Source organism: Hippopotamus amphibius, chromosome 2 (assembly GCF_030028045.1).
Source record: "Hippopotamus amphibius kiboko isolate mHipAmp2 chromosome 2, mHipAmp2.hap2, whole genome shotgun sequence".
Lineage (NCBI taxonomy): Eukaryota > Metazoa > Chordata > Mammalia > Artiodactyla > Hippopotamidae > Hippopotamus > Hippopotamus amphibius.
Genome location: NC_080187.1, coordinates 92,982,000 through 93,054,088, shown reverse-complemented (window position 1 = coordinate 93,054,088; position 72,089 = coordinate 92,982,000).

Genomic DNA, 72,089 nt, shown 5'->3' with positions numbered 1-72,089 from the left:
TTTGCAGTTTTTTTCCTGTAATTGATATCTAGTCTCATGGCGTTGTGGTCTAAGAAGATGCTTGATATGATTTCAACTTTCTTGAATTTGCCGAGGTTTGATTTGTGACCCAAGATGTGATCTATCCTGGAAAATGTTCCGTGTGCACTTGAGAAGAAAGTGTAGTCTGCATTTTTTGGATGCAATGTCCTATAAATATCAATTAAGTCGAGATGGTCTAGTGTGTCATTTAAAGCTTGTGTGTCTTTGTTTATTTTCTGTTTGGATGATCTGTCCATTGATGTAAGTGGGGTGTTCAAGTCTCCCACTATTATTGTGTTACTGTCGATGTCCCCTTTTATAGCTGTTAGTATTTGCCTTATGTATTGAGGTGCTCCTATGTTGGGGGCATAGATATTTACCATTGTGATATGTTCTTCTTGAATGGATCCCTTGATCATTATGTAGGGTCCTTCCTTGTCTCTTGTAATAGTCTTTACTTTCAAGTCTAATTTGTCTGATATGAGTATTGCTACTCCAGCTTTCTTTTGACTTCCATTTGCATGGAATATCTTTTTCCATCCCTTTCCTTTCAGTCTATATTTATCCCTTGGTCTGAAGTGGGTTTCTTGTAGGCAGCATATAGAAGGGTCTTGTTTTTGTATCCATTCAGCCAGTCTGGGTCTTTTGGTTGGAGCATTTAATCCATTTACATTTAAGGTGATTATTGACATGTGTGTTCCAATTACCATTTTCTTAATTGTTTTGGGTTTGTATTTGTAGGTGTTTTCCTTTGCTTGTGTTTCCTACTTAGAGAAGTTCCTTTAGCACTTGTTGTAAGGCTGGTTTGGTGGTGCTGAATTCTCTTAACTTTTGCTTGTTTGGAAAGCTTTTGATTTCTCCCTCAAATCTGAATGAGCTTCTTGCTGGGTAGAGTATTCTTGGCTGTAGGTTTCTCTCTTTCAGGACTTTCAGTATATCCTGCCATTCCCTTCTGGCCTGCAGAGTTTCTGTAGAAAGGTCAGCTGTTATCCTGATGGGTTTTCCCTTATATGTTGTTTGTTGCTTTTCTCTTGCTGCTTTTAATATTTTTTCTTTGTGTTTAATTGTCGTTAGTTTGATTAATATGTGTCTTGGTGTATTTCTCCTTGGGTTTATTCTGTATGGGACTCTCTGTGCTTCTTGGACTTGGTGAATTATTTCCTTTCCCATGTTGGGGAAGTTTTCCACTATAACCTCTTCAAATATTTTCTCAGACCCTTTCTTGTTTTCTTCTTCTTCTGGGATGCCTATAATTCGAATGTTGGTACACTTAATGTTATCACTGAGGTCTCTGAGACTGTCTTCTAATCTTTTTATTATTTTTTCTTTTTCCTGCTCTGTGGCAGTTATTTCCCCCATTCTATCTTCCAACTCACTTATTCGTTCTTCTGCGTCAGTCATTCTGCTGGTTATAGCATCTAGAGTATTTTTAATTTCAGTTATTTTGTTATCCATTGCTGTTTGTTTTTCTGAGTTCTTAGGAACTGTTTCTTGTACTTTCTCTATTTTGTTATTGAGATTTTGTATCATTTTTACTATCATTACTCTAAATTCTTTTTCAGGCATTTTTCCTTTTTCCTCCTCATTTATTTGGTCTTGTGGGGTTTTTTTCCTGCTCCTTTGCCTGCATGGGGTTTCTTTGTTTCCTCATGGTTGTCCAAGCTTTTGGGGTTGCTTGTCCTGGTGATAGAGGTGTTTATAGAAGACTGTCCAAGCCTCAGACTAATGTCCAAGTATTGGATTAAACGAATATTAAGTCTAGGAAACACATACATGTATAAGACACACAATTACTGAATCCGTTAGGACATAAGGCTCTAGAAAGACCTGACAGAACCCCAGTGTGCTATCAGATATTCAAAGAGAAACCCAACAGAAATTGACAACTGTAACAGAACAAATCAGAGACAAAAGCAAAAGCAAACAAACAAACAAATAACACCTTACACATACAAACATTAATCCAGGGAGATTTTTTAAGCTAGGATCAAATATAGAAAAGAGCCAGAGTACCACCAGAGAGAATGGGGATTCTCAGAATGTAATTAGACAACTGTACTAAGAACTAAGATAAAGACAAAAGCCTAATATTAAATACCAAGGCAGTGCATCATCTGGAGAATAGAGCAAGGAGTCTGAGCAGACCGATAGTGTTGCTTGTAAGTATGTTAAGATAAAATATACTTAAAATGGCTGGAAGAAAGGGGAACAGAAGAGCGTAATGTGGTTGGAAATATGCAAATAAAAAGAAAGGAATAGAAATGTATAAAAGATAGGGATGAAAGGAAAGTATGAGAGATATATTGTCCATACTACCAAAAACTTAGCTAGATATAGAAGTATATAAAAAGGCAAAAAAAAAAAAGAATAAAAAATATCATTAAAAAATGTTATAAAACTTGTGGATCCCTTAGGGCTGAGATCGTATTTAATAAAGAAAAAAAAAAAAAGAGAGAGAGAGAATAAGAAAAAAAAAAAAATCCAGAACTGATCCCAGAATGGAGCAATTCAATAGGTATTGATACTACTATTTCTGTTTCCTTAGCGTCTCAGTTGTAAGTGTCTTTCTCCTTGCCTTGGGTTTTTTTGCATTATTCTGTGACCAGCAGAGGTTCCTTTATTGTTCGTCTGTAAGCGTCGGTGTGTGGGGAGGGAGAGGGTGCAATAGTAGCTCCTTCTCCTGGGAGTGAGTGAGCAGTGGCGCACTGTTGTTTCAGTCGGGCTTGGAGGTGCCTGTTGCAGAGGGACGCTGGTGGCTCAGTCGTAAACAGAAAGTCTTAGAGTTGGGCCTCTCTCGGGTTTTTTTTTTTTTGTTGCTGTTGTTGTTGTTTTTTTTTTTTTCCTCTCGGCAGCCTCCCTGCTGCTGGCGTTGCAAGGGGTTTTAATCTAGCCCTGCCTGAGCGCCTGAGGGTGCTTGTTATCCCTGATCGCCTTAGGTGGCCCATGGGCGTCTCTCCACTGCCTGTTGCAGAGGCGCCGAAAGAGAGGGAGATGCTATGCGCGCAGCTCCTCCCCCCCGCCCGTGAGCCTGCAGCCTCCAGCCGCCATCATGGCCGGGCAGCTCTCAGGGACGGGCACTCCTCTCCGCGGACCTCCTCCCTCCTGTGCTCTCGGTCGGTCACCCTACCGGCAACAATGTTTCTCACCCTGAACCAGCTCTCCCGTCCCCACGCTCCCGCTCCTGGACTCTCCGTTCAGCCACAGATCCATGTCTCGGTCCGGGAACGCTGAGCTGCGCTGCAGACCCTCCGTATGTTTCTCACTCCCTCCCATCTGCCACAGCTCCGCCGCTTCACCCTCTTTGAGCCATCGTAGATGCCTCCCTACCGGCAATGTCGGGCTCCCCACAGTCCTTTCTGGTGTCCGAGGCTGTCTGCTGGTGTTCAGCTGGTTCTCTGTGGGAATGACTGCATCCTTCCGTGCATTCCCAATGCATCTGTGGAGAGGGATGCACTCCACGTCTCTCTACTTCGCTGCCATCTTTTCTCCCCTACTCTAGTATCATCTTTTAAAAAATATTTTATATGTTAGGATACATTAAGAAATATACACAAATTTATAATTTTTATACCCTTGTGTTCAATAGAAACTGTTCTTGTGTAGCAGTTCCATTTTAACTCTAATACTACATGTGTTTCTAAGTTCCATTTGAAATCAATAGAAATGTGCCAGCATTTATATTAACTTCTCAAAAGAACAACAAATTATTTTAGTAGAAAGAAATGCACGTTAAAGTAAATATATAGGCTGTCAAATCACTAGTCAGAATTGCCTGCACTTCCAGGGAGAGTCAAAGGAGGATTTAACTGGGGTGAACACATATTCCAATCAGGAAGAGTGGCTTATGTAACACGGACAGCGATGCATTCTATGTGGCTAGGGTCTGAGCGTGTGATGGAAAGAGATATGACCAATATTTGAAGACATGGTTTAAAACCAGATTTGAAGGTCTTGATAACAGCAAGACTTTTATAGATAGTTAGCAATTTAAAGATAAGGCAGAGAAGATTTTGGAGTAGGGTTCTGATGACCTTAACTAACATGGAGCAATCTGAGTAGGTAGTAGAGAAATATGAAAAGTAAAATTACAAATGAGTTTAAGAAGCCTGTAGCATCTCTTTGCGAGTAGCTCTAATAATCTACTGGACATGTAGATCTGGAGTTCAGGAGAAAGTTATAAACTGGAGAAATAGATTTGGGATTTATCAGTGTTTTAGTGATAAATATCTCTCCAAGCATGGGAGAAAAGGAGGACACAAAAGGGATGATCAATAATGGATACTTAGGGGAATATCAACATTACTGGAACAGGCAGCAAAAATGTAATAAGCAAAATTGGTTGAGAAACTTAATAGACGTAGAAGGAGCAAGGAGCCAAGAACAAGTGGTGTCAGCAATGCAAAATGTTCTTCAGAGTGTTCCAAGATGATGACAACAAAATTCTGGCCTTCACTGTTGCCTTTAGTAAGAGACATTGAAGCAGAATGTGGAGATTAAGGTTTAACAGTTTGAGTGAAAAATGGTAACTTAAAGAAATATAGTTCATCAAATTATGATTTTTTTTGAATTTGTATGAGAAAGGAAGGAAAAGGGCAGAATCGAAGTTGGAGTGTGGTGGTGGACTCAAGGAAAAGGAGCTCTCATTTATGCACAAGTTACGTTCAAAATTTTAGGTCATCAGAGAGCCTCACCTATGTTCTTCGTCCACTTAAATATTTGGCAGACGTCTAAGGACACCTTACTTGTTTCTCCTTTTCTTGTCAGGTAAACTTGTGACACAGCGCTTTCATATTTAGATCATTTGGATGTGTCCCTTGAAAGCATCAACTATTTTCATTCCTTTTATTAACTTCTTTTGATCAAGGTATATGTGGCAAGTAATTTTCACTGGTACTTGTGGGATTATATTCAACTACATTTGCTGAAATTTCAAGTATCCTTTTTATGTTGTACATACTCATTATACAGCTACACAGAGACACAAAATCAATTCAATTGTTACTTTCTTTAGTTTCTTTCTGATAATTACTGAGCATAATTGCCTATGTCATTCCAGTTATTCCAAATGGTGACCATTTCGTATACTCTTACTGTAAAAATTTATCTTTTTCTTTCAGTTAAGTCCTTTAGAATACTCTGTTCCCATGTTTGTTTAACTTTCTATCCTCTCTACACAGTCTCGGAATCATAGATCCTCAGAGGGTGTTTGTTAAGTGAGTAAGTAAGTATAAATGGAAAAAAAGTAAAGTCACAAATGAATAAAATAGTTTTATGTAAATGGAAAGTCATCTGTCAAATGCATACTTCAGCTCCTTCAGAGGGAAGAAGCCATGTTATAAGGCGAGGGGCACTGACACCAGAGTTTGTGTTTTGACTCAACTGTTTTTGAGTTTTATTAATTTAGATCATTTATCTAACCTTCCACTTACTTACCTATAAACAGAGATCTTCATGTGCAATTGTTACAGGATTGTTACAATAGTTATTTCTATGAAGATGCCTAAGATAGTTCCTGTGCCTGAGTAAGAGTTCATAAGTGTTGATAAACCTGGATCTGAGATGCAATCTGACCTTATTAAGAGCCCATTTTTTAGGTACCATAAACAATGATCTATTCTTCAATACCATCTGTGTAGTCAGCTGCTCACAGTCCATATCACCTTCCCTAACCAAAGTCATGACCTTTAACTGGAAGAAGTGATTAAAACAACACATATGTGATCTCAAACCTCAACTCTTAGTGCTTTTTACTCAAAACTTCATTTATATAAAATAAATGTATATTTTAGAATTCTTCTGACTAAATTGCCCTGGCAACAATTAAGAGTGGGTTTGATGAGTTCTCTTTAGGTCTCAGTTTCGTCTTGAATTTTTATCCAAGAAGAAAAAGAAACAGGCTAATACGTGAATAATCAGATTAATAATCAATGTCCTACTATTTTTAATGTTTATATGTCCTGCATAACTTATCTGATTGGGAAGTAACTTGATGAGGTCATACTAGTTAAACTTCCATATACATTTCTTTGACTAAATAGATAGAAAAAAATCAAAGCTTTATGAATTCTCCTGCACATGTAGTACTGATTTCTACCATTCTCAAATTGAATTTTCACTCAGTTGGGTAACTTAATTCAACCTTCCAAGTTATTGCACTCCTCAAATAAGTATGATGAATTATAAAGGAGGTTCATGCAATTATCTACATCACCTGATGGAAGAAAGCTTTTTTTATTTTACCTTTTTTTTTTTTTAAAGGGAATCTATAGTTGTTTTTAGAAGTGGAAAGCAGAACAGATAGATTGGAGGCAGAAGATGCTACTAAGCACAAGTATGTTCTATAGATCTTGAATGTAGATATTAAAGGCTAGATACTCTATTTTTAACAACTTTATTAATTATTTAGAACTCTACAAGACTGAGTTCAAAGAATTAATGATGAGTTGACATATTTGCCATAGCATAGCATTATCTTGGTTTAGTTCAAATGGCTCTAATTGATTAAATATAGGTTATCTATTTCAATACACAAAACATTTTCTGTTATAGCAATGGTTTCACTAGTTATATAAATTGATACTTTCTTCATTTTGCTTTGAAGAAAGGTGTTTCTTTCAATATTACTTTATGAAAAAATATATTTATTACTGTATCAGTCCTCTTCCTATCTACAATGCACATTAGCAAATGAAGAACTACAGATGGCCCTTAAGAGGGAGAGATTTAATTTGGCTTAAGTTGCCTTAAACCAAATTTCATTAAACTCATTTAAACCATGGAAAGTTTTTTTTCCATATAAATCAGTTGTTTACACTGAATGTGAATATTAAATTAGTTGTAATATTAAAGGTAGTTTGATGTGGGAATAATTGATTCCACTATATTTCAAAAACTCTACATTTTTTCCTTTTATCGTATGTTAACAATAATACCTATATGTTAATTCATCCATTCAGGAAAAAAAGTTATGAATCAGAAATAATTATGACTAAGATACAATTTCTGCTTTTAAAAGGTTTATGCTAGTTAGTGAAAATTGTAGTAAACAAATAATTGCCAGGAATGGTAAATGTTTTAAGTGTTTGTACATAGAACCACAAACTAATTACACAAAACTGCTTTGAGATTCTAGTGCTATAGATAGCAATTCTCCAAATTGTCCAAATCAATACCTTTTTCAGGGATCACATGGCTCCTGTTTGCCGACTTCTTTTACTCAGAGGGATCAATGATAGCAATACCTTAATTTCTCCCCCGACCTTGACAATCCTAAAGACTCAGCAACTGAGAGGAAGATGTAGAGGAGTTTTATGATGGGTGGATTTCACTTGCATCCTGTGTACTTTTTGTAAAAATCAGTTTCCGTTTCTCACTAGACGGCCAATTGCACTCATTTTGTCTGTTCTATTCACTACTATATACCAGTTCCTAGATTCTAGAATTTAAAACTTGGGAAGTACTACATAAATATTTGTTGAATCAACCGCTCTCTTCATGCTGAGTTTTTGGTACTGACGGTACCAGTGATGTCTACTCATGAACCTGTCATCTTTATACTTCAGGCACTTCAATTCTCAAAATTCCAATTTTAACCACAGCTCCGTGGAAGAGAAGTAACCTCTCCAAACAAGTCCCTTTACAGCAACAACTATGGAAACTTCATCATACTTTCTAACCTAGAAGGAGGAGTAGAATCAGTTAGAAATGTCTCATAACAAGATCCTTCCTCCCCATCATACTCAGAAAAGTTCCTAAGTTTAATAATTTTGCAAATAAACTGATTATTTGGTTATTTAAGCTTTGCTGAAGCACTAAGCCAGAAATACCATTTTCTAGGACCTAAATCTCTGATTTTGACACCTTTAGTATCCCGTTGTTCTCAGTCTGTTTCTTCATTATCAAATACTCTAGTGATCTACTCTACTTGCCAGCCCCTACCCTGTGTTTAGTTCCAATTGGTGAGGATGCCATAATAAATCCCTTAAACTTTCATTTATATGGCAAGTTTCACTAGGAGACTCCATCTTCCGCTAATTTCTCATCTTTCTGCCAGTTAGTTGATCTGTTCCTGCATGTCACTATAACACCTAGAGACCTGTTAAAGCCTCATATTTGGATATTCAGAGTGGATTCCACCTGCTTGAAATAAATGCTTTATAAAAGAATAATATGGAAAACCCTATTTGTCTGTTTATTTGTTTTACATGTTTAATTGAGAATGCATTTTGAAGACAAATATCCCTTTTCTACCCCTCTGTGGAGTAGTTCCTTGAAAATGGAATGCTTTTTATTTCTATAGAATAAAGTATAAAGGCAGGTGTTTGGGGAAACTAGATACAAGGAGAAAAATCACTGAAGTTCTTGGTGTTCACAGCTAGTCCTGTAGACAGTGTTATACAAAGTGATTCATAAATACCTAAATGAGCTACAAACAATTTCCAGTTAGTTGGTGTTCATGGTGACTCAGATAGCAGGTGATGAAGCATGGAGATTGTTTCAAAGAATACATTTCCAACATTAACCTACTGTTTTCTTGAGTGATTCCCAAGGAGATAATTTTTTAGTTCCTGTTTTCAACAAGGGGATAGGATGGTAAACAGAACCAGTTCTATTTGCTGTGATTTTTTTCTGGTTTGTGGTAGATAAAAAAATAATGTAGAAAGATATCAGACCAATCATTTTATTATTATATATGTTTAAGGTGCACAGCATTATAGTTCAAGCTCTGTATACACTACGGAGTGCTCACCCCTACAAATCTAGTTACCATCCATCACCACACAGTTCATGCCCTTCACCATTTCACCCCTCACCCCCAAATCCCTTCCCCTCTGGTAAACATCAGTCTGTTCTCTGTATCTATGCATTTGCTTTTGTTTTGTTTGTTTGTTTTTTATAGATTCCACGTGTGAGTGGCATCATCACACCAGTCTTGAGACAGGAAAAAAACAACAACAACATTTTGCCTTCTTAATGTTCCTTTATTTTGCCATGCCTAAGTCTGGGAATTAGGTTGTTTCGGATTGTAAGAAGCGTTTTGAAAAAAGGAAATATGATCCTGTTTCACAGGTTTCAAATTGCTATCAGTATTTTGAAGAGTGACTTCAGGAACTAGATTTTATGATAATTGCATCCAAACAATGGAACTTTCATCAAAGAATGGGATACATTTTTATTTGTCATTTGACACATATGTAGGACTCACTACAGACCAGGCCCTGCTCTATTATACATATTAATTCACTTAGTATTTAAAACACCCTTAGCAGGTACATATTACCATCGCCATCTCCATTTCATAGAAAGGACACAAAAGCGCAGAGATGAACAACCTACTCCTGGTCACACAGCTAGTAAGTAACAAAGCCTGGATTGGAACCCCAGCAGTTTAGCTCCATAGTCTGTGCCCTTAACCATTTTATTATGCTGTTCCTCAAGTGGCCTAACAAGAAGTAACAAATGAAATACTGTACCATACACCAAATATGGGAATACGTCACAAAGAACACATGCTTCAGAAACATCACCACAATGAAGCCTGCACAGGCATCTCCTCGTGAGATGACCAGTGCCCCTCCCTCTTACCAAAGATTAATATGTTGAATAGCATTATTGGCCACTTGGCAAAAATCACACAGTGATTAAAACTTGCATTCTGATGTCAGTCAGACTGGGTTTGGATCTTAATTCTTAATCTTACTATCACTGAGCAAGTTATTTATTCCTTTAAACATTTAATGCTCACTACTACCTAATTAAGAAGCTACTATCCTTATATCCATTTATACATGACAAAACTGAGTCACAGAAAGTTTTAGTAATTTGCTCAAGGTCACACAGCAATGGTGGCAGAGTCACGTTTCCGATCCAGGCAGTCTGGTGCCAGAGTGCAAGCTCATTGAATCACGTTGAGAATTAAATGAGAGACACCTTCTCTGACATGCGTCAGTCAATTCTTTATCTTGTTTTTGAAGCATCTGTGCCTGTTCTTCTGAGCACTTGCAATACTTATGTAATGCTTTATTTTGTTGCAAAGAGATTTTATAAAAATCTGTCCTTCCATTGTGATCTAACATGTTGAAAACAGAGACATTGTTGATTTGACTCACTGAGTAACTAAGGATAATGTCTGACACACAGTAGGTCATTCAGCACGTTGAATGAAAGGATTAAAGGGTAAATTAATCAATAAATGATAGCCTGAAATGCTTGGCAATTAGTAAGTGCTCAATAAATTGCTATTATTAAGATTATAAACTGGAACATAATCTAATTCATCATATAGCTTTTATGTGAGATATCCAGCAACTTTAATGATAAAAAATTTGGAAATTATAAATATATGCTTGAAAATATCATTTGCGTGCAGTTCCAATGCAGCACTTGAACACTATCAATATATCAGAAATTTATTTAAAAAAACATTCCTTTGAAGCTGATTCCCATGATAACCAGCTAACTGAAAGCTATGTAAAGGAAAGAAATGATTTTGATTAAAACATTTTTTAATGTCCAAAGACAAATGGATTGGTAAAACATGGTTAATATGAAAAATACTTAATTCTTATAAATTAAAATATGGGAATAGTTAACTAAAATAAAGTACAGTTCATTCTGGAACAGCATGGGTTTTAACTGTAGGAGTCTACTTATATGCATCTTTTTCACTAACTACTTACTACATGATTCCATGTGGTTGACTGAATCCAGGGATGCAGAACCATGTATAGGAAGGACCCACTGCAAAGTTATAGGAAGCTTTTGGACTGGGGTTTGGTGTCCCTAAGCCCCACATTGTTCAAGGGCCAACTGCAGACTCAGACTAAAATTCAGACACTGGGAAGAAACCAAAGTTCATCATGTCTGTACTTTTCCTTGAATAATTATTTTAACTAGATATAGATTGAGTGGCTATGTCTTACATGCAACATGGGAATAAAATGGCTTTATGTCTTGTGCTATGCGAAATACAAACTTTTTTTGAGGTTGAATTCAGTAACTCTATTACTTTTGTTGATAATCTGTTTCCTGGAACTAAAATCAATCCCACCTGGAGAGATAAGTAGAGAAAAAAAATTTCCTTTCTCTTTCTTCCACGAAATGACTCACAAAATGAGATCAGAATTTGGAAAACATCACTCCATTCCATTTCCCCTTCTTCAATCACCATCACTACCCAAATAATTTTGGCTGAATCTAGCTTCCTGGACAATCTCTGGATAAAAAGCTACATGGTCATGGATTTGCACACAGACAGCAAGATGATGTAACTCATTCCAGTGAAAATGGATATCCTTTAGCTAGAGGTCATTCTTTTAATTTCCCCAACACACCAGGACAAATTACTATTTCCTTCAGCAGTACTACCATGATGTTTACTCATTTACATATCACAACACTTCTCAGAAGATTTTAGCTGTTTTATTCTCCTGCACAAACTTTCTGATGATTCTAAACTCAAGAGCAGAGTATCCCTTATTGTTCATAATCCTTACCACAGTCTATATGACCTTGCGTGGTCTGGCCCTTTGCCTACCTTTATAACCTCAGTTTCTTTTCCATCTTTGTACTCTAGCCATATGGGCTTTTTTTTTCCATTTCTAAAATTCACTGTGTTTCATCACCTCCATAATGTCTTTGCATATGGTGTCGTGAGGTAGCAGTAACATAATGACTCAGGTCTGAGTTACATACTTTGCAGGAGTTTATATCCTGGGCAAGACAATTCCATGTTAGGAGGTGAAGTTATACAAGATGTGTTTGAAAAGTACTTCCTTTTGACAGACGCAGTACTCATTTTTTTTTAACTGTCATAAGACACAGTCTAGAGAAGTATATTGCCAAAACAAATGCCTGGACCACAAAGCAAAATGGAAGAAAAAAGACACAGAATATTCTGAATCTGCAAACAGTACCAGTTCCAAATAAGTTAGAAAGTGTTTAACAAGTTGAACAGTTAAAAACTCAGCTGAGCCTCCTAGAAACCTGTAAAAGAACAGCAGCAGGAAATTGAACATTAGCGACATCTCTATTGTTACAGAGAAAAGTATTACAGAAATAAAGAAGTTTCTGACATCTAAAGGTGTAGATTTTTTTTGGGGAGGGACCATTCTGGGGAGCAGTTCCTGGCAGAGGTATTGGGCTTCACTTGACCAACCTGGGAACACATGCTTCAGGACTAACAATAGTTCAGATCAAGCCGATTTTCCAGATGAAACACATGCGAGGTTAAACAATGAACCCTCTCAAGAAAGCATGTTTCACAGGTGTAAGTATTTCCATAAATAGAGTTAGTGGCAGCAGTTGGCACAGCACAAAATAGTATTACTGCTCACAAGAAAGTGTGTCAGCTACGTCTTAAGACAGAAATCAAACTTATCACAGCATTGGGGCTCCACAGAGCCAGGGCTCAAATAAGAAATGGAAATTAAAAGGTTTTGAATATATCATCTGGGAAAGAAAGTCACCTCAGTTTATACCTAATGGCTGAATCTGCCAACTTTACAAGATTCTAAACTTAGGAAGATGGCCAGAAAGTTTCAAATCACACTCTCTGGGAAAGGACTGCATGTGCAGGTAGATTTCCTCCATGGTCAATGTAGTGCCATGACTAAGTTAATGACAGAAGAGATCTTGTAGGAGTCCACAGTTGGAAACCACAGAGCTGACTGGCATCTTAGCAAGGCTGATCGAAGTAAGATTTTCATGTAATACCTTCATTCCACCAGGCACCACTAAATATCTGATTCACTGCTGTAAGATATGGGTTTTATGTTTTCTAAATGTGGTAAATATAAAGCTTGTGCTGTAATAACCTATTCGCTCACTGTAGTTTTTAAAAACGGAGACCCCGCACTAAAGGAATCCTTGAATATCTCCATGGATGTTCATACCAGCACTGCTCCTAATATCAGGAACAAGAAAAACAGACAATGATCCATTGGAAGTAATAAACTGTGGCATGGGCGATCAATGAACTCTGGCTACATGCACTAATATAGATGATTCAGAACCAATGGTACCAAAAGAAAAAAGACAGAATATTACGTCCAGCATCATTTGATGTATTTAAAGTTCAAAAACATGTAAAACTAACTGTGAGGGATATGTACATAATAAAAACCACAGAGAAATTCAGGATGGGGGTTACCTGAGTGTGGAGGAGTATTTATGAAGTGCTGAAGGAACTAGGAGCAATTTTATTGAATGACAGCTGCTGAGGTCACACGCACTACGCAGGAATCAGAGCAGTTACCACTGACTAGCTGGCTGAGCAAAACATTTCATTGTGGTGTTTAGATTAGCAATTTTAGCTTTTGATTTGCTTGGAGGTGTACATTGCAAGATGATGCAATTAGGGAACTTTAGTCAATCTCTGGGAATTTGATAATGGACAAACTATATTGTCTAATACACTTGAGGCTTTCTATATCAGAGACATTATATGACTGCACACTGATGTATATTTATCATGTAATATTTTAATGTTTAATTTAAAACATTGCTGGCAATAATTTGAGATGGGGGAAATTAGTAGTGTGAGAAAGCCCAAGTTGAGAGAACCCTAGATGGAGGATGTTGGGTAAAAATCTTCCTTCTTCCCCTCACTTCTTGTTTTTGTGAGGGTATCCATTAGAGGAACCCACCTGGCCTTCTCCCAACTCCTCTGATCCTAAAGGTTGTCAGAAAGTACGAAGCACATCTTGCTCAGCCCCCTGTGGGCTATAGCTTCTCTCAATGCCTGTTGGTCCTCTCATCTCAGTCAATTTATTTGATTTCATATGATAAGCTTAGAGGGGAAAACTGTGTCCTACCAGGAAGGCCTCACTTCAGCTGCACCAATGCCTAAGTTGGAAAGTCTGCTTAAATCAGTGATGGGGTATAAAGTTACTTGCCTAAACTTTTAAAAATATATTTTCCCATCATCTTTATAATAAAATTGTCTATTTTACCTCTATTTCTCTGTCTCCTGGGTCTTAATTCTGAATTGATTCTAAGCTCAGGAGGGGAAGAACAGGGTATTATTTATTGATCGCCTAAACCCTAACAGCAGTGAATATAATAAAAAACTGGATGGTATCATCAGCTATTTATTATTATCAGATCAATCATTGTTTAACAGTCTTAATTCAAAACTCCATAACAAGACAATATTCTATGTAGACTCCACAGAGTGTACAAACCCCAGGGTCAGTGGAGGAAGTATGCCTTTTTAATAATAAATCATTTTTGTGTGTTCTAATTTTTTTTTTTTTTTTTGAGGAAGGAAGGCCTCAGGAAGGGATTTATATTAAAAGTCTGGCAGATCATTTGGAAACCTCATACACAGAAGGGAGAAGTATACTTATTAGGACAGCTCTCACTCAGGAATACTTCCTGCCTCTATTCCCCTTCATCCATTAAAAAAGAAGGAAAAAAAAAAAAAAAAAAGAAGAAAGAAAAACAAAGGGGAAAAAAAGAAAAGAAAAAGAAGTTGGATTCAGTTAAAGTTGGATTCAGCCAAACTGACTTCAAATAACTAGCAATCTTTTCTTAGTACCTAAATAAAATAAAGGATGCTTGCATGTTGATTGATGTTTGTGAAACTACTTATACAGCACTTCCTAAGAAATAGCTATGTGATTTTGGAAATGAGTATTTCAACTGATAACAACTGAAAACGTTAACTTTTGTGTGATTAATGTAAATCTGCTTCACTTAACATTACCCCCAGTTTACCAGCCATTACTAACACAAATTGCAAAGGTTTTGCCATTATAGCAACTCCTTTATTCAGGTCCCCAATGTGTATCCTAAGTGTGATCAAAGGTGATAATTATTTACAAGTGGAAATTTATCCTAATAATTGTATATCCCAAGTATCTATTATTGAAATACTCATGAACAAAATAATGTTAATGGCACTCATAAAAAAAAACTTTTTGCTTTTCTTCAATTTTAAAGCAAACCAAAATATGGCTGAAAATGAAAAGATCAAATTTCTAGTCTAGAGTACCAATCAATACAAAGGAAAATAGACTTGCTAGCTAACATATCCACAAACCAAGATGCCTCTGCTGCAAATTTTCTTTGCTGAGAGCTACTTATTCCTCTTCTTGACCCAGAACTACATCAAGATTTTCACTTGTTTCACTGTAACCAACTGGAGTGTTCTTTAAAGCAGCGTGAACATTGTAGATTCCATTAAATTGTAAATGGCTAACGTCCCTTAACTTCCCACAGAGATTTGTATTTTTTAAAAATCTATGTTTATTAACGTAAGTAATTCCCCATTTACCATAATATCAGGCATCTTGAAAAAGTGACATCTCCAACCACTGTCAGGATATCTTGTGAGGAAGTATCATTTTATGAAACTATTAGGATAATAAAGGTTATTCATTGGAGGAACCCATGTATTCCAGGGACTCAAGGGCCTAATGGAAACTTTCCTATTTACCCCAATTTCTAAATTTAGGTCTTCCCTCTCATCCTGAAGCCCATCTGCTTCCTCCAAAGGCCCAAGGTTCCACCTTATTCATTTCTATATGGGATACTAAATAGAGGTGCTCAGGGCAGAGCCGGATTAATGGGCAGCCAGTCAGTTTCACAAACACCAATTGTTTAATAACATTAAAAGAGAACTGGGGGAAAGAACTGGAAATACGATGCTGGTTAATTTTGATCTTCTAATGCAACACTCCTCATATAACTGTGGAATGTTCATTGTCACTCTCCTGCAGCCATACTGGAATATAAAACTTCTCAGGGTTATGATGTATATAGAGCTCCTTCAGGACGACTTGCGGTTCAGGCTTTTTTTAAAAATATTTTTTATTGGGATATAGTTGTTTTACAGTGTTGTGTTAGTTCCTACTGTACTGTGGAGTTCCCTGTGCTATACAGCAGGTTCTTAATAGTTATCTATTTTATACATATTACTGTATATATGTCAATCCCAATCTCCCAGTTCATCCTACCCCTCTTTCTGCTTTCCTTAGGATTTTTTTTTAATCCCTGCCCAAGCTTGGAGAACTGAAGGATCAGTTTTGACAAATGCAGATTTAGCCCTGGTGCCATTAATGAAACCTCGATGTTGGTCAGTGTTGCTGAATCCTCTACATCACTAAAGTTATCAGAAAGTTTATGTTCAGTGTTCTTAGTCCTGGGACACTGATATAGCCTGTTTTCTTTTTGAGTATCAAGATTATTAGCTAAATAATGAATGAAGCCATGAAATGTGGATGTGAATCCCAGGTCTGCCACTGACTGGCTTTATGACCTTAGGAAAATTAATCCGACCTTGTAACCTTAGTTAACCCATCTATAAAATGGGAATACCACCTACCTCTAATGAATTGAATTAAATTGAAGTATTAACCCCCAGTTCCTTAGAATGTAACTATATTTAGAAATAGGGTCTTTTATAGAAATAAGCCAAAATTAAATCATATTGAATTAGGATGGGCCCCTAATCCAACATGACTCATGTCCTTATGAAAAGAACACCATGTAAAAAGACAGACACCCACAAAGAACACCACATGAGGATGAAGGCAGAGATTGAAATAACACATCTACAAGTCAAGGAGTGCCAAAATTGCCAAGACAAACAAACCAGCAAAACACACACACCCTCCCAAAAAACCAAAGCTAAGAAAAAGGCATGAAATTCTCCACCATAGCACTCAGAAGGAACCAGCCCTGCTGACACCTTGATTTCAGACTTCTAGCCTCCAGAACTGTGAGACAATAAATTTCTGTTATTTAAGCCACTCAGTTTATAGTACTTGGTTATGGCAGGCCTAGAAAACCAATACACTACCTAACAAAGTGATTATGAGACTTAAATGACTTGTAAAGCACCTGACATAAGATAAGCCCTTAATAAATTATTATGAATAATAACACTGTTGAATATTTTTGCAACATAACCATTGCAAGACTATGCAACAGCTATTCTTGATTTACTCTTCATTTCTATTTTTAGAAATTTAGATATTAAAATATTCTGGTAGGAAGGCAGTAAGAAAGGCAGGAATTACAAAGGAGATAAATCTCATGCCAGTGTGTGCTAATTGTCTGAATCCCCTGTAAATGGTTTGGCAGGAGAGGAGGTTGGAACACTTAGCTAAATTGAAGTTTGGGGATTATCTGTGAATTTAAAGTATCCATGCCATTTTGGCCCCTATTAGCACAAGTAATTGAGAGGAAAATCTTGCCAGTTATGCTTTTCCATAAGGCTTAATGTGGACTTCAATATTTAAGTAATTCATTAGCGGGCTTAAATGGTGCCATGGAACAACATTAAAGGACATAAGAGGCAGTCTGTGACCTTCATTTTACAGACGAGCAAATCAGGCCTCATAGAGGTTATAATGAACTCAAGGTTACATAGTTTACATTGGAAGAGCTGACACGACAATCTTTGTTTCTTAATTTTCTCTTGAAAATTATGCCTTTCAGGATTCTCTGAGTATTATTTTCCAAATTCTACCAAGCTTTTCTAATTCTCAGAACCCCAGCACTGCACATGGAATCTTAAGACCATGATTGAGAGCATTCAGATCCAGAAAGAAGAAAGTGACATTGTAATGTTTTCAGTAAAGAAGCCTCAAAAATTGCATTAGGTGAAGGGAGCAGTAGTGGGGACAGAGGACAATGATTTTTTATGCTAAAATTATAAGCTGTATAACATATTTAGAGAAAAAAATTTTACGTTGTTTAGAAGACCCATTAAAAATGGCTTGACAGGACCTTTCTAGGACAAGTCATTAAAGCTCTAAATGGTTTTTGGAAACGTGGATACCTAAAATTGAAGTCATTTGCATTAGATTAGAAAACACATAGGACACTTTGGTCATCAAGATCACTGGGATGGCTGAACTTTGCCCTGCCACATGATTTTGCAAATACAGAGTGTATTTATAACCTGCTTAACAGCTAACCCCACTTAAATTATAGCAAGCTGCCCTCTTTCACCTCCCGTGTACTCAGCTTTTAAGCGGACCTTGTCTGAAGAAATATCAGACTTTTAATGATAAACTTTGTTTCATTGTTTGCTTTTTTCTCTTTGGTTTATTATTTTATATTTCCAGTCTTTATAGGACATTTCCATTTTGCCTGCCCCAAGGATATCAGTACTGTAATTGAGGGGCTCAGTTCAGAATCTATTCCAGAGAGAATCATCCAGTTTTATTTTGTAGCTTGATAGCCCAGAACCAGAACTTTTCAAAAGACACTCAATAACACCAATGCAGGGACCCCTCTGGACAACATATCAATTTGTATTATGAAGTGAATTATGGCTGTACCCCCCAGAGCTGGTATAGTTAAGTATCTGTCAGTGTTTCCATTATGTTTCGTGGGCTTCTTACTTGGCTGCAAAAATGACCTTCAGGCTGAAGCATACAAAGCTAGCCTTGGACGTGAGCCCTCCCTTTGTTTAGCTTTACCATTTAAAAACACTAGCTCTCTTTTGTGTTTGCTTGCGTACATCTTATAATGAGGAGAGGTTTGATTTTCTAAATCAACACGGCTGCCAGAACGATGATGGTTTTAATGTGGTGAGCTCACTGAAGTTCTCATTTCTGGGTATGATCCACATTGTTCTCTGTGGAGGATGCCAAGGCTCCAAAACTGAGGATTCCAATGTGGTGAAAATGTCCTCCACAAATGACAAGTGTATTCACTAGGCCTCTAAATTTTAAATCCGGGCATCTCTGTTTATATCTTGGATGGGATAGGACTACATTATGTTTAGATTTTTCCTCTATCCTCCCCTTTCCATGCTCCTATCCTTACCTTGAATCCTTGTAAATTCTTACCCTTCCTTCAAAACTCAGCTCAAGTTTTCTAATTTCTGAGAAGACTTTCCCAACTCCCTCAAACAGACTCAGGGATTCTTCCTATAACCCACTTTGCACATAACATCTAGCTCTAATATAGCTATTATCACATGATACCATTTCTGCATATCTGTTTCCTTATCAACTGCACAAACTGATATGGATTATGTCCTATTTATTTGCAGAGCACTAGACATATTAAATATGCTGAGTAAATATTGGTTACATTACTGAATGAATGGAGTAAGTTTTCTATGAAATAGGAATAATGAAAAGAAAAATCGAAGGATAAAGTCATTTTTGAAAAGTAAGAACAGTCTTTAATATGATTTCCCACTTCCAGTTTTTGATTTTCCAAAGGGTAGAAATCCTCACACTCCCCATAGTAAAGAATCTTCCATAAAACTGAATTATTTATAAATTTGTATATGAAGAAATATATGCAATAGGATTTGTTCAGAAAATTACTGAACAAGGAGCTAGGAGATGAAGTGTTTGTTCTGACTTAGTCACTGACTCTGTGACCCTCTTCAAGCTACTTAATAGCTCAGTGATTCAATCTATCTGCAAATGGTGATAAATAGCAGTTCTTGTCTCCTTCTCTGGGATGTTTGGGGGAAACTATGTTAGTACATCTGAGATAGTTTAAAGAAAAAGTCTCAACTATATATATTATATAAATTAAATATTGTTACATTGCTATTGCATGCTATGTACTAAATACCAATTTATTGCAAATAAGACTATCTGGTGAAATCACATTAGCCTAATCACAAAACATAACTAGACATTTTTATTCTTCCACAGGTCATGAGCAGTTGGACTGCATCCATTTTATAAAGAAGTGGAATGTCAAGTAGATTGTTCAATTGTTTCTGCATGTAGGGATGGTCTGTGTGATGATGATGATACATGAAATTGTCATGTTCTACCGGAAGCACCAAACGCATTTTCAAGGAGAGGGGCTACATAGAATGACAGATACTTTCGTGAGTAAAATGATTCTATGAAATTTTTGTCTTGTTTTTTAAATCACAGATTTGCAAACAGATTAAACATTGAGGGTGATAAACTTTCCAGTGTTTCTCAAAGTGTAATCCATGAATCATATGCCTTAGGATAGTCTGGAAATGCCAAAGCTCATTCTATATGTAAAGAATAACAAAGTTTGGGGTGGAATCAAAGAATCTGGATGTTAAACAAAGTCCCCAGATGACTTCCATGATGATACACAGGTTTGAGAACCACTACAAGAGCTTATACTCTGGTCCAGGAGGCAAATGAAGAAAGTACAGATTGCAGAAGGTCAGGAGCAGGAAGGCTAAACTTTCCTGTGTAGCAAAAAGTGATAAACGCTTTCCCCTTTAAAAATCACCAAGTATGTTATCTTTTGTAGAATTCGCAAACAAATTAGAAATTAATGGTAAAATCCTGTTTTGGGGGAAATCTTGGGGAGACTGACCAGAAAAGGGGAAGAAATAATGGACAGCTTCAGTTTGCTGTATGTTGTCAGGGTCGACAGGTAACTTGTACCCATGGGGAAAAAGGAAGATTCCACAAGTTCTTTCATTCTTTCTTCTGTAGGGTCCTGAAGGCAAGCCAACCTGCTTCAGGTTCTTAAATATTTTGGTAACTTTTTTTTTAAGGGTTTGTTCTCCCAGCAACTATCAAGACAAATTGGGTAAAAATATCAAAACAAAATAAGGTTGTAATGTGACTGTTATTAAGTGGATACAGCTTTATTATTTTGTTTCTGTTTGTAAGATAGCACATAGTCATGTAGAATATTTCAACAATTACAGAAAAGAATACAGAAGCAAATGAAAAACACCTGAAGTTCTGATACAGTGTGCAGCAATTACTGCTCTCATTCTGGTGAAAATTCTTCTAGAGCTATTCTCTGACTGTAAGATATGATTCCATTATACACAATTATAACTATAATTAAATTTACATATATTTACATATATAAATATAAATATGTGCTTATATGTAATCTTATATTTTTACATGTTGCTTTTCCATGCCATTGACACTGTAAAAAAATCCTCATCATCATGAATACTTATGGTATTAACTGGAAAATAATTAGACCTAGGTTAGAGCTGCTGTTAGCTGTTTCATCTCCATTTATTTCTTGAAGAAAAGGATTCCCTCTCAAAAATACCTCTATATTCCTCTTCTTTTCAGACCAGTGATCCCTGGTAAATTTCCTCTTTCCCTCAACAGGTCTCTGCCCTAACTTCTACCTCCAAACCGTTATATGTAAAGAGAGATAACATGGGTACTAATTGTCAGTTTTCTGGAGCACCAGGTTATCAGTGAGATTCGTCAGCATCTAAGTAATCCAAGGTCTACAGCTTCTCTGAGTCGTTTCCTGTTCTGCTGACTTGTATCAGCATTTTTTTTGAGATTGCTTTTCTATACTTGTTCCCTTGGATGCTGAATAGAATCAAGTAAGTTTAACATGTATTTAATACATACAATGTTCTGTAAGTGCACTGTAAGGATTATTTTACTGACTTCTTAGAACCACCGTATAAGGTGAAAGTTATTTCTGCGTTTATAGGAATAAGGAGGAAAACTGGTTCTCAAGAAGGGTAAGTAGAATGTCTATACGATTTGCCATCATGGAGCAGGTGGGAGAAGGAGGGATGGGGAGCAACTACTCAAAGGATACTGAGTTCCTTTTGGGGTGACACAAATGTTTTAGAACTAGATAGATGTTGTGAATAGACTGATAATGCACTAGATGCCACTGAATTGTTCATGTTAAATGGTTAATTTTACATTATGTGAATTTTACCTCAATTAAAAAAAAAAAACAGTAGAGCAAGGAATCAAACCCAGTCTGACTCCAGAGACCACACTCTGAAGCATTACAAAATACTGTCTCCTATTTTGGCTATATTGGCCTCAAGTTTTTCTAGCACAAAATTATTAACTTTTTATTGCAGAAATTTTCAATGTCGTCATCATGCTGATAAACATGCTAAACCTCCCATAAGTGATGTGATATGTAAGAGTGTGGTAAACCGTGTTTCTCAAATTACTTTTTCCATGGAACCCGTTTTCTCTGAGGCATTTCTATAAAGATGTGTTTCATAAAACACCATTATGGAATCACTGTTTTCTTCAAGGCTCCAGAAGAAATGTTTATTACAGAATTATTTTCACTTGGATAGGCTAGTTAGTGTATCAGCAAACTTCATAGAAATTCAGGCAATATAATGAAGACAGAGCAGTCTACTGAAATTCCTTTTATGATCATTTCCTTCGCACTTATAATAGAAAGAGTAAAAGAGCAAAGAAAACTAAGCAATTACATCTTTTATATTCTATTTGAAAACATTTAATATTTGAAAACATTTAATATTTACTTTTTAGTTAAGTTTCAGGCAAATGGTAGCTCTGCTGTGTGCACATAAAACTACTTAAATTTTATGATAAAACAAAATACGTAGGAAAGTATAGATTTGGTATCCTTTGATTTTTAGCACAGCAGCTTCTAGGCTAAAATAAGTCTGTCATAAGCAACTGAAAACACGACCTTTATGCACTTGAAAAAAAAGACGTTTTTGTATAAATTTTATGGGATTTTGTTGGTTCAGTTATTTTTCTCATTAAGGAAGACAATTTCAGCAAAAGTTAAAGGAGTTGGAAATTAAGAGCAATGATGTATTATAAAATAATGATTTACTCTTTAATCATAACCCACTTACCTCCCAATCCTATTCCCCTTTTCGACATTAACCATTATCATTTCATAGAAAGAATATGGGATTTAGAATCAGCCACAACTGAGTTTGCCTGTCAAACTTTATAATTCAATTTCCCCACCTAAACATGGATATTCCTACCTTGCAGAATTTTTATAAAAACTACATAGGATATAGATGGTAATCTATCTTTCCAGAAATATGTATACACACTTGACCATCCCACTCATCATAATCAAGAATCCTGACTTCTCCATTTTCCACAAGACCATCATCATTACTTTGGCTTCATTTCCCTCCTAACACAGTCTGTAGTCCATGTGACGCCACTTCCTAGATGCTTTTAATAGCACTCTTCCTCTGGTGAACATCTAGCATTGCTGGGGAAAAGTCACCAAATAATCCTGATTGGGTGCATTACAAATACAGCCTAATATTGAACTACTTAGCTATCATATCTCATGAGTAAAAACAGTATATATCTATATTTATCTACCTGTCTAATTATCTCTCTCTGTATGTCTCAATATATCACACTCTCCCACAACAGACTTAATTTTTCCAATTGAAAGAAGACAATTTATTTTATTATAAGAAAACAGACATTATTCACTATAGGCTCTTTTACTCCCACAGAATTAACCTCTGTGTATTTTTATTAATGTTTACTTTTAGTTTAAGGCAAGTCTCATCTTACTGAGAGCAACAGGGAACCATGTATGTCCTCATAGGTAAAGTCTGTAATGACCATCTAGGTATGATGGAGGATGATGAAGGGTGAGGATAGGTAGAAAGAGACCAGATCTTAGCTAGGCCTGACACACTAGGCAACTATATCAGAGTTGCTCTTAAGAGGTGTCCTGGAGAACCACCAAAAGCATTATTTGGGAACATGTGAGCTCCAGGTTTGTAGAATGCACTGAATGCCAGAAATATAGCAGCAGTAACAAGCAAAAGACAGTGGATAGCCACTTGCCAAGGATAGTCACATGTGGAAAATATTTGATTCTTCCTCCCTCCTCTGCCCCAATCCGAACACATAACAACAGGGAAGGAGGAAGGGATGTGAGAAAGCAGGGTGCTCTGGAACCCTTTCACTATTCCTTCATTGCCGCTCACCCCCAGCACCACCCACAACCCCCAAAACATACAGAACTAACAGGACATCAAAGTCTAACCTGTGCCCAGGCAAGGGGAAGATCTCTGAATCAAATATTAGGTTGAAACTTTAAGATAACCAAAACAATTTCTTAACAATAAAAATAAGACATTTTAACAACAAAAAGGGACTGAAAAGCTGTGAGGTCTCCAACTGTGGTTAAGGTAGCAAACACACTATCCAGTAGGAAAGTGATATTGCCAGAGGACAGCACGTAGTATTTAACAAAAAATATAGATAGAGAGAGAGAGATTTATGTCTTCAGTATTTCAGACTCTTCTACCAAAACAATTTTGTTAATCCCAACAGTAACATACTTGACAAAAATGATCCTTCTCCCAATTTTTTTTTAAATGCAAGTATAGTTAATTTACAATGTTCTGTTAGTTTCAAGTGTACAGTAAAGGGATTCAGTTATACATACATTGTGTGTGTGTGTGTATACTTTTTCAGATTCCTTTTCATTATAGTTTATTAGAAGATATTGAGTATACTTCCTTTGCTATACAGTAAGTCCTTATTGTTCTTCTCCCAATTTTTATCTGTGACAAAGCAGGCCTGTTGATTCTGGTGAGTCATTCTATTCCTAGCCCGTTCCACTGAGACCCACTAGTAACAGACATACAGTCCCTGCTGGTATTTGGCCAATTGGGTATTGGTATTGGCTACACTGGTTATTAAAATATCAAAGTATTTACAAAGAGTTGGTACACAGGCCCTGATTCAAACCCCTTTTCTCCCACTGTCGTTGCAGACTTGGACTCCCCTCCAGGAGTCCCCACAACCCAGCAGCTACAGGGTAGTGTTGTGCAGCAGGGGAGCCTCTTGGTCCCTGTTCCCTTGAGTGGACTTCTGTTTGGTTTGCACCAGTACCATATTTTAAATTTTGCACAAAGATCAGAAAATGAGGTAGATATCTTTGAACTATCAATTTCTCTCTCAAATGAATTGTTACCTTGCCATTGGATACCTCTATAGACAAACATGCTCTAGTCTTTCTAGACTTGTAGAGAGTGCTTTCTTCTCCTCCCACCTGATGCTGTACATTTGCTTATGTGAAAGTCCCTACATTCACTGCTTTAATGAACTTCCATGGTTGTATCACCCGCCTTCCCAGATAATGGGTTTTCCCTCTGAATCAAACTTGCTTACAGTGTCTTGAGATATATCTCCTTACAAAATATCTGCCCTACTTCTAAGGGTAACGTGAGTTCCAGACTGTAGCCCTACCAAGCCTTTCCTGTCTCCCCGTCTCTGCCACACACCAAAAATAAATTTAATTTTTCCACTGAAGAAAATTCATAGATCTTATTGAAATCACTCAAATACTAGTAGTATTGAAGGTCTATGAGAAAACAGTGTTTTATGTAAAATTTCAAGTCCAGGGAATGGAAGTGCCTTTCTTTATTAACATTCAGTGAAATTTTTGAGGGTAAGGGACCAATCTGTATTTCAGGGAAATACAAGAGCTTGAAGTTGTTGTCCTCCAAGATCTGCGCCAATATCTTTGACTATCACATCCTTATAATCTATTTCTATTCTTGATAATCCGCCAGGACTTCCAAATTACACGTAAAGCTACTTTCTGATGATTTCCCTGTCTGGACTTCTAAATAATACCTCTTCATCTTCTCTACCATCTCCACTCAGTCATCATATATATATTACTCGACACACTAACCATAAGAACTCTTAAACCTTAACAATTTAAAAGCAGCACTCCATTTATGAGCCAGGAAATCTACATGAACAGGTATTTCATTGAAAGGATATATAGATATCATATAAGCACATGAAAAGATGTTCACTCATTAGCAGTTAGAGAAATGAAAATTAATACTACAATGAGATATCACTGCACACCTATGGCTAAAATAAAAACAGTGACAACAGCAAATGTTGGCAGGGTTGCAGAGAGGAAAGGTAGGTGTCACTCTGAGTCCTCTTCTCTTGGCTTGTAGGCAGCCACCATCTTACTTTGTGCTCACATGACTTCTTTGTGTGCAAAGGGTGGGGGAGGGGTGGGATCTCTTCTTCTAAGACCACCAATCCATCAGGTCAAGAACCCACACTTAGGTCATGTAACCTTAATTACCTCCTAAAAGCACCATCTCTAAATATGGTCACATTGGGGTGACATCTTCAATGTAGGGATTTGGGGAGGACACAATTCAGTCTGCAGCAATTAGTTTCCTCTGCTGTGTAACAAATTACCACAAATTCAGCAGCTCAAACACACACATTTATTATCTCACAGTTTCTATTTATTATCTCACAGAGTTAGCTTAGCGAAGATCCTATAGGTTAAAGGCTCAGTCTCCTAAGACTGCGTCCCCACCCATACACTTGAGATGCCAATCTCAAGTCCAAGTTGTTACCTGTATTTGCAACCAACTGGCTATTAATTAGAGGTTCCCATGACCCTCATCCTCAGGTTTGATTAATTTGCTAGCAAGTGGCTCACAGAACTCAGGAAAGCAGTTTACTTACTAGGCTACTGGTTTATTACAGGTATATTAAAAGGTGTGAACGAACAGCAAGATGAAGAGACATTTTGAACAAGGTCTGAAAGAGTCCTGAGGGCAGGAGCCTCTGTTCCCACGGAGTTGGGCCGTGTCACCATCCCAGCACGTGGATGTAATCTCCAGCCCATTAGCTCTTCAAACACTTGATTTAGGGGATTTTTTGGAGTCTTTATCATGTAGGTATGATCAGTCATAACTCAATCTCTAGTCTCTCTCCCCCTTCTTGAAAAATGGGAAGAGAGACTGAAAGTTCTAATCTTCTAATCAAGGCTTGGTCTTTTTGGTGACCAGCCTCCATAATGAAGCTATCTAGGAGCTCACCAATAGTCACTTCGCCAGAACAAAAAACACTCCTGTCTACCAGGAAATTCCAAAGGATTTTAGGAGCTCTGCAACAGGAACTGGGGTCAAAGACCAAATATTAGAACAAAATACACTCTTAGTACTCTTAGGAAATTACAGTGTTTTTAGGAGTCCTGTGCCAGGAACTGGGGGCAGATATATACTTTATTTCACACAAGTATACTCAGGTTGTTGGCAGGATTTATCTGCTTATGACTGTAGGAACTGCATCACTGACTTCTTGCCACCTGCCAGTCAGAGGCCAATGTCAGCTCTAGAAGCTTTCGTTTTCTTGCCATGTTTTCCTCTCATGGACCCTCTCCCACCATAGCAGCTTACTTCAAGGCCAGTAGGAGAGCAAGAGCCAGTCTCCTAACAAAATGTAGTCTTACACAATGCAATGTACACATGGGACTGTCAGTTTATCACCATTGTCACAGAGGAGTGGTATCCTGTCCCCTTCTCCATACTCCATTGGTTAGAAGTCAGAGGTTCTGCCCACACTCACTGGGAGGGGATTATGCAAAGGTACGGACATCAGGAGGCAGGACCCATGGGAGTCACACAGAATGTGTTCAACAGGTTTATCATATAAAATGTAAAACATAAAGTTTCAAGAAAAATAAAAGTCACACACACACCTACCACATAGAAATCATCACCATTAATCACGCAGGATGTGTTTCTTTCCAGTCTTTTTCTGTGTGCTTTCCTTGAACCCTATCCCCTAACAAAAGCACATCATACTTATAATTGTTTGAGTATCTTTGTGTTTCTGTGTTTTATATAAAAATGTGTATAAAAGCACATGTATAAAAGAGGCATGGTATTATAAGACTGTTTCAGAGTTTGGTCTGATTTTTAAGAACACAGCATCCTTAATCTTCAAAGTAATGAATTTTAGAAAGCTGTAATAAATATTATAACTTGACTGTTTCCCTATGATTTAACAGTTAATTTTGTTCCTATTATCTTGTAATAAATAACACTATGATAAACATCTTACTCCTATAAAAATAACCTCCATATATATCTTAAATCTATATTTTTAAGAACAAAGTGGGAGGATTTCACTTCCCTATTCCAAGTCTATACCTTTATTACCATCTCTCTTTTAGTTCAGACAACAGATTCCCAACTGATTTTCCTGCCTTTCTTCTTGATATCTTCCCATTCCTCATGCCTCTACATTTGACTGATAACCAACCAGTTCATCATCACCTTTCAAGATACCTGACTGTCAAATCGTCCAAGGAGCCAGACTGATTAGAATGACTTTTCCATAGGGCACCTCATAGGCACCTCACCCCTCACCCCACATCATTTCCAAATGACATGTTTCCAAGTCTCCTTCCTTCTAAGATTATAATTCCCTTGAAGGCAGGGGAATTCTCTTTCTTCTTTGCACCCTTAGCACCTAATGCAGTATATGACGCATAGTCATTTCTCAATAAGGGAGTTAAAGTGAACTATTAAACTAAGATAGTTTCGGTGTGCTATGGAAATGTAATTTTTCTAAGCCATCTACATTTTACAATGTGGTTTTTCATCCCTGAACACACTAACAAGGCCTAAAATTAAATCAAAGACATGCAACCCACTCTTGTACAACATAAAGGCCCTTTGTATCAAATGCAATTTTTTTTTTTTTTTTGGCCATGCCACAAGGCTTGTGGGATCCTGGTTTCCTGACGAGGGACTGAACCCAGGTCCAGGCAGAGAAAGCACCGAGTCCCAGTGACTGCACTGCCAGGGAACTCCCTCAAATGCAATCTTACACACACAAAAAAGATATAAAAAATGATCAACAAGTTCACAATACTTCCTTCACCAAAAAGAATGCACAAAGATAAAGATAAATATTATACTGTACATGCTTCTATAACCTCAAACTTACAAATGTAGAATCATTTCTCTTCTGTTCACAGAATGATTGACATGGTTATTCACAAATTTAATGCAAAACTGAACTCATTACAGAAATGGGAAGGAGTAAAGGACATTTATTAAATGTTTATTACATAGCACGTGTAAGAGATGCTTTAGGACAAGTTACGCCATTTCAATAGGCACACAACCCCTGTGGTAACTATTACTAAATTTATTTTATATGTGAGGTAACCTGCCCAGGAGTCCACAGCTAGTAAATGACAGGGTGACACTTCAAACTCAGGAAGGTCGAGTTTCAAAGCCACACTCCTCCTACTTCCTCACACTGTGAGAACACCCAGGAAATGCCCTAGTTTTCAGTGCGTTACCAGAAATGCTGCTCCCTGGAACATCAGGGGAAAGGGTAGTAATGGCAAACAGCAGGCTCGAGGTTGAGGCTGTACATCTATGGGAAACCGAGCTTATCTGCATTGTGCTATGTTTGATTTAGTTCCCTGCCAAATGTCATGCCAAAGCCTTGACACAACAGAGATTTGTGCCTGGAGCCATTCATTCCCGGCCTGGCAGAGCACATCGGCTGGCATATTTTCCTTGGATATTCTAAAGTCACACCAGTCTCTGAATAGGGACTGAAAATGACTAAGAGGAAAAACATAGGAAAAGGAGTCAAGAAAAAAACAAGTGTTTCAAGTTTCAAATCTCAGAAAATTATCCATATACACAGATGAATAGTTTATTCTTTCATATAAGGGTAATATGTAGAACATATACCATATATTTAGAGCCAAATTTAAAATATAGATGTGTATATAAATGTATTTCCCCAAAATCTATGCATAAAATAGAATAGACGTCAATTATTATTCATGATGCCATGTATAGCCACATTTTCCTTATAACCATGGACTTCCAACTTTTATTTCAATATAAAGTTACTTTATCATGCAGAAAAATAAAAAGAACTGCCTCGCCAATTTCTGTGTGGGGTTGGAAGAACCCCGAGTAAATGATCTAGAGAAGCTTTAGAGAAATTATAATCAGACATGTCTGAATCCATTTGATATTTAAATACCTCTAAATACACAACATCAAACCTTCTATCAATGCTTTATCACTTAAATTCCTCATGTGTAGTTCAAGCAAATCTTCTCATGCTTTCTCCATAGTGAAGGAGTGGTTCTAATAGTTCCTATTTGTGAGTTTCATTTTCACTTTCATCAGTCTTCACCTTTGTCCACTACAGTCCCTGAGAATCTCAGCTCCTTTTGTCTTAACTAAAAGTTCCCACCAAATACTTTTTATTCACTGTATATGTTTTCTTTTCAGCTCTCTCTTAGGATTCAAGGCTATTACAATTCTTGATCTATATAATGTTCTTTGTGCCATTTTTTTATTTCATTGGAGTATAGTTGCTTTACAATGTTGTGTTAGTTTCTACTGTACAATGAAGTGAATCATCTATATGTATACATATACCCCCTACCCATCTAGGACATCACAGAGCTAAGCTCCCTGTGGTATACAGCAAGTTCCCATTAGCTATCAATTTTATACATGGTAGAAAATCATAGGCATCCTGTATCAGCCTTGTACTTGCCCCCTTATCTTTCATGGAGCACATTTATATACTTCTTATTTAGCTATGTGTGTGTTTATTTTCCTGTTTGCTTCCTGTTTTCACATTAATTTGTAGTTTTAAACTAATTACACCATTTGATTGGCCAAAACCTAGACACTCTTAGGTAGTTCTTGACTGGTAATTTAACTGACCTGTATCCTATTTGAATAATTTACTCATCAGCATCCTTAAAGGCTATATTAAATACCTTTCATCAGCCTTAGAATAGTTCCATTGTTTTCCTTGAAAGAGCACTGGCGACAATGATCCTTTGAATATAGGTTGTGTGGATTAAGGCATTCTGTGGCCAGGCAATGCGATGTATTTAATAATCAGAATTTTTATTCTGATACTTCATCACTACAATCATATTTTTCCAGATGAAAGAGTATATATCATATGCACAAAAATGTATTATAATTCCATATATCTAAGCCTGAGAAAATATTGTAATAATTATCATAACATGTTTATACTTTCCTCATGAAGAAAATTTGAAATATATTTTAAATGTGCATACCTTTGTCCAAGGCGCATCCTGCTGTGGTCTCAGGACAGGAACCTATTGTAAAAAATATATATACTCTTATTAATATACATAGTATTATAAACAGATTGAGAAATACCAATACATAAAATAAGAACATGGCTTAAACCTCAACCATTGCTCAAAATGGGTATTTGTCCATGAACTTCAAAAAGATGGTCTATCTTTTGTCTTTTTTAGATGAAATTCATTAAGAAAAACAAATGACTAGAGATAAATACTCTGATATATCTCTCAATCTGAATCTCCAAAGGAGCTCTGTTTCTTAATGTCTTAGAATAAGCTTTTTTGCCCAGGAAGAAATATGGAAGCAAATTTAGCTCCTGATACATAAAAGTCAATTTTAGGCAAAAATTCAGACATCACTTTTCAAAAATCCTAAATGAATTATTATGTCCAAAACAGGAAGATGAAGAGGCTGGTTAAACAGGTTTTATAATAAAAACCTTAGAATATTTGTTGATCAAAAAGTTGTATCAGAGCACCAATTAAAGTTAACAGAGAATCATTTTCAAAGCAATGTTTCAAACTTTCCAGCAGTGAGACTAAAATCTGTGCAGATAATAGATGTAAATATGTTCAAATGAACTTGAGTACTTTACAAATCAAAAGAGGAAACAGAATCACATGTTGCTGCACTAAAGCCCAATATTTCCATCATTTCTATTGTATTATTCTATTAGATTCAGTGACACATTCCCAAATATGTTCAAGATCCACCTACATAAAAGTACAGACCTAAATCTAAGAACCCTCATTGCAAATGTGATAATACTAATTACAAGGACTTCAATTAAATGCAGTATGAAAAGAACCACTCACTTCATTCATGGTTTTTGACATTCTATCTGCCTGAAATTTCCAGATGTGGGGGAAAAAAAAATCAGAGAAACAAACTTCTTTTGTGATCTCTACCAGTATGTTGGAATAAAAATTTAACCATGAATAATAAATAGCATCTATAAAATAGAGTAAATATAATGTTTTCTACCATGTTTGAAGATCACTAACCTAAATGATTTTAGTTTAGAAGGCACTTGAGTGGTAATCCAGTAAACTGGATTCAAACTCTGAATTAAAGCGTTCTCATTTTTGTATGGAAATGCCTCAGGAACTTCTGGCGATGGGAAGAAACCAGGACTTCGTGTTGCCTGTAACATTCCCTAAACCATTATTCAAGCCGAGTAGGCGTGTACAAGTGCATACACAAACACATACACATTCATACACACTTTTCCTCTCTCATTTGAAGGGTCTACATAAGGTAATGTTTAGTGACAGGATTCTGTTGCTTAAAACACACACACACACAAACACACACACATACACACACACACACAAACACGGCATCTTCTAAATTTTATGGCCCAAAGTAGAATTTCACACTTTCTGGAGCTGAACCTTGGTCCTTGGATTACTAACCAGGTTGGATTTAGACAATGCACATAATCCTCTCTTAGTCTCAGTTTATCTGTTACATTGAAATTGTAAAGATTAAATGAGTTAATACAAGTAAGTTGCTTAGGGCACTTCCTAGGGCATAGGACGTAGTAAATAAATATTAGCTTTTAAAAACTATAAAATGTTTTAAAAGTAAAAATAGCTCAAAAATATTAAATTTTTTAAATATCTAAAAATATTTTAACTCAGCTTTCTAGTCTATTCATCTCTCAGTATGAAAAAAGTTTGTATTGGATTGGCCAAAAAGTTCATTTGAGTTTTTCGTGTTATAGGAAAACCTGAATGAACTTTTTGGCCAAACCAATACTTCTTCTATTTTGATACAATTATATTTATAGTCACACAATTATAATTATGTGCAAATAATTGAGAAACATAAAAAAAAACATGAAATTTTACTCATGAAAGAAATTCAGAGAAATCAAAGTAAAAGTGGCAGGAGTTTTTTTTTTTTTTTTGGTTTCTTTTTCTTTTTTGTGGGGAATGAGGTATTTTAAGTGGTATTTAATAGCTATAATTCTATGTTCTGTGTTTTATTTATGGTCTGGCATGACTAGAGGAACAGAAAAATCTCGGTAAATGACAGGGAGGCACTTAAAGTTCTCCACCAGCCAAGCAAGAGTCCAACTGTCTAACATCCATGGGAGAGGAAGCTAGGGTGAAGAGAAAGTACAAACCTCTGGATAGTCAGCATTATAGCCAGACTATAACGAATTGATCACAGAAAAACATGGTATCAACAAAGCCAGGGCTGGATTCACAGAGAAAATAATCCCCAAATTCTAAAGTCTCCATTTCTCTGGCCAGTAGGAATAATTGGAGTTTTAAAGATAGGATTAAGGGTGCTTGGTCTGATTTTTCTAACAGGAATGTGTACAACTATAAATGGAAAGGAGGAGACATATTTTAAAATAGTGGTTTAATTGAACTTAGCATAGCCTAGAATTAAGAGGGGAAAAAAAGACTTGAGATGAGAAAATTAAAAAGAAAAAAAAAAGGAAGAATAAGAAACACAAGAATAAAACACCTATAGACTCAATAAGGAAAATTCTAAATATCAAACCTAACAGACAATATAGTTGGAAAACTATGTTTTGACCAGCAGCTATGTTTCAGATCTGGTGATGGTAGTGAAGGGGAGGTGGTGACCTATTATCATTTCACTAACATCATTTAATTATTTTAACTCAGGCATCTTCTACCAAGGCTAATTTCCACCCCCATGGCCAGCAACATTTGGCAATCCCTGGAGACATTTTTGGTTGTCACAACAGGGGGTGGAGTGCTATGGACATATAGTGGGTAGAGGCCAGGGACACTGTTAAACATTCTACAATTCACAGGACAGGCCTCCACATGAAAAAAAAATTTTCAGTTTAAAATATCTATCATGTGCTTAAGTTGAGAAACCCTGTCTGAATTAGCAGGGGATGTGGGAGCCTCCTGCTACCTCAGCTCTTCACAAACCCTCCCAAATTATGAGAACACATCATTTATGTAGAGTGAATCTTCAGGAAAAAGAGCACTAACCCTGGGTGGCAAGAGTCCCACTGAAACGCTGCCTACCTAGTACTTAATGAAGCCATGCATTAAATACAGGTTGATCAGCTATTAGTCACAAAGTTTTTTATACTGTGTCAATCTGAACCCTATAGGTAACTGTATTCTCACTCCTTTTCTCAAATGTTTTCAAAGGTCAGAAAATATTTTAGTGGGTTATCATTTTTTAGTTTTATTCTCTTAAAGAACACAATTCAAGGTCATATATTATGCTGCTTGAAATAATTCAGTTTGAGAAGTGATGTGCCTTATTATTAGAAATTTGATAGTACATCATACTTCAATAGCTAACAACCAATATTTACATAAAGAAACAATATATGCAGTGACTTAGACTAAAACTACACATAACAATTTGTTACTATTTAAGATGAACTAAGGTGTAATTATGCACTGTTCTCATTTTGCTCATTTGAGAGTATCTTATTACTATGATGTTGCTAAGAGTATTTCACCTGTAAACTATAATGTTTCCTTGATATTGATGTAGTGGTATTTACAAACTAAAAAACATAGCATGTTTTAATTTGGAGACTGTCTTCAAGGATCTTCTCTGCAAAAGCCAAAAATCTCAGGAGGAAATTCCCTAAAACCATTCATTAATTACAGATGAATTTCTACAGTTAAAAGCGATGCATTGGGGAAAGGAGGAGGAAAAGAATAGGCGACTTTATGTTTTTATTTTTGTGAATCAAAAGAGAAGCCTATATTTAGAGCAAACTTAGAAATGGTCAAATATGCATAGCAACGAAATGCCACAGGACCCACATGTCCTTCCTATGCTTTAAGCACAAAAGGGGTTCTTACCAAAGTATATCCAAGCCAACCAGAGCGGAAACACTATTTGACTCCAAAATAAACGAGTAACACAGGGATTTATGGCCCTTTTACCCAATATGAATACTTTAGAGATTTTTGCTATTGCTCCCACCTTTTTTAACTATTAGTATCCAATAAATTAGTCTATACAATGTATCTAGCTAATTTTCGGATACAAAGTCAGTGTTTATACTTTCTCATCCCTGCCTATTTCTTTAGCAGTACCAAGTAAAAACTTGTTAATGTATGTATGAGTCAGTGCATGTGTTTAAGAGCTACATTTAATTTTTTCCATAGCTTATTCATATTGTGAAGTACAGAATAACTTTATGTCATTTATGGTCACAATTGGATGTATCCATTTACATGTTACATATGATAAGTTTGTAAGCATAAGCAACAGAGCTTATCATGGAAGACTTTCTCCAGGATATATCATTTTTCCCTGTCAAAACTGTCAGAAGATCATAAGGATAGGACCAGAGCTACTCCACATTACCTTATATAAATGTTAGGTCCTCATAATGATTTAATTTTTCAAACTATTTTGAAGAAAATTTTCACTTCATTTTCATTTTCCTACTGATGTATGACCCAATTTCAGGAGCAAGTTCAGTAGATATGCTCTTTATGTCAGCCATAGAAAACTAATGCAATTGGTGATTTCCAAAGTTAGATTGCAGCTATACACAAACATGTAACAGAGGTAAATTTTATCTTCAATGTTCTCCCATTTTCCATTGAATACTTATCTTTCTATTTTATGGGCTTATTGCATAACCAATGCTCTCCTGATGTTCCCAGTTTTCAAGGGCTTGTCTGTAGTGGACACAGCTTCGCTTTCCTGCCTCCCCAAATGTACTCTCAAAGTGATTCTCTCCTGACCTAAAGAAATAGTCTAACACAAAGATTTTAATTACTGAGAACAGCTTGGCCTATATCTATATTCGAGGGTATTTGTTTGCCAAAAGCAAATAATATCATTTTTATAAAGCAAGCCTTTTGTGGTATTTTGTTTTGCTTTGAGAGTGATGAACAGGTGTGATAAAATTGCTACCTGCACTCATTGCTGATGGTAGTATAAATTGGAAAGCCATTTTCCAGCATGTAGCAAAGACTACAAAATATTTGTTTCCTTTCACTCAGTTATTTCACTTCTGGGAATCTCTCAAAAGGACATATCAACATATGCTGACAAACATTTATGTATTCTGATAACCCATTTCACTACTCTTCACACCAGCCCCTCTTCCCGCAAAATGGAAACATACTAAATATCTTATAATAGATTAGAGAAACTGAATTGCTCCCACAGATAAGGAAATTCTGTGCTTTAATTTGTAACCATATTTTCAGAAACAATTTAATGGCAGGGGAACATAAAGTGAATTTTACAATTCTAGGTGAACACATCAGGATACAATAGGAGTCCATTGTGTAAAACTCAGTCCCCAAACTCAGGAATTCCCTTTCGTCTTGCTCCCTCTAAACTGAAGAGTCTTCTTTTATAAATTAGTGAAACACTCAATTCCAAGAAATAGACATAAGTTATTCAGCAGAGTCCTCCATTACCTCAGAAGGAGCAGGGAGAAAGAGATTTTCTCAACAGTTACAGTCTATGACTACACACTGGCAACTGCTTCACTCTTAAAATGAACTGCCTCTCTCTCTTTTACAGCCAAAACAATTGGTAAAGATGACTTCCGATTACAACTTTCCTTTCTCATTTGGAGGATCAAGAGGTAGTCTTCCTTTATTTCCTCACAGAGGTATCACAAAGTATCTCATGACATAAGCCATAAACTAAAGAACATTCCATACTTTAATCTAACCCCTTTCTTATGAGGTACAAACACTGTTTCAATGGACTAGAACAGTCTAAACCTTGCTGTACCATGATTGCCAAGCGAGAGTTTAGCAAATCCATATTTTCAGAAATAAAACATTGTTTTACTACTTAGTAACCTATGTTCTTGAGCAAATCATTTATCCTCACTGGGCATGATGACTATCTGAATAATCTCACAGTGAATATTACCAAGTTTAACAGCCCACTAAAGTCATCCATCTGAATAAATACATGTACCTGTAAAGTGGCCGCTCTCTATATGAACAAGTGATTCTATTTATCAGACACTGAAATTTTTAATTTGAAGGAGCCAGTAGCAACGTGGTTGCCAAATTTTACTTTTAAATGTGATTCAGGTACCAACAGAAGCCTCGAGGTGGTTATTTAAAAAAAAAAGATTCTATGTAAATGCTAAGTACTATAGTGGGTTAAACTCAACATATTTCTTTTGTTTGAGTTTTGTGAACATACTGTACATCTGGCAGTTCTTAAGAAGGGTTGATTATAATATTCTTTCCCCATCGTATTCATGATAGCACTTTATAAATCCCCAATTTTCAAAACAAAACAAAACAAAACAAAAATCAGAACCTAAAACAACAGAAAACAAAACAGTGGACTTAATGTGGAGCAACAGCAGCACTTCCCTGTGTGCCAGGTTTGCACATCATTAATCAGAATGCAGCATTAATGCCTTGCAAGGAGGCAGGATGGAGGGAGCAGGTCCCTCATTATTTCTGAGAGCAGGACTTGAGCACCAGTTTGGAGATTTGAATGCTCCATTATCATCAGTCAATAACTGGCATTTATGGATCTGACACCCCACTGGATCATCAACTAATTACATTAATAATCAGATCTGATTTCCCTTTGTCTTTTTAATTTTAACCACAGAGAGTTTTGTTCATGAAGGTCACTTGTTTTATGGTACAGCTAACACAGACCCATCATCATTAATACTTTACTTAAAATATTTCTATGAAGCTGAAGGGCTGGTTCCTTGTGCAGTTTAATATGTGTTTTCTGGGAAAGAGGAGATCAGGGTTCTAAATTCTAACTTTGTTGGAAACCCTCTGACTTTGGGCAAGTCATTTAAAGTGTTTGACCTCATTTTCTGTATTGAAGAATGAAATAATTAGAATTTCAATCTAAGGATTCACTGATTTTTGAGTATTTATAGTTCTACGCTGAAACTTTCTTTGGGGAAGAAGAGTGGTAGATGGCAGTTTCATACAGCATCCAGAAGCCAGAATCTTCTAATCAGTCTCACCTCTTTAATTCTTTCCTCATCAATCCATCTTCTATTTTATAATAGGCATATTATCTCAAGAGTAAATTCTGCTTATGTCCTTCTCCCGCTATTGTCCTAAAAGAGCTTTTCATCACCTAAGACAATATGTAAACTTCTTGGTTTTAGCATTTCATGAAGTAAATAGTTCTTACTTTGCTCATTTCCCACCATTCACTCATATCACCCTTTTTTCTCCAGAAAAAAACAAACCACTTGCTATTCCCTGAATATGCTATGTTCTTTCATGTCTGTGTTTTTCATATTCTGTTCCTTTTTCTCTGAATACTCTTTTCCTGTTCCTCTTCTGGCTAAGTTCCAACTCAGGCTGAATCCTTCATAGCTCAGCTCATACCATCCCCCTTTCCACTCTTTTCTTGAGCTTATTTATATGAACCTAAAGTATGTATCTCTCATACGCCTCACATTCCTGTACCTTAAGCCTGTACTCCAATTATTGCTTTAAAGGTGAGTCTCTTTCAAAACACTTAGCAGTTCCTAAACAGAAGGGACTTTGCTTTTTGAGTTCTCTTCTTTAGCACATAACATAATGCCTGGCACATAATAGGCACTAAGATAATATTTGTTGAATGAATGGATAAAAATAAACCATGTTTCATAGAATAATTTATTATTAGTTGCTCTTTTTCTTTGTGCAAAAAAATCATATCCAAAACAGTCTAATCCTTTTACTTTACAAGAGAATCCTGAACATGCTAGTTTAATAACCTAATCAGCCGTTACATGTTAGAAGAGAGGTGGTGACTTTCACTAAACTTTTCTTTCTCTTTAAAATTACTTTTTTCAAAATCTTAAATTGAAAACAAAAAGAAAGATCAATATAACCTCGTAAAGCACCATTTATATCCTCTTTCCAACAGCCGTTCACTTCCACTTCACAGCACACCAGACAGCAGACCTTACTAGTTAACTAGATAATAGCCAGCTAATTTTGTGCACACGTTTTCCAAATAGGGCATACTTTCTCAAATCCACTGGGTTGAAAGGCATAAATTCAGAGAATCAATTTTCTAGCTATCCTCTAAAAATACTTTTTAAGTTGAGCATCCTTTGGGTGCCACTGAATAGTACTTTTATAAATGTGTACCTTGTCATATACAAGTTCACATTTTGAAACAGATATGCTATCATGGCTAACCTGTATTATACTAAGAGCACTAGAAGTTTAGTAAGAAAACTAGATACACTCTTATTTCTGGGTTTCAGATATTATATTATAAAATGAGATGATCAAAATAATTTTTTAAAATGTTTAGAATTCTTATTTGAGAGAGAAAAAAATACCACTGGTACCACTTTCCCCTACATATCCCCAACACACATATAAGTACATGTTTGTGTGTACAAACACACAGCTAAAGGAATAGCTGTCAAAGAATGAATATACCTCCTGAATATAAATATATAATTTTAGAAACATCAATATTTTACATTAATTTAAAAGAAAGATCTTACTGTTCTTTGTAAAATGTATTGTAATAAGTGAAAAGCATAAATTGCAGGTGTCTACAGAGAGAATTAGGAGATCTTTGGGGAAAAAAAACTATAGTCTTCAACAGAATCAGCTCAAAGGGGTCTGTACATGAGCCACTGTCTAAAATACTATCTGAATATCAGAAGGGAGATGGTAGAACAGCCTGGACAAAGACGACACTCCAAGGGCAGGAATAAGAGCTAGCTGTGATTCACTAGTAAATGGCAATGGTGAGACTGGAAGAAGAAAATTAAATTGGATCATTTTGACCAATAATAAATAGTTGCCTAATTAAAATGCTACATGTGAGTCTGCACGAAGAGCTACATGGAGATACATAATATATCAAGTAACAGAACAAGTATAACTCACCAAATACTGCCTAAAACTGAGTAGGCCTTCAACAAATATTAGTTTCCTTTCCCTAAACTAGGTTAAGACTTTTGAAGTTGAAGTTTATCCTTAATGAACTTTCAGAATGTCTCAAAAGGACTATTCTCTCTGTTCAGTAGGTTTTTACACCCTCCTTTTTCCTAAAAATACTACTTCTCCCTATTATCTATTAGCTAACTTTTATTATTTGTCATATCTCAATTTAGATAATCTTTCTCCAGAAATATAGCCTGGGGTGTGTGTGTGTTGTGTGTGTGTGTGTGTGTGTGTATACGAGTGTGCACAAATGAACATGGCAGTCTCTCAGTTAACACGTGCTAGATGTCATAAAATAAATTGTCTATTGTCATATGTACAGATATACATAGGCCATTACAACATATTTTGACACCATCATTAAAATTATAATTGAAAAAGCAGATAAAATTAAGATTTTTTAAAAATGCTTAACTCTTTCAGACCCATTGAGTGAAGGAACACATTTGCCTACTTAAAAAATGATTGAAAAACAAAGACCTTTCAAAATTGAGGTAAGTTACAAATTTATTAATGAGGGAAACTGAAGGAATCTTTTCGAAAACTCTAGGCTGAGAGAAGGTAAGGAACGAGTCTTAAGCAGCTGGTTAGTGGCAGACCTAAAACTGGACTCATAAGCATCGACCTTTCTGTCCAATATGTGCTGTCTTTGGGGAAGAACTCCTACAATGAGCATAAATAGCTGTGAGTTATTCACTTAAAAAATAAAGTAAGGACACAAAAGATTGACTCAGGAGTTTTACCTCCTTAATTGTGCTATACTCTCAAGTCCTCAAGAGTGTTATAAAACTCCATTGTTTAACAGGTAATTCTCAATTTGAAGTCAAAATGCTATGCTGATACTCAGAAAATTTTCAAAATGAAAAGAAATTTCATTATTTTGTGGTTGGTATACCTATTTCCATAAAACTTGCCTAGTATATTATTCTTCAGGTAATTATAAGTACCAGTTAACTGATTTACATTCTTTGAAGTATGAGTAGAGAAGCCCAAAATATAAACTAATGTAATTTAAATACATGAAGGTAAATAGCCAAATTACCATGGAATTTGTTATTCCCCCTTTATATTTAATCATTTTGTTTAAATTCTTCCCAGGTTACCAGAGATGATTTCTATTCTTTTAAAATTAAATTAAAAAAATAGAGAGCAATATTAAAAACTTTCTCCCATGCAATATTAGTTCTTAGTTATTTCTAAAAGTACAGTTGCTTTCGATTCTGTATGTGTATTTTACACTTAAATGATATTTTCTTGCTCATTATAGGAGTAATGCATTTTATATATCTTTAGTTTTTTAAGTACATTTTACAGTGCAATGAGAAAAATTAATTTTCAATTTCTCTCTTGCATGAAATATCTGAGCTAATAATTTGACATAGAAGGACCAGAATCTTTTTTCTTTTCATTAGACTTCCCCTTCCAACAAAAGCTTTGTTAGCCTACTGAGTCATGACAAGTAATCCGTTACATGCTAGGGTACACTGTTCTTCCTGACGAACTAACAAATTAAAACGTAATGTGAAATGATGACACTGGGAATATTGAGGAATAGCCACTGATGTGGGAAGGGTCCATGATTAAACCAAGATATACATTTTAATTACAATTTTATCAAACTGATAATACAGAGCGAAACGTAGTTTGAAAGAATCCAAGGACACCATAATAAGGAGCATAAGAAAGCTACTTCATAGCCCTTGCTGTCTCCCCTCCCTCCGGCTGTGGGGCCCTCCTCTCACCCTCCGCCCCTCCACAGCCTTATTTCATTATATCTCACCAAGGATTAGGAAGCAGTCAAATGATTTTTCACTACCTTCCTCTCAAGCTAAGGTAATTATTGGCCTACAGTTTTGATTTTTTTTTTTTTCTGTTTTCTTTTTCCCTTAAACTTGGTTTGCTCAAGAGTAAAATGAACCACAGTACTTATCAGCTCAACGCATACACAAGTGATACTGAAGGCAACTGACCGAGACTGAAGCCAGAGGTTAGCTGCAAATCCATTAGTGATTTTAAATGAGGGCGGCGGGATGGGGGGGAGTTTCTTGGTGAGTCTATGATAAAGCTGACTAATTGTAGAAGTCACAAAATAAGACAATGTAATTTGCATTAATATGTCATCAGACTGATTCACAGAAAACTTAGAAAAGTGCAAAATGTTTCCTGTAAGATGACCAAAGCCATATTTGCTGTTCATGCATCTAAAAGTAAAATTTCTTATTTTTTGACACATAGTACATTTAGTAGCTGTACAGAGCCAGGAGCTAACATATCTAGAAAATTTTCTTCCCGTCTCTGAAACACTCACATATCACAGAAATATCTAGAGTTTATAGAATATACTGTGGAAAATTCTGAAGTATATACAGGGGGAAAATTTAGTGACATAATTATCAATTAAGCTTGCATGTTTTTTATGATTTATTTGATGTTAATAAACTTCCAACCGTGGTATCCACAATTTATATTTAAGGAAAAATGAATCTTTACAATCTAATCTCACCTTCTAGAATTACAAAGCACTGTACTGTTTGCTTTGTTCCTTTTATACATTTTTATTTTCCCCAAAGCTATGGTAAACTTTAATAAGCGAGCTCTCAAGTCAGATACTTTATCATCATTAAATAATCATAGCACTTATTTTAAGAATTTTTAATTACCAGATCAATGACATAATAGAGATCCTACTGATTCATTCAAAGCAATTACAAAGCATTGGTTCTTTAATGGAGCTGTGGTGGCTTAAAATTTGAAGAAAATTGCAATGTCAATATATATTTGCCCATGTATATTACTAGCATATATATAACTATATAACTAACTATATAACTATAACTATATATATATATGATGTTATGAACAGGGTTTGGCTTGGGGAGGGTTTGAATGACTGTAACTCACTACACCAGTAAAATTTACCTAAAAACATGTTTTGAAAAAGAACTCTATCTTAGCTAAAGCCTTTGGAAGGAATGCTAGTCCTAATAAATAGGAACCAAAATAAGAAACAACATATTTTTGTTTTTTCTGCTTAATAGTAATAGCAAGTAATAAGTGACATAAAACCTATTATATAATAATAAATAGAGAAATGATGAGGGAAATACAAAGTCACCATCAGGTAAACATCACAGTAATAACTGCTGCAGGCAAAATTCAACAATGGATGCTAAAATAATTGGATGAAGCAGGATATTCACATAGCCTTAAAGTACCTCTCCCAATATTTTTTTTAGTTTAAAGGGAAAAATAGTAAATTTAAAGTAGAAAGGCCCAGCACTTGCTACCTTAATTGAGTACATTCAGAGAGACAAAATAACCATACACATCCTGATATGATGCACTAAGAAGGATACAACACTATTTTTGTGGCATTGCTAAAAATATTACACCTTGATGTAATCATGAAAAGCATCACACAAACCCAGAGCAAAAGTGATTCTACAAAGAAACTGACCAGTACTCAAGTGCACAAGGTCATGAGAGACAAGGAAAAATTTAGCAACTCTCATAGAGTAGCAGAAACTAAGAAAAGAGCAACTAAATATAATCTGGGATCCTACTTTGGATTCTGACACAGAACAAAAGATATTTGTGGAAAAAAACTGGTGAAATTCCGATAAGGACTGTGGATTAATTAATACTATTGTTCCAATGTTAACTGTGTAACTGTACAAAGATATTGTTATGACTATGTCAAGTGTTAACAAAAGGGGAAGCTGGATGATGGATATATACATATATATATACACACACACACATACATACACATACACACTATACCATTTTTTGCAATGTTTTTGTTGATCTAAAATGTTTTCAAAAATTTTATAGCTATTATAACAGAGATTCAGGCAGATAATTAGATAAATCAAGTAAACAATTTTTAAAACTTTCTTTGCAGCTACCAGGTTATTCCAGTGTCACCACTTCACTGAATTTTATAATTAATCGCTGTCCTAGTTCTTTTTTCTCCAAATAAATTGGTGAGAATATATTACTTCTCTGTATTTCATAATCAATAACATGAACCAAACCAACTGCTTAAGCCTGTGTTTTCTGTTTTCATAACTACCTTTACCTATCCCCAAACATTATCTTGTTTATATTATTTCTTCAAATTCAAGTATTTATTAATTGCCACAACATGCCTTGTACTGAAGATGTAAAATGATTACAATGTATCTACCTGCATAGATTAACAAGATCTAGAAAAATAGTTCATGTAATTTGCATTTTATATGCCTACTCTAAACCATTATTATATATGAAAATTATTTTGAAGGTTATTGATATATTTGCATTCATTTAATGGTTATACTCTTGGTTGAAAAACAAAACAATTAGCAATACTGAGCAAAGATCAAGAACCTGAAGAGTTTTGTTATCATTAGATTTGCATATAATGGTATAAAATCATACATGCAGAAAGGAGATAAATTACCATGTAAAGAAAATTTTGTAACATGAACTTTACATCTCTGTAAGAGAATGTGAAAAGCATCATAGAATGTTAGAAGCACAGAAACACAGTGGAAAATGCCTGGCTGAGATTAGCAATAAGAGGTGTATTTAAAATCACTTGCAGGTTTGCAGTTCTAGACTCTCACTTTAATACTAATTTCTTTATCTTTGTGTTTTTAATCACATTTTATATTTTTCCCATAGTTTATTGAAATAATTTATGGAATATTTTATTTCAAAAAAGAACAAATACTACAGTATAGTAAATGAGTAGGTGGTAGAGAGTACAACTTCACCGAACATAAAATGTTTATTAGCTGCCAGGTGAAAGTCTAAATTTGCTTATAAGATTTGGAATTGGGACATTGATATAAAATAACACTTATGCTGCACACTAATTGAAATTAATATGTTGTGACTTCCCTGTATTATGGGTAAGTTAACTAAAGATGATGACAAATAAGCATTTACAAATAAATATAAATATACAGGAATTATTTCAATAAAAAGGTAAAATCTCTCATTGTCCAAAATTAATTTGATATATTTAGTTTTTTCTGTTAATTTGTTTTGTTGCAGTTTTCCTTACAGTCTCTGTCCTAAATACATACATTTTGTGAAAAAGAGAATTAAATTAGATTCCAGGAAAAAAAAAGAGAGAGAGAAAGGAGACTGAAAAATAACAGGTATAAGGGATCTGGGACACCTAATATAATGGATAAGGAAAAAGATGATAGAAGAATTGCATCACAAAAGGTCAAAGATCTGGGAAATATCAAAGTTCCAAAGAAGATGAAAAAAGTAGGAAAAAAATCTGTACAACATATGTAACTTGTATCTTATAATTAGCAGAAATTCTTACCATCAAGTACAAATAAACCATGAGATTATATTTTTTCTAAAGCTGTTTCCATTTTTCTTATGCATATCTTAATACATGGAAGAAGAGTACCTGGCAATATTTTCTATTATAAAAAGTCATGTCATAAAAAAAAAAAATAAGACCCCCAAAATAGCTCTTTCATTAAAGGGCAGTAACATTTTGTTCTAAATCCATAGATCAAAATAAAATATTAGTCTGATACAATAGAAAAAACATTTAGTTAAAGGAAGAAATAATAAGCAATGACCAACAGCCACCGGGTAGGCTCTATGCTTATCACGTTTTAAAATTTTGGCAAATTTGGTCAAATTTTAAAGAAGTATTATTTTGTCCACCTGGGGTTGATGTACAATGAGGAGTAAGCTGTTTAAAATAACATTTAACTCTTTCATATTCTTCATCTGGCGTGAAAATTATATCTAAAGTGGAAACAACTAGAAGAAAACAATGCTTTAGTCATGGATTTACTCAAAAGTCTTCAATGTCTCTCCAATGCTTTCAGAAATTGATTCAAATTCCTTTGCTGAGTATATTGCTATACTCCATTACCTAAGACAACACTATCATATAATAGATGTTTAATAATTTTTTTTTTTTAGCTAGCTGGCTGTTTCCTATAACATTTTTTGCCTTTACATGCATTTAGCATTGAATGTAGGCTACTTTGTATTGTCGATTATTATTATGACTCTGTATAGTGCTTTGTAAAAAGGAATTGCTTATTAGAACATTTCAGGAACCAGGTCTCTATCCCTGGTGGAGAAAGCTCTGCCAAAAAAACCAAGGGAAGACTCATAAAGTAGAATGACGAAGCCTGTATTCAAGTTTCCATTTTTTACAGCCACTCAATGAGGTTCTCAGCACGTAACTATCTAAGCATGGAGACTGCACTGGATATCACAGAACGTGAGGTGCATAGGGTGTAAAAAGACCCAGATAATAAATCATTTGCTCCAAAATATTTCATCCTGAACTGTTATCTCTGTTCACAAGGCCAAGATCCTCTACTGAGGGGGGAATAATCAACATCTTACCTCGGAATTTGCCAAGAGAAGTGGCAATCAAAGTTAAGGTGAACTAATCGTCATGACTACTGAAATCTCTATTTTAGTATAACTAGCCTGGATAAGTTTCAATTCTGTCTTTGACTCCAAACATGGAATTTAAGCACTTTAGATATTTTATTTATATTCGTAGAATAATTAAAGAATACAGATAATTTCTCAGCTCCAAAGGATCAAAGATTGTCTTTTCAGTGCTGACCTTCTTTCTGATCTGTTCCCAATTTTCTTCTAATTCTAATGCCGAGGCAGGAATATCTGGCTCAGCACCCTGACTCTGCTTTTCATTAGCTCTCCACCCTGAAGTTTACCTTAACTGGATCTCAAGTCACTCAACTGTAAAAAGTGACAATTTTTACAGCCTCCGGATTTTTTTTTAATGAGAGAAAGAAAGGTAAAATATTTTATAAAATAGTTTTCAATATAATCATAATTATTATTGCCATCATCATTTAATTTGGTTTCCTGCCCCCAAGCCCTATGAGCCCTGAGAACAACACCTGTCTACTGTTTGAGCAGTTGTTTTGCTCTGTGGTTCATATTTTCCTGTTCTCTCAGAAATCTTAAAACCTAACTGAGACTCTGCTGCCCACTGCAGGAGGAAATGAGAAGAAATCATCTTCCTTCTGCCCGGATTCTCAGGTGGCTTTATTGCTCAGTGTTTTATTATTCTGTGATTCATTATTTGAAGAATATAGTTTATTAGATATCTTCATATGATGAACTCAATGCTAGTTTAATATGTACAAAGATAAGTTTATTATACCAATTATACAAGACTAAGAAAAATGATAGAAATTCAAATAGCACATAGCAACAATTTTTTTTGTTGTTGCTTATGACAACTATATAGACAATTCCATAAAATGTTTGGCATTCCTATTCAGTTCCTATATTTTCTGTTTTCCTGATATAATTATTTAATGAATCTATTCAAAACTTGTAATGCTTTTCAGTCACTGCCTAGAATGGAGCCAACAATTATAGTAGACAATAAATCAACTTTGAATACATAAATGGATATATAGAAATATATCAATACATGTGAAAAATCCAAACTAGTCTTATAACACGCACGGTAACCAGTTCAGTTTGAACAGGCTCTAGCGTAGTTAGAAGAGTGAGGATTCAGTATACATCATAAATTTATAAAATGAACAAGACAATGTAATAGGTAATGTGCTGAGTTTTATTTTTAACAGTTCATAATGGAATATATTGAGGAGTTTCCTCAAAACTTCTAGTATAGTAAAGTCTAATTACAGATTTTTTTAGGAACTACAGAAAAATTTTTCTTGAACTGTCATTTTATTATGTTCCATATTACTATAAATATGTGGATTCTTACCTGAGGTTTAAAAGACGTTTTTTCATAGCTAAACAAAAGTCTTCAGTTAATTTTGTTAGTTATAATGAGATTATACCTTTAAAAATAAAAAGAGTGGACTGGAGTTATTTGTAAACTGTTCACATATTTGGGCCATAAAAGATTTGTAAGATCATAAAATCAGAGGTGCATTTTTTAAAAGTTGAAATGGACTTTAAAGATGATAAATTTAAGGAGTTTGTTTTGAACCTGTTCAATTAAGATAATGACCTTTAATTCTTTCCTAATGGCCTTGATGGAATTAATTGGTTATTTCAATATCAGGGCTCATCTTGTTTGGAATTTTAAAAGAGTCTCTTCTTTCCCATAATGGGTTCTATCAAGCCTATTTAAAATGTTCTGAAAGCACATCTTTAAGAGCCTTGACATCCTCCCTCTACCATCTCTTTCATCTTTCTTCATTATTTGCCGTAAAGGAGAACCATTTTTGTTCCTTTGTAATTCTGCTTTGGTCAAGCTATCATTTAGATCTTACTAACAGTCTTTTCTTAATTATGTTTCCTATGTTGAGAAAATTGTGTGATTGGAAAGCAGATACTATTTACAAAAATCTAGAAACTGTTTCCGCTTAATGGAAGTTACAAGCTATCAAATTTCTAAACAGCTGCCATGCTGCCATCTTCTGGTTATTTTGTAACATTTTTAAGCTTATAAATTTTATTTAAAAAATTCCTCCTGATGTATTTTGAAATACTAGAAAAATAAATCTTATTAAAGACAGTGATTTGAATAATTAGTCACTATGTGTAGAGTTCAGTTGGCTTAAAATCCTTTATGTCTTACACATTTCAGTATAATAATCAAATGGGTCCAATATAGAAAAGTGTTCTATACCATGATAATTTACCTTGGACACTAATGAGAAGGTTTCATGACATTTTTTTTAATCATACTACTTTTTACGTAATCTCTCACAACTTTCAATGTGGTTTCATTGAGTGTGAAATTCCCAAATCTATCATTCCTGTTATTATTAATAAATGATGCTATTTAATAATGTTGTGAGTAGCACTGAACAATTTTGCAATTTAATTGCCTTGTTTTCATGCTAAAACTCTTCCAGTACCTATAGCAGCAGCACAGACCAAAGACCCAGAAGGAATGGCCAGAGAAACCAGGGTTTCACATCTTTAAGAGTTTGTGTTTTTTGTTTTTTGTTTTTTTTTGACAGTTTGTGTTTTAAGGGATCATTAAAATGTGTAGAACTTTCTTTTTTGTGTATTAGTTTATTCTAATGATTTTTCAATTTTTGATATGCGTGAAAATCCCTATTCATTCCACAAGCATTCTCATTTTAGTAGCCTTTAAGACAAAGATAGAATGACTGCATATAAGACAAATTGATGTCTCACACTGAAAAATTACTTCAAAATGTAAGATATTACAAACATTGTTTTAAATTCAAATAAGAAACAGTGTCTTTAAGTCCAATACTTTTTCAGATGACTATATTGAGTATAAATCATAATAGCACATTGAAAATCAGAATGCAAATGGCCCCAGTAAATGTTTAGCAACAGAGGATTTTCTCAACTGTTTATCAAGTGCAATCCAAAATCTAAAGCAGCTGAGACAGGTGCTAATTTCATTCCTGTTATTAGTAATTAGTGATGAAATTTAATGGTGTTTGTAAGTAGCTCTCAAGCGTTTGCCATATTAAACAGGGTTTAAATATAAGGGGCCATTAAAATGTAGTTTTTAAGCTTAATAGACTTGGGCAAACAGGTATTTTGAATAATCAACACCTCTAAGAGCATATGCCAAGTTTAAATGGCAAAATTGGCCCATTTATTGTGGGCACAGAGATGACCTTGTAACTGCTGGATACAATGTGCATTTATGTAGATTGTACCATACCCAGATGGTTGATAACTATTCTGTTTACTAAACTCTAGGCATCTGATACTCCTGTCATTGTTTTGCCATGACAGAACCACTTTTTAGTCTCATATATTCACAAAAATTGCTGTTATCATATGTTGACAGACAGCTATCAATTGAATGAATATTTCATCATTCCATAGCTTTCCTATAAATAAGAGAGACATCTTTATTTATAAAATGTGCTATTTGATTCATTTGCATTTTGTGTTTGCTTTCACTGTTGGGGAAAAAAGAGTCTTTAATACCCACAAATAAAAAGAAACACTCCTACCTGGGTCAAACCCATGATTTTGTATTCATTAGCAGCAAAGTAGCTGAACTAAATATATTAAAACACCTACACATATGTATATGTTAAAAATATATGATTGAGAGTTTGGGATTGTTTAAAATAGATAACCAACAAGGACCTACTATAGAAATATTATATATTAAAAATATATATAATATATATTAAATATATAAATACACACACAGACATATGTAATTAAATATATATATATAATTGCCAATATGCTTCTACTACATCTCTTTTATGCTGTTAGCTCAGGTGGCGAATCAAGATGGCAGAGTAAGAGGAAGTGGAGCTCACCTTGACCCACAAACACATCAAAAATATATTTACATGAGAAATAATTCTCAAGGAAAACTAACTGAAAACTGGTATTAGAATGTCTATACAACCAAGGCTACAAGAAAGAGTCCCACTTAACCAGGTAGGATGGGAGGGAAAAAAAGCACTAGGTTCAGGACTGTGCCCCTGAGAGGGGTCTAAGAGGAAAAAGGAACTATACTGGTGGACACTCACCCTGAAGAGTGAATGGGTCAAGCCACAGACTGGGCATCCTAGTCCTTGGGTCCCAGACAGAGAAGGAAAGTCTCCTTGGCTGCTGGAAGAACTTCTGGGACAGATAGAAGGGCTGGAGAAGCCTAGACTCCACTCATGGTAAGTGCATGGGTGCTGGCTTGCCAATAGACAGGGCAGAGAGAGCTCTACAGGGGTGGCTGCCACCTTGCTATACTCACCAATCTGAGCTGGACAAACACCTCAGCCCCACTCATTCCACAACGAGGCTTGGCACAGGATCTAGGGCAGTCGGGTCTTGGGAAAAGACTCCATGTAGTTAACACGAAGATGGCCAGGGAACCAGGGGTGTGATCCAGGTGAGGTGGCCGCAGCCTTTGCTGGCACTTACTCAGGCAGTGCCAGGGAAGCAGCTCAGACCTCTGACAGCAGCACAGCCACTTCAATTCCTGAAGCCGCAATGCCCAAACCCCAGTCCTAGCCTCGTGAATGCTCTGGCTCTGCTCAATCCATGCCACAACCTTGCCCCAGATCTGGGATGACAATAAGGGAAAGGACAGGACTTTGCACTGCATCTGGGCAGAGCCACAGATGCCTTAACAGGCAGCGTGTCAGACCTCCCCGAGTGTATGATCCTCACTTACTTCAATACTCCTCTCCTTTGAGGCAAAGACCCCCATGAGGGGAGAACAAAAAATATACACTTAAAGAGAAGAGAATCTACTTGAGTAGAACCTTTAGGGCTTCCACTTCAGTAACTGGGGAACAGACCCCACCCCTGACAGGATGGCAACAGTCAAGGAGCTGAGTGGAAGTCCTGCCCTACAGTCTGAGCAGGATTTAGCTCCTCCAATACCAACCACACCCCCTATCAAAGTGACAGCTGCCAGCACACCCTGAGGAAAGATGTGGCTACGGTCCACATCAAATCCAGTCCTCACAGCAAAGACCCTGGGCACACACAGTCTACACAAGGATGCTCCCACATGAAAATGCTCTTTTAAGATCACAATAGCTGTTTCACCTAAATTCAGACATAGAGAAACACAAGTAAAATGAAAAGGCAAAGGAACAACTCCTAATAGATCAAGAGAAAACCCCTGAAAAAAAGAAATGAAACTGAGATAATTAGTCTAATAGACACTGAATTTAAAAAGTTGGTAATAAAATGCTAACTGAATTAAGAAAGCACTGATATCAATGCAGACTATTTTAACAAGGAACTGGAAGCTATGAAGATGACCCAATCAAATATAGATAATTCAATAACTGAGACTGAAAGCAATCTAAAAGCAATGAAGAACCAACTAAATGACACAGAAGAATGCATAAGTGATCTGAAAGATAAAATGATGGAAATCACCCAATTGAAACAACAGAGAGAAAGTGAAGAAAAACAAACACAGCACACTAGGTCTACAGGACAATATAACACATGTCCACTATGAATAATAGGGGTTCCAGAAGGAAGAGAGAGAGAGAAAATGATCAAAAACATATTTAGGCAATTATGGCTGAATACATCTCAAACCTGAAGAAGGAAACAGATATCGATGTATAGGAAGCAGAAAGGGTCCCAAACAAGATGAACCGAAACAGACCCACACAAGGATATATCATAAATAAAATGGCAAAAAATAAAGATTGAATTCTAAAGAAAACAAGAGAAAAACAGTCATTTACAAGGGAACCACCATAAAGCAATCAGGTAATTTCTCTGCAGAAAATTTGCACGCCAGAAATTTCTCAGACAACCAAAAATTAAAAGAACTCAGTAATTATAAACCTAGTCTAAAATAAATGCTGAAGGGTTTTCTCTAAATGGAGAAGAAGAAATATAGAGGAAAGGGAAAATCCTAATAGGAAAGGCAAATACATCAAAAGGATGGAAGATCACTTAAATAAGCCAATACATAGTATAAAAAAATGTGAAAGTAACTACAACATATAGTAAAGAAAAGCATGAAGATGTAAAATACAACACCAAAACCACAAAATGTGGGGGAGGGGAGTAAAAAGTTAGATCATTTAGAATGTGTTTGGACTTAAATGATTAACAATTTAAAGCAAGTCAAAACCACAATGAGGTAATTAATATCTAACACCTGTCAGAATGGCGTTCATCAAAATGTCTACAAATAACAAATGTGGAGGATTTGAAGAAAAGGGAACCCTCATTCATTGTTGGTGGGAATGTAAATTGGCTCAGCCATTATGAAAAACAGTATGGAGGTTCCTTAAAAAATAAAAGACAACTTCCATATGATCCAGCAATTCCACTGCTGGGTATATATCCAGAAAAAAATTAAAATACTAATTCAAAAAGATACATGCACCCCAATGTTCATAGCAGCGCTATTTACAATAGCCAAGACATGGAAACAAACCAGGTGCCCATTAACAATTAGATTAAGAAGATGTGGGGGGTGTGTGTGTGTGTGTGTGTGTGTGTGTGTATGTGTGTGTGTGTATCTCAGCCACAGAAAAGAACGAAATACTGCCATTTGCAGCAACATATGTAGCCCTAGAGAACATTGTGCTTAGTGAAATAAGTCAAACAGAGAAAGACAGATACTGTATGCTATCACTTATATGTAGAATCTTAAAAATAATACAAATGAGTGTATGTACAAAATGAAAAGACTCACAAACATAGAACAACTTTTGATTACCAAAGGGAAGAGGGAAAGGGGGCGGAACAAATGAGGAGTATGCATTTGACAGACACAAACTACTGTATATAAAATACATAAGCAACAATGATGCTGTATAGTGCAAGGAATTATACCCACTATCTTGAATAACTTACTATAATGGAACATAATCTGCAAAAACACTGAATCATTATGTTGTACACCTGACACTAACACAATGTTGGCAAATCAACTACGTCATTAAAAAAAAGAAAGAGTATCCCTGTCAGTAAATAACATAATAAATTATTATACTCAAAGTTCATTCCTCTGATACACATCCTGAACATAAATCCAGAGGGGGAAATAAGAATATTATTCAAAGTTTGAAAAAGAATTTCAAATTCAGCTCAGGTTTATTCTGAGATGATATGTCCCATGTAACCGTCAATGTATCGCAAGTGTTCTTTCTCCATGTGATTAGTCCCTACTAGATTTCCATTAGATTAAATCCCAAATTCCAGTTAAGTTTTTGAAAATATAAAGGATGAAATCAATAATAATCTTAAGATAAAACTTCCATCACTACAAAGTTTGAGGATAAAGTTGGCTTTTGGTTGTATGATACTGGAAATATTTTATGAAATACAAACTACCACTTCTGAAGATGAGTAATCAAGACAGCTAGAGAATAATCAAAGCGGGTGAGAAGTACTAGGATTGAATCTAATTACGTGTATTGATCTCCTGTTCTATGCCAAACACTATGCTAGGTTAAAAATATTACTGTGTCTGGCACATTTCCTGCCTCTAAGGTATCAAGAGTTCATTAAGGGGAACATCTAACTACTAAACAATGTGATAAGTGTATGAATATAGTGTTTCAAAAGTATAGATTAGGGACCCATTAATTATGCCTGTGATGACCAAGAAATGACATATGGACTGGGCCTTAAAGGATGATTAGACTTTTGCAAAATAAAGGAATGTGTTTCTGCAGAAATGAGAGAGCCATAGTTAAAGGTTTGGAGTCCTGAAAATTGATGTATTTGTCAGGCAGGTAATAGGGACAGTGAATTTGTCCATGTGGTTACTGCAGAGAAGTCACATGGGTACAATGTAAGGGACAAACACAGAAAGGTAAGTGGAGGACCTTAAATGCTAAGCTAACCAGACAACAAGGAGAATTACAACTCTTTAAGGAGATGTGTCTTGATAACAATTAATAAGGAGTATTTGTTGTCCATTTTATATATGAGATCTAGTCTGATCTTCACAGCAGCCCTATCAAAAAAAAAAAAAAGAAAGAAAAAAGAAAGAAAGAAAAGCAGAAAGAAAGAGAGAGAGAAAGAGAAAGAAAGGCAGAAAGAGAGAAAGAGAGAGAGAAAAAGAAAGAAAGAAAGAAAGAAAGAAAGAAAGAAAGAAAAAGAAAGAAAGAAAGAAAGAAAGAAAGAAAGAAAAAAAGAAAGGGAAAGAAAGAAAGAAAGAAAGAAAGAAAGAAAGAAAGAGAGAGAGAGAGAAAAAGAAAGAAAGAAAAAGAAAGAAATAAAGAAAAGGAAAACTCTGTTCTTCATTTTACAGAAAATAAAATTAAGGCTTACAGAAGATAGGTATTTTGCCTAAAATAGGTAGTAAGTGACTCAACTCTGATTTATCTCTAAAGGTCACATTTATCTACTCTGCACAACTACCAACTTGACCAGACTGGTGTTTTAAAAAATAGCTTTACTGGTAGAGCTGAGTGAGAATAAGTTAGAAGAGATTCTAAAAACCAAAGAGAATGTGAAGATGCTGCTGCAATAATCTAAACCAGAAACATCTCAGGTTTAAATGAATGCAGGAGGTGGCTGCAGGGGAGGCAGCCTTACCTTGCAGCCAAGAAGCTTGAACTTCAGGGTCCTCATTGGCACAGGCCACAGCCAAGTTCCTGGAGGAGTCCCAGCAGGGCTTTTCATGGTCATACACATTTGTAATATTTGGAAATGCATTTACCACAAATGGTTAAGGCTGCTGTGTGTTTCTACTGTGCCTTCAATTCTGTCACATTTTTGCTCCTATCCTATGGTGTTGGAGAGGCCCCTTGTATTTGGCAACCTGGCCAAAGAAATATTTGGGGCATATATTTTTTTTGGGAATAGTGGAGTCTATTTATGCAGTTTGCAACACTGCCTTTTTCATAAGTAAGTTATGAAAACTCCATTGTAAGAAAAGTTATCAGGACCACTCCTGCAGTAGCTTTAAGGTATGAAATTATAAGGCCAGAGGTCTGATCATAACATGGAGGTCCACTGTCCGTCAGCACAGGAAGCTTGTGGAGAGTGGAGAAGAAACAAATGGAGCCAGAAACAAGTCTGAGGAAAATTCTGAATCATCATGCAAGTAAGTAATAATCAGAGTATTGTGTTCTCCTTGATACTTAGTCAAAAAGGGATGTCAAGAAAGTAATATACTTTCCGAGGTAATAGATCATATACAATTATAAACATGCCATTCCCTATTTTTCTTTTTTTTTTTTTGGTGGAAATCAAATAAAATAGGTTTACTCAATATTTCTGTGTTATAGGACATAGACCTATAGCAGTACTTCAAATAGCAAATCTGCCTGTGTGTGAAATTACATGTTTTATGTTTCCCATTTTATCGTAAGTATTAATATACCTGACATCACCTGACAATGTATGGTGATTCCAGACCAAACAGCAAGTAGAATGGCTACTGACAGAGCAAAATGATCGAACCATACTAGAGGAAAGCTGATTATGTTTCCATTCTCTCTATAGAAAATGTTAACATAGGACTATAGTTATGTGAAGAAGTGATTGATGAGTATGCAAGCAAAAAAAAGGTTATGGAATTGTGTCAAGAAAAAGATTTCTTTCTGAATTTTGAAGTATTTGTTAGTCATTCAAAATATGCAATTTCTTGTCATTACTCTTAACATTCTAATTAGATATTCACTTTCAAAAATGTTTGTGTTCTTAAACAGGACCCTCAAATTATAGTAAGTTTTCTGTCCTATAAAACCATGGATCTCATCTCTCTCAGTCAAAAGAAAACAACGACAAAGAAGCTGGAACATTCGAGAAACTTTTTAAAGATAAAATAGCTCATACTTTGTAATATAATGGAATGGAGAGCCAGAGAAAATTCCAGGGTGTCTAATATGGGTTTCTGGGTAGAACATGGAAAATAAGTCTAGGTTTGCATAGCAGACAGTGAATTTCAGATATATTATGTCTGAGAGGAAATATAGAGGAATAAATACCCAAGAGGAAATGTAGGAAATATAAGGCTCTGATGCTCAAGAGAGAATAGAAAGTAGCCATGTACAATTTTTAAGACTATATTTTTAGAGCAATTTTAAGTTCACAGCAAAATTAACCGAAGATATCCTAAATACCGCAACCTTCCTCCACAGAGGAATAGCTTTCCTGATTCTCAATACCCCCCACCACGGTGGTACATTTGTTAAAATTGATGAACCTATGCTGACACGTCATAATCAACCAAAATCCATAGTTTATACTGCGGTTCACTCTTGGTTGTGTGATTTTATGGGTTTGGACAAAGGTATCCATCACTAGGGTATTACACAGAGTATTTTCACTGCCTCCAAAATCCTCTGTGCTCTGCCTACTCAACCTTCCACATCCCTCCAATCCCTGGCAACCACTAATCTTTTTACTGTCTCCATAGTTTTGCCTTTTCTTGAATGTCATGTAATTGGAAACATACAGTACATAGTACTCTCAGATTTGTTTCTCTCATTTAGGAATTTGCATTTACTCTTCCTCCACAACTTTTCATAGCTTTAGAGTTCTTTTTTTTTAGCATTAAATAATCTTCCATTGTTTGGACGCATCACAGCTTAGCCATTCACCTACTAAAGTACATCGCAGGTGCTTCCAAGCTTTGGTGATTATAAAGAATACTCTAAAAACATCCATATGTATGTTTGGTGTGGGCATATGTTTCCAGCTCCTCTGGATAAATACCAAAGAGTGTGATCGCTAGATTGTATGTTTAGTTTTATAAGGAACTACTGAACTGTCTTCCACAGTGGCTGTACCATTTTGATTTCCTACAAGCAATAAAACAGAGTTAATGTTGTCTCACATGCTCATCAGCATCTTGTGGTAAGTGTTCCATATTTTGCCATCCTAATAGGTGTGTCATAGTATCTCATTGTCATCTTAATTTGTATTTCCCTAATGGCATATGTTGTGGAGCATGTTCTCATATGCTTGCCATTTGTGTATGTTCTTTGGTGACGTGTCAAGGACTTTGGCCCATTTTTTAATTGGGTTCTTTGTTTTCTTATTATTAAGTATTAGGAGTTCTTTGTGTACTCTAATATTTCTCTATCACTTGTCTTTTACAGATATTTTCTCCCGGTATGTGACTTGTCTTTTAATTCCCTTGACATTGTTATTTGCAGAGTAGTCATGTAAATTTGAGGAAAATAAGCACTGGAAATAGCTCAAGCTAAAAATGGATGAGAATGCCCAGAGAGGAAGTGTACAGTTGGAAGAGGTGAACAGAAGTTGCAGAAACCGAAGAGTGTCAAATATGAGGATTAGAACGAGGATCTAAAGGACGCCCAAACAGGGGGAAAAAAAATCAGAAAGGTATGCAAAGTGTCAGTAGGATGTTGAATATGGAAACTAAAGTCAGAAAGGGTTTCAAAACAAATCTTCAAGATCTTCAGTGATGCAAGGACAATGAGGGCTGAGAAAAAGACTGATTTTAATATATAAGACGCTACTGGTAAAGTCACTATAATCAGTTTTTGTCAAGTAATTGAGATTAAAGTCTGAATATAATTAGTTGAATAGTAAACAAGAAGATATGAGAGCAAAGGCAATGGACACACTCTTTACTTTCAAAAAAATATGTAGGGAAAGAATAAAAAATATTCTAGAAGAGCATGTTATAAATTATTTGGTATAGTATGAGCTCAATTTTATAATTAAAAAATATAACACCCTCTCTTATGTTCTATTTATAATATAAACAAACATTTATATTATAATTATAATGAGTGACTTTAAACCAAAATACTAATACTTTCGCCTCTAGGTAAAGAAATTTCAAGCAATTAATTTTTTGTGTGTTTTCCAAATTTTCTACCATAAATGGTTTTTCTGTTATAAGAAAATATAAATAACATATTTATAAAATATGTATTAAACATTTACAAAATATATTTATAAAGTATGAATATATATAAAACAACTAGTTGTTGCTTAAGGAAGAGACTGGTGGTTAAGATAGTTAAGATTGAAGAGAGGGTGCTGGAAAAGAGGGTAAGGATTAAAGATGAACAAAAGGGAATAACAGAGGAGGAATCTAGACAAATTGAAGAAGGTAGACAAAATAATGCAAAAGTAAGGGGGCTGGCCTCAATAAAAATGATCTTTTCCTCTCATAAAATGGGGAAGGAAGGAATAATGTAATTAGAAAATGGTGGATTTAGGGTGGAATGGAATTTAAATGGTTAAAGTCTGAATGTACTAATTTCCTGAATATAAGAGCTTCAGACATTAGCAAAATTTGAAAATGTCAAAAGAGTGTTGGAGTCTCATAGAACAGCCACTAGAGAGAATAGACAAGGGAGGAAAATACAACAAAAAAACCCCCACATTTACCAAGTATTATTGATGGCCCAAGCTGAGGCTGGCAATCATAAATTTTAATGGAGCAAATTAATGTTGTTAGGCTATTTTCTCCAATAGCATGTAGCAGCCTAGAAGCACAAATGGGGAAAAGTGGGTGTTTGGAATATGCTATATACAGAAAAGAGTCAACAAGAAATAAAGTATTTCTTGAGCGGGCAGATGAAATGACTGATTTGTGAGTCAGGCCCAGCAAAGATGGAAATAAAACCAGTAAGAATCTTTAGAAATAAAGAGAGAACCAGAGATTAGAACAATATCACCCAAATTACCAAAGTGTGATGGGTGGCAAACTGATCCTAAGAGATAATGGAGGAAAAATAATTTGTAATCAAATAAAGTTGGAAAATTTTACATATTAGAACCACATCACAGGAATTCACACAGCATAAGAGTATAATAAAAACTATATAGATGCCTACAGAATTGAAACTTTGTATCTTACCTACAATTTTTCAGTCATTGACCATCAAGTTCTTCCCACCACATTTATTTTTAAAATATAAATAATAAACTTCCATTTGGGAAATAAACAAAGGCTTGCAATCAGGTTGAAGTGTCTGTTAATTGCTAATGGATTAGGTGAAGTGATGAAATTTGGGACAGAGTCAAAATTTCAAAATTAAAGATTTTACATAGAAAGCCATTTTAGAATGTAGATGTTTAAATGAATTAACCAAAAGAAAATGAAGACCACTCGAATTTGAAACCCTTACGTACAGATTATCATTCAGAGAATACTGAAGTTTCTTATAATCTTCTGAAGACATAAGATTAGAAAGAAACACTGAAAGGCCCATACCAACATCCTCCAAGAATGAAGACCACCACCTGTAAATCAGTAAGTTTTTAAAGAACATTCTATAGGCTGCAAATGAGGAAGAGTCATATGATGTGTTGTCAGTTCAATATTCCATAAACACTAATGAGAACCAAGAAAAAGCCAACTGTTAACTGAGGTCAAATTTGTAGAAAAAAAAATCAGTTTTATTTGCCATTAAAATATTTTATATATATATAGAGAGAGAGAGAGAGAGGGAGAGAGAGAGAAAGGGAGAGAGAGGGAGAGGGAGAGGGTGGAGGGGCATAGAGGAAGACAAAGTTAGATCAAATAAAGTTTTAGTATACATAGAAAGTAGCTGGGGAGAGAATGATGTCCCAATAAGCATCAACAAAGAGTTAAAAGTACAAAGATAGTTTAGGGCCTTAATCGAAGGACAAAGCAAGGAAAATTTTAAAATTAATATAAAGGACATTGAGTCTACTTAGAGAGATTGTTTGGATCAAGGGCTTTCACTGAACTTTGATATTCACAAAGACAAAAAAAAAAAGACAAATAAAAAAGACTTAGAAATGCAGAGAAAAAAGTTGATTAAACCTGCTTTGAAGTACAAATAGAAACCTCTTGCAGTCTGCAAATATCCTTGCTCAACTGTTCCTAAACAGGAACACCCACCTGAAATTCCTAAATTACACATCAAGAAAAAAATTATGTTCTATATATGTGTGTGTATACATATATATATACACACACACAAATATATGTATTTTAATTACAAAAATATCTTTATCAAAATAAGCAGAGTAAAATTTCCAGAGTACAATGCATTTGGAAAATCCTGCATTCTACATTCCTTTTGGATTATCTTAAAGTCCTTTTTGCTATAAGATGTCTGAGATATACTGAGTTTAGAAAAATAGAATTCACTTTAGTTTTATTTAACATTCCTCAATCTGCTATGAACTTGGAACCATTTGGGGAAAAAAGGAACTAGAGTGCCCTGGAATCACCGATTCCTGGAGGGAAAATGGCAACAGGGAAGGATCACTTCATTATTTTCAAAACACCTTGAAATGATTTACAACTATAAGATATGGACCTGTAAAGTAAGACTGCATGATCTGAAAGTAGATGGATGAAAGGATCATTGTCTATAGACCATGAGTTTCTGGAACACAGAAACCACTTATTTGGTTTCTGTAGCTCAGTCTAACACATAGTAAATACTCAGTAAATGAATTTTGGCTGATTAAGTGGTATTTCATTGATATTAGGTGTTTAATTATATTTTGCTTAGTTTATATACTGTTGAAAGGGCCATGAACATATTATAAAGATCATACTTACTGTTTAAGTGTCAATAAATGTGGTCATCCACACTTCTAGCTGTTAATGAAACATTTCTCAATCAAATCTAAAGCTTGCAAGGCAAAAGTCACTCAAAACTTTAATGAACATTTCTTAATAGATATGCAACACAAGCATTTATATCTCTAATACAAGGAGATAAATGATTAGTAGAGCTTTTTGACAACTGCTCAAGCATAACCTCTTGCTTCTATTGTAAGAGTTTAGAATGCATTTAAATAAGAAAGACTTGTAGATGAAAGAGCCACTTGACTGATTTTTTTTTTCCATTTAAGAAGAAATAAAGAATTGGACACATTTAAAAGTCATCTTCTATCAAGAGTAAATATTAGGCACTTCCATCATCTAACAAGTCTAAATTTTAAAGGTCTTTTTAGTAACGAATATAAATGAGAATTTTTTTTTAAATGGTGAGTTCCCAGAACACATTCATAGTAAGGAAAATGCTTTCATACCCATAAGTCCTTTCTGATGAAGTAAAGCACCAGCGTAAAGCTTTTCTCTATGTTTCATCAAGTCTAAGTAAGCTAAAGAGGATAAAAAAAAAAGGCTCTTCAAATACCAAAGAAGAATGAAAATATGCTGTACTTAAACTCCAAAGGGATTTTTCTTTTGTCAAAGGCTGTCCTTCCATAATCTATTCTGAGCTTAAAAATCATGCTAATCTCACTGTGGCTCTTATTACATTCCTTTGGTTGTTAATTTTAAACAATCTGTAGAAAGGTGAGTTTCTGAAAGTAAATAAAGGAGGCATCCTTGTAGCCTTTGGAGAGTATATTAAAACCTTTGTCAGATTAAGAAAATTCATTTCATTTGCGATTGTAAGGATTTAGTTCTGTTTTATTGACTGATTTATCAAAAATCATTGTATGTTTACAAGGTTTAACAAATCCACTTGTTAGAGAAGACACTTAAACTTACTGGTTTTTAAAAGAAAAGAAACTAAATAACTGCCTCTCAAGAAATTGGTCAGGCCATTTCATGATTTACAGAGTTCCCTATAAATCAGAGATGTTTTTTATGTCATTTTCATCAGAATACATTTTCTTACAACACTCAAGCACATAGTACCTACTATCAAAAGACCATAATGATTAGAGTTAGTGGTTATGGTTCAGTTTACATGAGAAAAGAGTCAGCCTGAGTAATTTTCAAAATGTAAGGACACAGAATAACAAGTTGATGGATGCCAAGGAAAACAGTCTCTTTCTTATACTCTTCAGTCAACTCACTTCATAACATAAAGTAATAACATGCTCCTCAGATAACTGTGTAACCTAAAAACTTAATGTCTGGGTTCCAGCTGTGAAAAGTTTGATGTTCTAATATTTGGGCCACCTCTACTTATTTATCTCTCTGCTCTATGTCCTAGAGATCTCTTACATACATATGGTTAAGGACTTTTTATGGGTAAGCCTAACTAGATAGTAACTCACCTCACTAAGTTATAAAGCCTAAGACTTCAAGAATTGATTCTTGTATTCAACTCCGCATCCCCAATATCTAGAAGAGAGTATGGCTTATACTCGGTGTTTAATAACTATGTAGTTTAATAACTACACCCATTATTCTTTTATCTTTTAATCTCTCAGGACTTTATATATATATGAGAGAGAGAGAGAGATGAGGTGCTATACACACACACACACACACAAAAACGTATATACCTATATATATAAATATATAGATAGATATAAACATGAGGAGAGATATGTGTGTGTATACATATATGTATGTGTGTGTATATATATATATATATAAAATAAAATTTGGACTACCAGATACAACACTGATCCTATTTAATTATAAACATGGTCAGGGAACCAATTATACTATTATTAAACCACACAGAATTTACTTTGAAAATGTAGCTCCATAAAATTTAATACAATCAAGCAAAACCTTTCAAAAACATACTTTACTGCATATCCATTTCTGTTTATTATAAATTCCAGAATCCATCATGAAGAAAATGTGTTGCCAAACATGTAAGGATTATGCAAATAGAAAAGATGTGTCAAATCACTTGAAATGTCGGAGGAATATGAAGCAAGTGATTTGGGGAAAATACTCATGTTAATACCTCCCTCATTTAACTGAGCTCTCTGATAAACAAGGTTTAAGTCAGTAAAATGTTAAGTGGTAATCCTCACTGGTTGGAAAAAAAAACGTCAAACTTGTAAGAAACACAAAATATTTCATCATTCACTGTTATTGCAGAACTTAAGAAACTATTTTTTTCATTAGATTGTCTCTTAACATCTGCAATTCAGAAATAATTATCTCATCTCTTATATCAATGGGACATTACCTCCAACAATAGTTAGCAACAGTTTTCCCTTTTTTCTTTTTCTTTTTTGATTTCAGATACAGCAGTAAAATTTTCACTCACCATACTGACCTTCCCGTTTAGATGAAACCTCCTGGCCAGCAAGATTAGCACTGTTTTAATTAAGAAGCTTACAATTAAACATAACTGATACCTTCTTAATTTCTAGGCTCTCTACCCAGTATGCCAATAGCAACTGTAGTGGGGAAATAGAATTCTAACTTACAAATGCAGTTTTTGGGGGGTGGGGGAGGAGGGGAAGCTACCTGGGAAGGGACTGTTTCTCTACTTACTAAAGATGAAAATACATAGCAAATCAGAAAAAAAGAAACTGATTATTTAAAGAGAACTCATGAGTGTTGTGATAGCAGATGAAGTATTTTAATGGGACATAAGAGCCTGACATAGTAGTCTTACAGTAAATTAGAGAAGGCAGGAGATCTAGGTTTTAGTCAGTGTTACCATCTCAGAAGAGGTTTTTAGGTACCTATCTTAACTGAGTTCTTTTATCTGAGCAATGGAAATAGGACTAGGACACATACAAATGCCTGCTACATTTCAATGTTAAAATTTACATAATCAGAAATAAAGTATTTTTTTAAATGCACAAAGGTTATCTGATAGTTGTTTCTGATCAGCTTCTAAGCCCAGAAAGAACTATTTTTCATTAAAAATAAGTACCATAATCTACGTCCAGTCCCACTCCTCTACATTCACCAACTGCACACACCCCACCCCCCACCCCTGCCCAGAGCTATTTTAGCTGAAAGAAGCTCCATTTCTGGGACAGGACAAGATAATTATGTAATTGTGCAATATTTCATGACATGGTACTGCACTATATTTCATTCCCCACCTCTAACTGATTTCTAAAAATGTTAAAAAGAGTAAATTTGCTGTCTACCAATGTCATGATTTCATGAAAGTATTCTAAAATGCCTACAGTATAGAAAATTTGATACAGCTTTTAAATGACATTATACATTTTCAGTTGGCAAGGTACAGTCACCTTCTCTTGATTATTTTAAGGTAAAATCTCTCAATTTTTATTCCACTCAACGCTTAGCACGATGTAGTTGGCTCCATAAATATTTAATGAATACATAAATTGTAAATGATTTGGGGAGACAACTTATATTAAAAAACTCATGAAAAATAGGCACATAATCTAAACAAGACTTGTAGTTTTAATACAACACTTTCTTCTTCAGCATACTATGTACTTGGAAGGAGACAGGCAGGGTGAATTTTTTATATGTGAATTGTTTGAATATAATTTGGTGACAAAATAGAATTTTTAATTTTGTTTAACTTTACCAATTTTATGTATGCATTTGTAATATTTATTGCATAGAAAAAACTGATAATTACCATGATATATAAGTAGCTGTCCTAAAGGTTAATGATTGATAAATTATGTTTTAAAATTAGTAATGGTAATACTGTATATTCATAAAATACTGGATAGTTTATAAAGTGCCATGATGTAATATCTAAATTGATCACAAACACTTTGCAGTTAAATATGCACACCCCCATTTTAAGAGGAACAATATCATAGGCGTTAGGAACAGAAGCTCCACAGCCAGGCTTACCGAGGTCTGCACCCTAATTCTGCCATTTACTCTGTGACCCTGAGCAAACGTCTCTGCATCTCCAAGCCCCAAGTGAATGATATAAACAACCTCATCATGTTCATTTAGCATTGGAAGAGTTAAGTCATTAAGTGCTTAGCCCAGGGCTCTTCCCTGAGCAACCATACAGCAATGATTTCATTAGGCATTGTCAGTAAGGGATTGGACTGTTGGTGAACTGACTTACTAGGCAACAACAGTGGAAGCACAGAGGGAGCAGAAGTAGAACAGCAGTGAATAAAGTTTAAATGTAAGGCAGTCTGATGACAGAGTTTGCTCTCAGACTAATACTCTACCAGTTCATTTAAGTGGAAATCAAGTCAATTGTAAACATGTTATCTGCAGAAACACTTTCAGATTAATTTTCACAAAATAAAAAGCGTACTTTGAATATTTAAAACCCTTTTCATCTATTATAACTCACAGTTTATACATATTGAGATTTCTCACTTTTATGCATTCATTATTTGTGCTAGAAAAGCTATTTGTCAATGAAAACAAGATACTAACTTTTTCAGCTTAAAAAGCAATTTGGTTAAAATGGTACCTAATTGCTCTATTCACAAAGGAAGAATGACCTTTCAAATATGTGTATCAGCCTCTTGCTCATGAACATTCATGCTTCTCTTGAACTCAAAAAAGTACTCTTTTTATTGAATGAAAAATAGAGCTTAAGAGCACCATCATCAATGGACTTCTGTAAGGGAACATGGGAAGCTGGAGAAGAAAAAGACAAAGCAGGAAAGAAATACACAACATGATGAACCTTAAAGTGAGCCAAATTAATACATTCTTGCAACACATAGTGGAGTAACTTGTATAGAAATAGCTCATAGAGGGAACTGTGATCCTTATCCTAAAAAGGTTCACAATGCAGAGGCCATTAGATACAAAGCATCTTTGGCGATCAGATTAAAATGAGATGAGGGTAAATTTACAGTGGCAATGAGTGATTGATGGATCTTATTTGGAAGGTTATTGGAGTTATGATTGGGCAAGCAGGTAACAATCTCTCAGTGGTGTTGTGACAGATACCCTGTATACATGCTTATTTATACAATATATATTTCCTATTCACCAACCTCTTTTTATTAACAAATCCTGACTTTTATTCAGATAAAGGCTAAAAATCCACCAATTTCAAAGAACAGGTGGATAGGGGATAGGAGATTCAGAAAAACTGAACCTGAGAAGTCTGCTGGGAAGCTTGTGGCACGATCTCAAAGAAAAAGCGAGAGCAGTGTGAGGAGATAGATTCTCTGCTTCGACTTCCCCTGTGGCTGAACCGACACTGGCAACCATTTAACTTTATTTTTCATGAGAATATATGAACTCGTTTGTTTCAGCCACTCTTAATCAGATTCTCTATGTTTAAAATTGTTCACATTTATTGCATATTCCATAACCATTATGGATTAGAAGTAACAGAGATTAAAGATTGAAGAAGTGACCATGAAAGGAATATGGTTACTGTCATGTTGGATATACGTTTGAGGTTGTAATGGAATATTCATAAAGTTGGAAATTATAAAATATACATCAAGAGGCAGATAGACAACGGGGGTATTAACGTAAAATTCAACAGCAGATTTGAAATACAAGATAAAACTGTGGAAGTGATAGAACAGAGTCAAAAGAGAATCAAGAGCCTTGGCAATGTTCACCATTAGGAGGCTGAATAGAGAAGTCAGCTAAAGAGCTAGAAAAATAGATTTGACAATGGAATATGGCTGTCTAACTAGCAAGTGTGGTCATATTTGTAGAGACCAAAACATCAGGAGTCATTTGCAATGGATGGACTATTCAATCTTTAAGAAACCAATGGAAACAAATAGTGGTGTTACGTATTTCTGCCAAAAGGATTTCTAGAGACCTGGAATATTGGGTGGGACAGCCATGCTGTCCCTTATGTCTGTAACATCATCCATTGTCCATTGTCTTTCACTTCCATTTCTACCTACAACCTCAGCTATAATGGTTCCACTTGTTCTTCAGATATTAAGTATAGAAAGCTTATCCTTGAAATAGCTTCCTCCACAAAAGGGCAGACAGCAGTATCAAGCAGTATCAGCAGTATTTCATCTTGTGGAACTGAAAACCACAGCCACAGAAAGATAGAGAAAATGAAAAAGCAGAGGACTTTGTACCAGATGAAGGGACAGGATAAAACCCCAGAGAAACAACTAAATGAAGAGGAGATAGGCACCCTTACAGAAAAAGAATTCAGAATAATGATGGTGAAGATGATCCAGGACTTTGAAAAGAGACTGGATGCAAAGATCGAAAAGTTTACCAAAGACCTAGAAGAATTAAAGGACAAACAAACAGAGATATGCAACACAATAACTGAAATGAAAAATACACTACAAGGAACCAATAGCAGATTAACTGAGGCAGAAAGGCAAATAAGTGACGTGGAAGACAAAATGGTGATAATCACTGATGCGGAAAAGAATAAGGAAAAAAGAATGAAAAGAACTGAAGACAGCCTAAGAGGCCTCTGGGGCAATGTTAAACGTACCAACATTCACATTATAGAGGTCCCAGAAGGAGAAGAGAGAGAGAAAGGACCCGAGAAAATATTGGAAGAGATTCTAGTTGAAAACTTCCCTAACATGGGAAAGGAAACAGCAACCCAAGTCCAGGAGGTGCAGAAAGTCCCAGGCAAGATAAACCCAAAAGAAACACGCCAAGACATACGGCAGTCAAATTGACAAAAATTAAAGACAAAGTTATTAAAAGCAACAAGAGAAAAACGACAAATAACGTACAAGGGAACTCTCATAAGGGTAACAGCTGATTTCTCAGCAGAAACTCCGCAAGCCAGAAAGGAGTGGCATGCTATACTTCAAGTAATGAAAGGGAAGAATCTACAACCAAGAATACTCTACCCAGCAAGGATCTCATTCAGATTTGATGGAGAAATCAAAAGCTTTACAGACAAGCAACAGCTAAGAGAATTCAGCACCACCAAACCAGCCCTACAACAAATGCTAAAGGAACTTCTCTAAGCAGGAAACATAAGAGAAGAAAAGGACCTACAAAAACAACAACAAAACAATTAAGAAAATGGTACTAGGAACATACATATGGAATAATTACCTTGAATGTAAATGGACTAAAGGCACCAACCAGAAGACACAGACTGGCTGAATGGATACAAAAACAAGACCTATATATATGCTGTCTCCAAGAGACCCACTTCAGACCTAGGGATACATACAGACTGAAAGTGAGGGGATGGAAAAAGATATTCCATGCAAATGAAAATCAAAAGAAAGCTGGAGTAGCGTTACTCATATTAGATAAAATAGACTTTAAAATAAAAAATGTTACAAGAGACAGGAAACGACACTACATAAAGATCAAAGGATCCATCCAAGAAGAGGAGGTAACAATTATAAATACATATGCACCCAATATAGGAGCACCTCAATACATAAGGCAAATGCTAACAACTATGAAAGAGGAAATGCCAGGCAGAAATAGAGACACAGATGTAGATAACAAACACATGGACACCAAGTGGGGAAAGCGGAGAGGGTTGGGGGGGAATGAATTGGGAGATTGGGATACCAAATAAAAAAAAAAAAAAAAGAAAGAAAGAAAGCTTATCCTTAATCAATCCTTCTGTGCTACCTAATTATACTCATTAGTATTTAGAGTATATTAGCATAAGTCAATTTGTCTGTATACCCTATGGATACATAGGTATATGTGTACACACACATGCATTCCTATGTGAAATAGGCTAGGCTTGTTCACCATTGTGTTCCCAGAAAGAATGATTTGAGTGAAACGATTCTGATTAAGGGGTCTCATAACTTGGTAATTACCACCACCACCCTCCTCAACTTGTCTGTCCTCTTCGGCCTGGAGTAGTTTACAACACTAACAAGGGAGGGAGCATGGGATTACGCAAAAAGCTCTGATTTTGAAGCAGAACAAATCACTTTTTAATCCTGGATATTCCACTTATTAGATTTTGGCCTCGGGGAAACCACACAAGTATTTTAGTCCCTTGATAACCCTTAAGTTAAAATAGAGATGATACTAGCTTGCTCCTCTATTTGGCAGGATGATAACAGTCTTAGAGGAAATACATATATGGCCTTTTGCTGGAACACAAACTGTAGGTAAACTGTGATCAAAGCTGGTAAGTAGAAGCATCGATGGTGTACAGTGATACTGATCTTAACTCATATCTCCTATGTGGCCTATATGATTTCTACCACTTGAGAACACTTTTTATACCAGGACAACTTATTTCAAAGAATAGTCTTTGTTGCAGAGGCATCATTACAGCCTATAAAAATAATTGAAATGTTTGTTTCCTCGACCAGTCTGAGAGAAGCTGACAAATGTCATGCCTAATAATCCATCATGTTTTATGTTAAACAAGTTTTCTGTTAAAAAATCTAAATCAATACATTTAAATTTAGGAAATGGTTTTTCATAAAGACTTGCTAATGGATATTGCCACATTAAAACAAAAAAAATTCATCTTTTATTGGAAACATCTTCATCCAAATCAACCACTTTACATATTTGATAAAGAGCCTTATGTTTTACCATGAATGAACTACCAAGTGCATCATAATTGCTAAAGTGCTTTGTTACATTTATATGAATCTCACTATTTAAATATAATATATTCCTATGAACATACTTAAAGGACCATTTTCCCCCAAAATGCCTTATAGGCTGAAAAAAATAAAAGACCTTTTGCATATTCTGAAGCAGCTAAACATCATGTTGCTTAAATGTTCCTAGGATGTCTTATCCCAAGACAACACTAGTAGCTAAAGCACCATCACTACTGAAATTGTTTGTAAGATATGAATCTATAGCAACAGCTGGTGAACTGGAAAAGAATCCTGCAACATTAGAGGTGGGTCTCGATTATCCTATGCATGAAATAATAACCACTATTACATTAAGATGAGAAAAGCTCACAATATTAATGACACTAATGAAGAAAAAAGTTACCGTTTGTTTTCTCTTAGTGGGACGATTAACGGGAAATAAGGATTCTTTAACTGCAGGTTATTAGTTTATATGAGTAACTGTTGCATTAGAAGATCTAATCATTAAGATGTAAATAAGCAAATTACCAGCTGTCACAAACATTACCACTCTCAAATTAAAAGAGCTTCCCCTAGGCAAGCTAACATTGCTTTTGCCTGAAGGCCAGCCCAAATATGAATCATGAGGGAGACAAGCCATCTAAATAAAACAGATTTTAGATTAATTCTTTCTGTATAGATGAACTTGAAAAATAAACTTTAAAACTCATTTCTAAATTTGGTAACAACAAAGTAACTGTGATGACAGCTGACTACTGCAGGCCAGAGTAAGTATTCCCCAATGACCTCTTAATTCTTGCTTTTAAGTTAACATAAATATGATTATATAATATCAAATCCACTCGTACACATAGCTATCCCATAGGGCAGACTAAAATGTGATTTTTAACATGAAAAGTTGTAGATAAAAGCAGTGTGGTAATTTGCATGTATTTGCTGAACTGGAAGTTAACTGTTTAATTCTACCTTGGCTAACTACTCAAAAAAATTGATTCAATAATATCTTTAGAGGCCAAATATACAAGGTGTACAAATACACATATTTTCCCATCCTGCCAACTTTACTTTGTCCTCTACTTACACAGATACGTCCCTAACAAAATTGAAAATAAAACATTAAAGGTATTTAATTTTGTTTTTATTTAATCTGATTATTTATAGTGTTTTAGTCCACCCGTTATCTGTAGAAAGTAAAATGAATGGGTTGAGGAGTGAGGGGGATCTTCTGTAAAGATTTTGGGAAAAAAAAAGAAAGAAAGAATGGTGTCCATATACAAGGGTATCTTAAAATCACATTTGTTTCTGTATCAGTGTCAAAAAGTCAAGGGTTCCTTTCCACCTGAAGGTTAAACAAATTTAAAGGTTTAACCTAAATTGAAGGTTAAACAAATCTGAGTCTCAGGGAAACCAGGGAAGTTGTTCCTGCCATTGTGGGGCTAGTTAACAAGATCAATGTAAAGGACAATCAACTTCGGGAACCCTATGGGTATTTTGGAAATGGAGTTAAAATTTGATCTCCTAAGGGACCTCCTTCAATATGGTTACAGGGGCTGACCTTGGGGAAAAGAGTTTAATGTGTTACCTTTAACTTCATTTTTTTCACAACGTCCTATCAGCTTGTTTGGGAACTCTACTTGACTAACCTCATCCTTAGTTGTTAACCTCATCTAGCTGCCCCTTAAGTCTCACTGAAGTAATGAATAACAAGGATTTTACAAGAATGTATTTTTTAATGGAGAGCCACACCAAAGTGTCATTTAGACTTAAAGAAATGGGTGGGATGTGTAGTATTGTGGTAGGTAGTATACACTGCTCCGTATACCTCAGGAAAGAAGACATGGCTGCCAACATGTAAAGTCAGCCCTCACTACACCTTGGTAAAAAATTCCCTGCTCATTAACCTAGCTGGTATGGCAGGTCAGAGAACACAAGTCCTAGAAGGTCTATCGTCCCTTTTAAATACAGATGTCTAGGAACATTCACTCATATAAGAATATTGATGTTATCAGAACGAATATATGTAAAGTTGTAGATAAAGGAGGGAGGGAAGAAGAGAGGGAAAGAGAAAGACCATTTTGGAAGACAACACTGTAATTGTGATTGAGAACAGTAACAGCAAACATTATTATTCCAGAAATGAAAACACAAATAGCTGGTAGGTGTGTCTTTTGGTTGGTTGCTCCTAATAACTGACAAAGATCGATCATCATATACGTATTTAACTGCAAAGCACTTTGCCATCACTTATTACCTACCTTTCCCATCATAGTCCTGAGAGACTGTCAGAATGTGCCCTAATAGGTAACATGCAGTTGAAAAATGCAGCTATGCATAGCAATCAAACGAGCTTTCTGGAGCTTTGAGAGGCTGGAGGCAAAAATATCAGTAAGTGACACCTTGGCACTGACTCTGCCTCCCCAGCTGCTCACGTTTTTCTCCAATATGAGATGTATCTTTACTGAATCTGATTGTGGCTGGAGAATGAGCAAGCATCAGATCTCTACTTCTTTTTAAAGGCTTTCATAGTGTAAATTCCCCCAGAAGAGGGATGAAGCCCCAAGTGAATTTACACTGAGTTTAAGAACTGCACTTTTCAGATTCTATATGATTCTACACTGGGATTAAGAATTTAGGTGTGATGATTACCAATTTCCGCTACATGTAAATATGTAGTGCTGTGATATCTGTTGTGTCTTCCTTCTGTCACTTTTTAAAAAGTGTTTAACTCCAGTTAAATCCCAAATGTAGTTTAATTTTATTACATGAGTGATGTGTGTGGAGGTAGGTGAGGGCTGGTGGTAGGGGTCTGCTCACAGATATGTGCGCGTGTTTCCTCCTAGCCAATTTATACCCTAACCTGAACCAGCATATCTGTTGTGTTTGGGAGGCATTTGAAACCTGTCTGAATATTCCTTAGAGATATAGCTATATAGAGCTTATCATGTTTGGTATCCAGAATCAGAGAAGCTGAAGAAAAAAAGTACACGTTACCCATACTATATATTACTCACACTATATATTACCCAACAGCTATTTAGTCTCTCTGCTTA